The sequence below is a fragment of the Citrus sinensis genome, chromosome 2 (genome assembly GCF_022201045.2).
Source record: "Citrus sinensis cultivar Valencia sweet orange chromosome 2, DVS_A1.0, whole genome shotgun sequence".
NCBI classification, from domain to species: Eukaryota; Viridiplantae; Streptophyta; class Magnoliopsida; order Sapindales; family Rutaceae; genus Citrus; species Citrus sinensis.
This window is the reverse complement of record NC_068557.1, coordinates 3,146,900-3,218,002: the sequence shown is the minus strand read 5'-3', so window position 1 is coordinate 3,218,002 and position 71,103 is coordinate 3,146,900. Positions and strand designations below refer to the sequence as shown.

Below are 71,103 nucleotides of genomic sequence, written 5' to 3'. Positions count from 1 at the left end.
GATCTTGTGCATATATAATGTTAATGTTAATGATTCCCACGGAGTATTGTACCATAAATGATATTATATGGCCGAGTCACCGGGTCTATAGGTGATATTATACAGTATGAGCTATTTATGTTTTATGTGTTTCAAACACTAATGTTATGTTTAAAGGATTTAAATGACTTTATGATGTTGTGATTTATTTTTGTTAAATGATGATTTACAAAGGTAATTTCCCTTATTATTATGCATATTTATGAAATTCAATCAATTATATTTTAATAGTTTTTAGTATTATGCATGAATTTACTTACAGAGTTGACGGCTCACCCCTTGTTACAATATTTTTGCAGATAGAGTTAAATGATATGAGCTTATAGTCTTAGGAGGAAGAATAAGAGTTTGGTTTCTTTTAGGGAATATTGTTATGTTAATAAGTTACAAATATTTTAGTTTCTTTTGGGATGATATTTACTTAAGCGTATATTTATTTCATTATTTCTTTTCTTTTGGAGGTTTAGAACATTTATTGTTGGTTATTATTTTGAAAGTTTTAGATATGAGAATGATAAAATACAGTTTCACCTCAATTTTTCTGTAATACCTTGTTAATGGAGTTGGAGAGTTACAGCTGTAACTTTTAAACTGCAACTACTATGGAGTGAAAGCCACAGCTGTTGAGTAAAAGCCATAGCATCTAAGTTGTTGAGCTGCCAAAATGCAGCTATAAGGTGTAACCAAACACACAGCCCAGCTGCCTCAAATCACACCCAAACGCACCTGTAGTCTCCGCAAATTTTCAATGCATGCTAGCAGCTTATGTATAGGTGAACTCCTTAATCCAAATACTTCAAATGAATCAACTGATGAAACAAAAACACACTTTATGCCCTTAATCGTGCATTTCCAAATTAAACACATATTTTAGTAAATTTCGAAATTTACCACGATCTCCCATGAATCCGAGCTTGCAGCTTGTTATGGAGCTTCAACAGAGTTGCTGCTACTTTTGTCTAGCTTCTGAATTCCGCTTTCGTTTCCTTAGCTCAAGATCACGGCTTCTCTCAGCAACTTACTGTGCACACACACGGGAGACAAACGGGAGAGAGAGAGATGCACTGCACTCATGCCACAGATTTCTTGAACAGTTAACTTCCAATGGGCTGAAGTTACTTAAATACAGTGGTTGAGCGCAGGGACCCCTCATGTGTTAGTACAAAATTGCCCATCCCATTATGGGCGAAAATAACACAATTAAGGATATACTTGTCCATAATATACTACTGTACGGGGTATGTCAAAATTGCTCCATAATATTTGACAATAGTCACGTATTAATTCGGTAAAATATAGAAAACAATTAGAATGATTTATGACAGTCCACATAATGTGAGAAATAAATCTAACAATCTCCCACTTGGACGGCAGAAATCACTCTAAGGATAAATTTAAAAATAAAATAAGATTTTGAAAACAACCGAATTAATCAATATGTGACTATAACAAAAGGTCAAATGCAAGCAATCACCCAAAACATAAATAAGTCCAAAATGTGCCCATAAATATCAAATCATATGTGCACCGACAGGATGCTCCACATAACAAGACATTCATAAACACATGACTATGTAGTAGTATACAAGTATAATTATGGAAATAACATGACAATGTGATCAACATGCTCATTTCCACAAAGTCCACATGTCTAGCAAAATGAGACGAAAAACAATATGTCTTCTAGACAATCGCTTCTTTATAACCATAATGAGACTCTAGCAAAATGTCTCGAGAAGCGAGCTTCCATTTTTCATCATAATGAGACTAAATCAAAATGTCTCAAGGAAGTCGTGCTTTCTTATAATTATAATGAGACTAAATCAAAATGTCTCAAGAAAGCACACTGAAGCTAGTCATAATGCTTCAGTTTTTATTTTTTATTTTTTATTTTTTTTATTTTTTTTTTATTTTTTTTTAATGTCCATATTGAGACTGAGCATAATGTCTCGGACCATAATATCCTCATTTTATACATAATGCCATACGTAACCAAATGTGTACACAATATATGGCATATCAATATTATATAACAACATGCATGCATGATAACAAAATGAGTAATACATAAGCTCATTTAAGTTGCAACTCATAATACAAACCAGAACTCCCACTGACTCAGCATATATAAGTGGATTCAAATAATCCCATATGCGTTACATGCTCTCTAAATACTTTTGGAGCTAAAGCTTTAGTAAGTGGATCGGCTAACATGAGTTCTGTAGGGATATACTCTACTGATACACAAGATAGAGCAATTTTCTCTCTCACAAACAAATATTTAATATCAATGTGCTTGGAACGTGAGGAACTCCCTGTGTTGTGAGAAAAAGAAACAGCCGCAGAATTATCACAGTATATCTTTAATGGCCTCGGAACGGCCAATATACAATCTAGCCCTGTGATAAAATTCTGCATCCATAAAGCATGACGTGTAGCCTCAAAACAGGCTACATATTCTGCTTCCATTGTTGAAGAAGCTATAAGTGTCTGCTTGACACTTTTCCATGATATAGCTCCTCCTGCCATCATAAAGATGTAACCAGATGTGGATTTCTTGTCTTCCAAGCACCCTGCGAAATCAGCATCAGAATATCCAACTATATTCAAATAGTCAGATTGTTGATATGTCAATACAAAATCTTTAGTGGCTCGCAAATATCTGAGTACTTTCTTTGCAGCCTTCCAGTGTTCAAATCCAGGATTGCTCAGGTATCTTCCAAGTACTCCCACTGGAAAAGCAATATCAGGGCGAGTACAGACTTGAGCATACATCAAGCTACCCACAACGGATGCATACGGGACTGTTTGCATTCTAGCTTTGTCTACATCATTATCGGGACACTGAGACTTGGAAATTTTGTCACCTGTCGAAATTGGAGCTTTCCCAGGAGCACAAGACTGCAAATTGAACCTTCTCAAAATGCGATCAATGTAAGTCTTTTGGGACAAACCTAGAATTCCTCTAGATCTGTCACGAAGAATCTCTATCCCTAATACATAATGGGCTTCACCAAGATCCTTCATATCAAAGCTGTATGACAACATTTGTTTTGTCTCAAGTAATAAATTAGTGTCATTAGCAGCGAGCAAGATATCATCCACATAAAGCACCAAAATGACATACTTGCTCCCACTGACTCTCAAGTATATACACTGATCAACGGCATTCTCCTGGAACCCATAAGAGGTGACAATATCATGAAATTTCAAATACCACTGTCTGGATGCCTGTTTAAGTCCATAAATGGACCTTTTAAGCTTACACACCATGTTTTCTCTACCAGTCTCAACAAAACCATCAGGTTGCACCATGTACACATCTTCAGACAAGCTCCCATTGAGAAAAGTTGTCTTCACATCCATCTGATGCAATTCTAAATTAAAATGAGCTACCAATGCCATGATAATACGAAAAGAGTCTTTGGTAGAAACAGGAGAGTAGGTTTCAGTGTAATCAATGCCTTCTCTTTGACTGAAACCCTTAGCCACAAGCCTGGCCTTGTACCTCTCTACCTGACCTCTAGCATCTCTCTTGGTTTTGAAAACCCATTTGCAACCAATTGGCCTGCATCCATCTGGCAACTCAACTAAATCCCAAACCCCATTATGATACATAGATGCCATCTCATCATGCATCGCATGTATCCAAGATGAGGATTCTGAACAACTGATGGCCTCTTGAAAGGTAATAGGATCAGATGATGAGTCAGCATCAAAATCATGTTCCTGCAAGTAAACAACATAATCATCAGAAATTGCAGGTCTCCTGATCCTCTCTGATCTCCTCAATTGCACATCAGTAACATCATCCTCTACAATCATGGGCTCCATATCATGAGGAAGTTCAGGATCAACAGAAGAATCATCAATATGTGGTAATCCCATCGCAGAAGTCGGAAAAGATGGAATAGGCAAAACCACACGTTCTTCTCTTAATGTCAGACTGCGAGGCTCAGAACTCCCACCATTGTGATCATCCTCAAAATAAAGGGCACGATCGGACTCAATGATTCTAGTAGTGTGGGAAGGACAATAAAATCTAGAACCCCTTGAGCCGATACAATAGCCAATAAAATGACCACTAATTGTTTTCGGATCAAGTTTCCTTGATTGGGGATTGTAGGGCCTCACTTCTACTCTGCATCCCCAGACATGGAAGTGACGAAGACTCAGTCTCTTCCCTGACCACAACTCATAAGGAGTTTTGGGCACCGACTTACTAGGTACCTGATTCAAAATGTAAGCTGCAGTTCTTAAGGCTTCACCCCACAGAAAATCTAGTAAGGTGGAGTGACTCAGCATACACCGCACCATGTCAAGAAGGGTACGATTTCTCCTTTCTGCAATTCCATTCTGTTCAGGAGTCCCGGGCATTGTATACTGGGCTTCTATTCCACATTCCTGAAGAAATTTAGCAAATGGTCCAGGATTACGCCCAGTTTCATCATATCGCCCATAGTACTCACCACCTCTATCTGATCTTACTGCTTTAATTTTCTTGCCCTTTTGGAGCTCAACATTAGCCTTAAAGGCTTGAAACACAGATAAAGATTCAGACTTTTCAGCAAGAAGTTCAACATGACCATAACGGGAAAAGTCATCGATGAACGTGATGAAGCACTTATAACCTCCAATAGCAATAGGAGTAAATGGCCCACAGATGTCTGTATGTACCAACTCCAGCACCTGTTGACTCCTCTGAGTTCTCTCTTTTCTGGTTTTGGCAGTAAGTTTGCCTTTGATACAATCAACACAAGTGCCAAAATCAGAGAAATCTAAATTATGAAGAATGTCATCTTTAATGAGCCTCTCCATCCTCTGTTTAGAAATGTGACCTAATCGTTTATGCCACAACATAGATGAATTTTCATCAACCCTGGCACGATTAGAGCTAACAACATGCATAACATGAGCATTGGATGATGATTCAGCAGCACGAGAAAATAAATCAAGCATATATAAGCCATCATATAGAGTGCCAGAACCAACTAACTCTGAATTACGGAATAAGTAAACTTTTCTATCACCAAAATAAAAAGTATAGCCACATCTATCCAAAATAGATACAGATATCAAGTTTCTCCTAATAGAAGGAATATAAGCTGTATCTAACAGATCCAAAAAATAGCCTGTGGCTAGATGTAGTCTGACAACTCCTATGCTTTCAACTTTGGCTGTCACTCCATTGCCCATGTGAACTATTAACTCCCCTTCATCGGGCTCCCTCCTGCTTCTGAATTCCTGTAAGGAATTCGTTATATTAATGGTTGCACCGGTATCCAACCACCAAGTATCAGAAGGAACATTAACTAGATTAGATTCAAAGCCTACAAAAGCTACAGGAATACCTTTCTTTTCCAACCATGCTTTGAATCCCCTGCATTCAGCTCTCTTGTGCCCAGGTTTCTTACAAAAGTGGCACTTTCCCTTAAAGCTCTCAGCAGTGGAACCAGAAGTGGTAAAAGAATTACCACGTGAAGTTTTCTTGCCAAACTTTTTCTTCTTAAAAAACTTATTGCTGCCCTTTGAAGAGCCTTTCTTCACACTTCCACTCTCTTGAGTAATTGCCACCATGACAGTGTGAGATTTCCCCTTCTTCAATGATTCCTCTTCCTGAACCACATAAGCAGTCAACTCAGTGATATTCCAAGTGTCTCTCTGAGTATTGTATTGGCTTCTCAAATTGCCAAATTGTGGTGGAAGAGATTCAAGGATTTGGAAGACCAGGTAGTCATCAGGCAAAGTGACATCCATGTCCTTCAGCTTCTTATGGTAACTAGTCATCTTAAGGATGTGTTCTCTGACCCCAGAAACACCATCATACTGGGTATTAGCAAGCAGCCTCAGATAGTTACCCTTTTCTGCCTTATCTACCTTCTTAAAGGTTCTTCCCACAGCTGCCAAGTAATCTTTGGCCTTATCACATGCAGGGATGCTATCTCTAGTGGTTCTATCAATGGTGTATTTCATTGTATCCAGACAGTGTCTATTGGATTCATCCCAAGCTGCCCACTTTGCTTTTTCAGCAGCAGTGCTCTTATCGGTGGGCTTGGCTGGTTCATCAACTCTTAATGCCAAGTCTCTATTCAGTGTAGACAGATAAAACAAAATGGACTCACGCCAGTCCTCAAAATTTGTCCCAGTTAAATTCTTGAGGGAGGCTACTTGGAGAAAGGAGAGAATATCTAGAGCTGAGGAAGCAATAACAAAAGAATTATCAAGCATACAAAACTAAAGTCATGTTATAATCAATTACTCCTCATTCTAAGTTTCTCCAATAGCAACACAATATGTTAGGCATCCTTTAACAATATAGGAGTGCACTAACCTAAAGATAAAGCAGACAAGTTGAATATAACACCAACATTGACCTATTACCGACAGGGTAATTAAGCCACTCAGTAGAAAATACTCAACAAACCTCTTTATCTTCTCAAGTATCCTACCAAGTAGTGATTCGCCGACAGGGCAGTATCATCACCCGTATGGATCTTGGTCAGAACAATAACAATCCATCACATAATCCATAATTCATAATTGTAAATGGACAATCAATTGCAAACCACCAAATAATTTATCATGATTGGTCCTACGATAAGCAGATACACAATCACTCTAAATTGTAGTTTTGCATCATATATATATTTCATACATTAACAAAATTGAGGCTAAATAAACTTTGTCAAAACGGAATTAAAGTTTCCACCAAGATATTCAATCAAATAAAATATCTACATGCCTCAATAAAATATATGAATATTATGCCCATACAATTCAACAATGATGGATTATTCTTAAATTTCAAATTCTGAAAAAAACGCCAAAATTTAAAGGATTTTGGACTAAACTACAGAATTTTCAGAATTATGCTTACTGTTTTAAATAGTAAAACTTTTGGCCCAAATTGTAAATAAAATAACATGTTGGGCCATAATATAATTTACTAAAATTTAAGGGACCAAACTGATCTTTTACAAAGTTGACCCTCGGTCAAGGACCATTTGGAAAATGTTACAAATATTTTGGGCCAGAGTAACATTTCACAAAGTTTAGGGATCCATACGAAATTATCCCATCATCTTCAACCTCGGGATGTTTGAATAGTAAAGCTACAGTAACTTTACAGACCTCATTCATATCATCCCGATTTTGGCCACCAAAAATCACGAAAAAATTATATTTTTGCTCCAAAATCATCACTCATGCATTATTTAACAACCGTTTGAGGAAATATGTCCAAATTCGAAAAATTCGAAAAATCCGAAAATAAAGAAAAGTTCCATGAGTGAGATTTCTCCAACAAATCAACTATGGTTTACAAGGAAATGCATAACCATCGGCTCTGATACCAATTGATGAAACAAAAACACACTTTATGCCCTTAATCGTGCATTTCCAAATTAAACACATATTTTAGTAAATTTCGAAATTTACCACGATCTCCCATGAATCCGAGCTTGCAGCTTGTTATGGAGCTTCAACAGAGTTGCTGCTACTTTTGTCTAGCTTCTGAATTCCGCTTTCGTTTCCTTAGCTCAAGATCACGGCTTCTCTCAGCAACTTACTGTGCACACACACGGGAGACAAACGGGAGAGAGAGAGATGCACTGCACTCATGCCACAGATTTCTTGAACAGTTAACTTCCAATGGGCTGAAGTTACTTAAATACAGTGGTTGAGCGCAGGGACCCCTCATGTGTTAGTACAAAATTATCCATCCCATTATGGGCGAAAATAACACAATTAAGGATATACTTGTCCATAATATACTACTGTACGGGGTATGTCAAAATTGCTCTATAATATTTGACAATAGTCACGTATTAATTCGGTAAAATATAGAAAACAATTAGAATGATTTATGTCAGTCCACATAATGTGAGAAATAAATCTAACATCAACTGCCTTACCTCTGTCGGTAGAGGGAATCCTAGCAGCATCCTAGTGTGGAAACTTCCGACAACCTCAGCATCACACACTATTAGTAATGAAGAACTTGTGAATAGCCATCTCAAATCTCTCTGGACTTGGATGATATACTCCCTCACATAGTTGAAGTGTAGAAAGGAGCGTGGAAGTATATTATTATCATCTTGTGGCCACAAATAACCTGAATAAGCAGCTTGCCTTCGACGTGATGATATGACTGAAGTTCGGATTTTGATACATCATAGTTAGAGCTGTTTCTACGATGTGGCGATGTTTCCTTTCAACAACGCCGTTTTGCTCAGAGTATAAGGACATGATACTTATCTTATTATTCCGCGTTTTTCAAGGCGACTGATTAATGCTGCTGAACTGAATTCTCCACCGCCATCGCTTTGGAAGATTTTAATCTTCCTGTCAAACCAATTTTCAACCTGTATTGAAACTTCAAAAAACAGTCAAGAAAGTCAGTTTTAGATTTTAAAGGATATAACCATGAAAACCGCGTATTATCATCAACAAATAATGCATAATATCTAAAATTTTGGGATGAATTAATGAGAGAGGGACCCCATAGATCACAATTACACACTGAGGGGCCCATAAAACTCCATCGGCTTTGATAGAACAAGGCATCTAGCCCATCAGTTCTGGATGTCTTCAAGGGATGCATGCCAAAAATAGTGTTTCGAATCTCTCCATCATCCATAGGCCAAGATATTTCATTGATCATATACCTGTCAACTGTTGGAAACATACCCGCGATTGGATATTTGATGAAATCCCCACCGTCTACCATGAAAAGTTCGCTGAAGTCGTGCACTGCATGATTTTTTATATGCTCTGTATCATACAACCACTGACCCTCATTATCCTTGATTGCTTCTACCTTGTTATGTCTCCTTCTGCTAATAATCTTCCTATGAAAGAAAGTTGTATTTCTATCCCTACTAGATATCCAATCCCTCCTTAATTTTTGAAACCATAACAACTCTTCCTGAGCAAGGACACCCTCTAATTCCTTTTTAAGCGAGGACTCTAGAATTATAAGGTTGTTTGAACTGTGCCGCTCGAGATTTGAGAATATCACCAAGACGAGCAAGAAGCCTCCTTTTCCGCCAAAAAATATTCCCAAAAATTTCCCTGTTCTAATCCTTCAAATTCCTAATAAAACTTTTTACCGCTTGAAAATGATTACTATCACTAAGCCAATGGCTAGCAACAAAATTTGTGATAGTCTCATTCATTAACCAAGCTACAAGGAAACGAAAAGGTTTTATTTCTCCCTTCTTATTCTTAGTCCTCCCAATTCTAACCAGCACGGGACGATGATCAGCATGAAGTTTTGGTAGGTGAATAACTGAAGCTTCCTCGAACTTCTTCATCTATTCATCGTTGCAAATTTCTCTGTCAAGTCTTTTGGAGAGTAATCCTCTAGACCAAGTGAACCTAAGTCCTTTAAACTTTAGGTCAATCATCTTTGCATTATGAAACCACCTGCTAAAATATCTACACGCACCTCTGTTTTTAGGGGACCCCCTTTTTTCTCCTCATCATGAAGAATAGTATTGAAATCCCCACCAAGAAGCCATGGCCCTTTAATATAATTACTCATCTTCTCTAACTCAATCCAAAGTTGCATTCTAACTACATTAATAGGGCTGGCATAAACAGCCGTGACCCAAGACCATACACCAATCATATTTGTTACCTTAAAATGGACAAATTGTTTATGATTTATTACAATATCCACATTAAAACCATTATTCCACAAAATCCAAATACCACCAGAGAAATTATCAGCTTCTACTCTATGCGACCTATGAAAGCCGCTTGTCTTGATAAATTTGACAGCCTTTAAACCGCTGACTTTAGGTTCCAGGACAGCAACAATATCAGCCTTATAACTAGATATAAGTGAATTGAAGGCTCTTTGAAATTCCAGTGAAGAGACTCCTTGATAGTTCCAAAACAAAATTAATAGATCCATAATTAAATATATAAGTATGGAGAGAAAGTTTCCTTACTGTGCTGGCTCTTGCACGTCAGTTTCAAGATCCATGTCATCCTCATCAATTAGAGAGACCATACTATCTGAAGAATCAGTACTCTCCTCACTACTCTCACCCATATAATCCCCATCTTCAGACTCATCTTCCTCATCCACTCCATAGATTTTGGCCTCGTCAGAGGATTTTTCAATATTGTCCATAGCATCATCATCATGCTTATCATGTAGGGAAGGAATGAAAACTGCATTATTACGGTATACAAACTAGTTGGTATCGGTGCTGAAGGTTACTACAGTGTATTTATCTGGATTAATTAAAACTGGTTGTTACGTTGGTAAGGACATTTGGTGGGGTTGGTATTTTTATGTGACTTGGCCTTTGCATGCATGGCTTCCGAGTGGGAAGGCTCAGCTTGGCTTGGAAAAGTTTCATTGATATTTTTGGAGTTATCGGCACATGGGTTGGCTATACGTTGTTTGTTTGCATAGGTAATGCTGGGAATGGACTCTTTGGTATTCATGGTAGGTTTGGATTGATGCTTAAGGGTGTCAGCTGTTTAGTTTGTTTTAATAGAGTAGTTATGACCAAAATATAATTAGGGGTGTTCATAATCCAATCTGACTGGTTCAATCCGTCTTATCTGCAAAAATTTAATATGTAAAAATTCATTCTGTGAATTGGTGGATTGAATTGGATTGAAAATTTAAAAATCCATAGTCGGTAGATTAGATATGGATTTATTTTTATAAATCCGCAAAAATCCACGAATTTACAATATATATATATATATATATATATATATATATATATATATTATTTAATTAAAAAATAAAATTTATAAATGTGGCGTTACTACATACTAATAAATAAATAAGTTAAAATGTAGTATACTAACACTATACATATCTTATCCAACAATAATATATAGTAAACATGATTAAATAATTGAATAATTAAATAAAAAAATATAACTTTCTAAATAGTTAATTTTTATAATTTTAGTTAATTTTCATGTATTAATTTAAACAAATTAGATTTTTTCTTTTTATAGTGTTATATTTTGAGACTTTGAATGTATTATTCTATCTCTATTTAAACACTTAATTTATTTAAATTTTATTCAATTTTGCATTTGATCGGTAATAAAATTATTTTTATATAAGATTTTTTTATTTAATTAATTTGTAGAATGAACAAAATCAAAAAAATTTAATTCGCAAAATGGTAGATTGGATATGGATTAGGTCAAATCAGCATCTGATCCGTAGACATATGAATTGGATTTGGATTGAATTCGTCAATCTGTGGATTGTATTGGATTGAAAATTTATAATTCGCAAAATCATGGATCGGATATGGACTGATGTCTAATTCACAAAATCTTATCCGCGAACACCCCTAAACACAATATCCTCTCCCATAATTTCATTATTAAGAACATCAAATCTTGACCCCCTTGAATGTTGCTACTAGGAGCAAGATTTGATCCACGTAAAATCTCACTTTCCTTGTGGAATCTCCCTTTCCCTCTTCGGTTTACCGCCATCCAAGGCCCATGTTCTTGGTTCATATGATTTCCAGACACCGAATGTTTTTCAGACGACTCACTAGGGGAATTACTAACGACTCCATCCAATTTGCTTCCTCCCCGATTTTCATTAGTATTTTTCTCCGAATTTTGCATTTATGGCCCACATTGAAAGTAAATAGTTGGGAGGCTTTCATATTCGATTTTTTGGATTTTTCCATCATAGAGAACTTGAGAGCATCAGGGTTTACTTAAGGAGATTTCAACTGCAATCCTAGCGAATTTACCCCTGGTTGCCGACTCCACGTTGTAGTCAATGTTAATCACCTTTCTAATGACTTGACCTAACATACGAAGTACCCTTTTATGATGATAGTGCAATGGCATTCCCGGCAACCGAATCCAAGCCACAATAGAGTCAATCTTGTCAACTATGTTATGAAAGTAAGGACTCCATGGTTGGACGGTGAGAAAGTGGCCAAGGAAGGATGGTCCATAGTCCTTGCGTTAGGGCATGTTGTGCTGCTACTTCATTTTTAAATCATTCGGATCAAATTAGATTTAATCAAATTTGTGTAAATCGAATCGATTGGATTTAATCAGATCTAATCGAATCGAGTTTGGATTATATGAATATTTTGGATAGATTCAGATTCGGATTGAGTTCGGATTTATGGCATTTTTTTTAGTAATTTTCATATAAAATTCATGAATTTTATAATTAATTTTTTATTTTTTTAATAAGTAGCGCAGTCCGATAAGATTATTCGAATTAACGCCGATCAATGGAAGCAAATTCTATTAGATAACACAAACTATATCCAATAGGATTTTGGTTAATATCCAAATTCGATTAGAACTTGTTCAGGTTCGATCAAATCAGATCGAATATATCTGAAGCCGATCTATGCCGAGCCACAGAGCACACTAGCTTACTCCATGCATAGAAAATCTGGGCGGATGGATCCGATCCGATCTTGACCCAAAACTTGTTCCGCTAAAGGAAATTTTCCGCGCACACATCACTACATTGCATGGTGTATTTTGTATTTAGCTAAAAGATTTATTAATCATTGCAATGGTTCTTATCATCCAAATTAATCTTTTGTGAGGTCAATTGCCAGGTAATGCATTATTGTCAAAAAGCAAAAGATGCTTTAACATTAAAAAAAAAAAAGAGTCGAAAAAGAAATTGAACACGTATCAGTCTTTGCGAGGTGAAAATGATCGCTAACGTTCGCCGACATTGAGCAAATTACACCTATGACATATCCTCGTCCTATCTCTTTACTATTCATAGATTGGACCTTGCTATGTTACAGGTTCTGCAAGTAACATAGCCAATGGGAATCCTTCGCGCGTGTTGGCGCTGATGCAACCAGGCTAAGGCAGCTGCTCGCCGAGACTGTTTGTTGCAGTTTCTGCAACCTAGCCTTGTCCTTATTTATTTATTATTATTATTATCAGAAGAGACAGCTGTTGGAGGGCGACACGTCAGATGGCAGCTTTCATTGACCGAACTGTTTATCAAAACTCGCCTAATAAGAGATTGCCACATGGCAAGTTGCTTATTACTTTTGAAGGGTCTTGTCTACTTCGCATTATAAGATCTTATCCAATTATGTTATGCGATACCTCACGGGCTGTTTTTTTTTTTTTTCTTTTCTTTTCTTTTTCGCCAAGCATAAAAGCATAATAAATTTTGTTTTATTATTAAATCGCATGCTCATTGAAGCTTAAACTCAACTCAAGGTTTAGGAAGACCGCTCGCTACTATTAGAACTAAACATTGACTTCTGTACTAAGTTAATAATGAGGTTACTATATTTGTCATTTGTAATTTTGTATGTATATAAATAGTATTACTCTTTAAAAATATTCAATGAAATTACAAGCTAATGTATAGTTATGATTTAACTATTTTGAGTTTTTAAATTGTAAACCACCAAATATATATGTATTGAAAAATGCTAACCTATAGTCGGACGAATTGTCTAAAATGTTGTAATGACTAAGATGCCATAACTTGGCACGCGGACTTGCTAAGCATTATAGAAAAATGTAAAGCCACTTTTTGTTCTTTTAAGTAGCAAATGAAACATCAATATATATATATATTAAACAAAACCTTTCATAAAATACGAAATATTTTTATCTTTAAAAAAATTCAGGCAATTTGCTCAAGCTCTTTTCTGGTCTAAAAGTATTATATAATTCTTGGGTGAGGCATATGTATTTTGTCGGCAGGATGACTTTGATGAATAATGAAATGAGAGGGCAGTGTTCGTAATTTACAAACTTTTTCCTCGACGAAGCGTCAGCTTCCTTGTTTCTTCTCTCAAATCATACACCACAGGTCAAGGGGCATCTCCGCTCGGCCGCTGAGTGCGCGTGACCAAAGACCAACAGTCAACGCGCCAGCATCTTATACCCGGCCACCTCCATGTTCTAGTAGCCATGGCATGAGCTTTCTTAACCCATCTGGGTCCAAATTCAAAGCAGTATTGTGAAGGAAGTATGGTTGATGCTGTAGTCTCATTTGTGGTGCAAAGGCTTGGGGATTATCTCATCCAAGAAGCCAAGACCTTAGGAGGAGTGAGGGATGAAGTGGAGTCGCTAAAAAAAGAACTCGAATGGATGCAATGCTTTGTAAAGGATGCAGAAGCCAAACAAGCTGGAAATGATTTGATACGCCAATGGGTATCTGACATCAGAGACATTGCTTACGATGCCGAGGATGTCTTAGATAAATATATGCTTAGTGTTACTCCCAAGAAAAGGCAACGACTCTTCGCTTATTCCATCAAGGAGTTAAATCTATTCAGCAAAGGCAAAGAAAAAGTCAGCCTGTACAGCATAGGCAAGGAGATTGAAACGCTCAACAAGAGACTCGGCGAGGTCTCCCGTAGGTGTGAATCATACGGCCTCCAAAATATCATCGACAAGAGCGAAGCAGAGAAACACGAGCTGCACATATTGAAGCAACTCAGACGAGTCAGCTGGTTTGATGTTGAAGAAAATCCGGTTGGCTTCGAGGATGATACTGACGTACTGTTGTCTAAACTTTTGGCGGGTGATGAGCCAAGGCGATTAGTGATTTCTATCTATGGTATGGGAGGTTTGGGCAAAACAACTCTTGCCAAAAAACTTTACCATAGCAGTGATGTCAAGAATAAATTCGAATGCTGTGCTTGGGTGTCTGTGTCCCAAGATTACCAATTTCAATATCTTCTCCTCAGGATTATAAAGTCCTTCAATATCATCAGCTCGGCGGAGGAGGGGGGCTTAGAGAATAAGAGTGAAGAAGATTTAGAGAGATGTCTTTACAAATCTTTGCAGGGAAAGACATACTTGATGGTTCTTGACGATGTATGGCGTAAAGTGGATTGGGAGAACCTAAGAAGAGCTTTCCCCGATAACAAGAATGGAAGCAGAGTAATTATCACAACCCGTAATAGAGAAGTAGCTGAGCGGTCAGATGAGAAGACTTATGTCCATAAACTTCGATTTCTAAGGGGAGATGAGAGTTGGCTTTTGTTCTGTGAGAAAGCCTTTCGTGGCACAAATAGAGAAAAAGGTCTGGAGAAGTTGGGAAGAGAGATGGTGGAAAAATGTGACGGCCTACCACTTGCCATAGTCGTATTGGGTGGACTTTTGTCTACAAAGACGCCGCAAGAGTGGCGGGTAGTGCGTGATCACATTGGCGACATTTAAGGAACGATTCTGTACATATCTCTTATTTGTTAGATTTAAGTTTTAATGATTTGTCTCATCAATTGAAGTTGTGCTTTCTTTACTTGAGTCTTTTTCCAGAGGATTTTGAAATCAATGTGGAGAAACTAATCCGGTTATTTGTTGCTGAAGGTTTTGTACCGCAAAGTGAAGATCGAACAATGGAAGAAGTGGCTAAAGATAATTTTGATGAGCTGATTAACAGAAGCTTAATTCAAGCAGAAGAAAGATGTTAGGGGAGGGTTTCAACGTGTCGAATCCATGATCTTCTGCGTGATCTTGCCATTCAAAAAGCGAAAGAGCTGAACTTTATTCACATTTGTGATGAAGCTAAAAATCCAACTCCTTCCTCAGTCCAATCATCATGTCGCCGTCAAGCTATTTATTCAGAGACTCCAAGTTTTTTCTGGCTGCATCACAGCAATTCACTCTCACGTTCCCTTTTGTTCTTCAACGAAAACGTGACATTGTTTGAAGAGCGAGACTTAGCACCACTGTTCAAAAGATTTTTGTTACTGAGAGTACTTGAAATTGAGGAATCAGGATATTTTAGCAGAATGTTGTTCGACAATCGCTTACATAATAAAAAGTTAGGAAAGTTGATTCACCTGAAGTATTTGGGAATAAGGGGTACAACTTTCATTAGGGATTTTCCATCTTCCATTTTCAATTTGCCGGGACTGCAGACTCTCGACTTGTCCCGTTGTATTGTACAGCTACCACCTGAAACTGATATGATGCGAGAGTTGAGACACTTAATTGGAAAATTAATAGGGACTCTACCGATAGAAAATTTGACTAATCTTCAGACTCTGAAGTATGTACGGTGTAAAAGCTGGATCAGAGTTAACACTGCTAAGTTGGTGAACCTTCGAGAGCTGCATATTGTAGGCGGCGATGGGCAATCGATGGGAGAAATGGAGTTCAGTTTTGAATCTATCGCAAAACTCAAAAACCTTCAGTTCTTATCGGTTAACCTCTCGGATGGTACTGTAGTACTGCCGCAGTCTTCTAATGCTTTCGCGTCACTGCAGCCACTCTCTCACTGTCAACGCCTTGTAGATTTGAGATTAACCGGGAGGATGACGACGTTACCAAAAGATATGCATGTCCTTTTGCCAAATCTTGAATGTCTGTCGCTAAAAGTTGTACTTCCCGAAGAAAATCCAATGCCTGCATTAGAGATGCTGTCGAACCTCACGATTCTTGACTTGAATTTCTACAGGGATTCCGGGGATCCTTACCATGAAAAGAAACTGAGCTGCAGGGCAGAGGGTTTTCCTCTGCTTGAAATTCTGCTACTTGATGCAGTAGAAGTTGGAATAGTGGAGTGGCAAGTAGAGGAACGAGCTATGCCTATGCTTAGAGGCTTGAAGATCCCATCAGACATCCCAAATTTAAATATTCCAGAAAGATTGAGATCAATACCTCTCCCAGCTGTATGGGAATTCGATGAAAGTAAGTATGCTTATGATTTGTGGCTGTTGCTGCACCACCCTCTGATCTGATCTTCGAAATACCTGCTTGTTTCAACTATGGTTATTTTTTAAAACTTTCTTTTTATTGTTGCCAGTTGGACAGTGAATTTATAGGTGCATGTAACTTTTACTTCATTTTCAGCTGTAGTTGGATTTTATTAGATAATCAGTTAGCATGATTTTCTTTATTTTGAATGGTAGGCAATGGCATTAATTCATAATACTAGTGTTTTTTCCCTTACTATTATCCTATTATTAAGAGACTATGATGTATTTTGAGGGATAATGTCAGTAGACTATAGATAGCGGTTCATTTGATTATGAGCAAACTTCCCTGAGTGGTTTTTGTTAGATGGAAATATAAATGTTTAATTTGTTCGATTCTAACTATATACGTATCACAATGTCTCCTTTGGTTGAAGAGAAAAACAGAATGTGACGTTAGATTACCATGTTATAATAGAAAATACTCATTTTGAATAAGCAAAAGAACAAACAATTGTTTAAATGGACAATTGGGGATGGTAAATCGGTTTCATTTCAGCATACTAGTTACTTATCTAAACTTATTATTGATACCTTTCAGGTTTCCTCTTCGGTGGCAGATTCTTTGGGGTCTACAATAGCAGAGATTATATGTGATTTAGGACCTCATTTTTACAGGTTTGCAGCCTGAGCGACATGTATCTGTTATGGATCATAATATATCAAGTTGAGGCTCTTAGATGAAAGGAATGCGAGGAATATTGTACCGTGTAATATCTTTTTTTTTTTTTAGCTTACTTACTTAAATCTGATAACATTCTTCCATCTGATTATAGTTAGCCTCAAAAGTGTGATTATTCTTGTAATTATCTGCATTCTTTTACTTGTATATAAGTGAAGCGAATATGATATGAACCTCATTAAAACTGAGGCTTAACAAATTTTCTATTTAAAGTTTTATTGTTTCACCTTTAGCGTCAATTTCCTACCTTTTCCAACTCATTTTGCCCAAATTGCGGCTACCGTACTGGATATCATTCTTCCTAAGTGTAATGTTATGGACTGTCTCATTTGGAAGCCATCGAAATGGAGTTATCTGTTTCTCACGGATAGTTACAAGTTCTGAAATTCCCGCCGTAAGTCCTGCGTATACTAAAAAGTTGTTCCATGACCAAGAAAGAGACGAAAACCGCCTAGATGTTCACCTAAATGATCTCTGAAAATCGCTCCACAGGCAGGATCACCCAGGTTTCCTTTAGACAATCCTTCGGAGTTAGCCTTAACCCATCCATCAAGAGGAGTCCGCAAAAACCATATTGGAACATGAGAGTGGATTACAATATTGTAATGGAACATGCTCTGTTCTGGAATAGGCAGAGGAGTAAAACATTTTTGATAGAAATACGAAAGGCTCAATGAAATGCTTTAAAAATAATTCTCGATCAAAAAGTCAGTATTGACAATACTGGTGGGAGAGCAGTGATTCATCTAAAATTTTGTTTGACGCATTTCATCGAACACTTTTCTAATTTCGTCAAACACCATTTTACTCAACTCACATTAACATTCATAATAAATTAATGAAAAGTTCATCATTAATTATCCACAGCCTATGCCAAAAACAAGATTCCTTATTTTTATCTTTTTTTTTTTAATAATTATAGTTAGAAAAACTTCCTTCACGCTTTTATTAGGTGAGTTTGAACTCCAATATCATCCGAAGAGATTTTATCAATTAAATTAACTAACAATTGCAATCATTTTCTTTACTGTCTATGCTCATCTTGTTAAATTAATTACAGTAAAAAATGTTAATAACAGATAATGTAACCTGTCCTAAACTTTTAGTTTAAAATATTCTTCCTAAAAGAGCTGCTAAATAACACAATGAATCCTCACAACTACATATATCTTGTCAATTTCGGTTAATCTTTTAGATATCTAAATAATACATAGCATGATTCCTAATTATTTAATTTATTTTAAAAAAAAAGAAGTACAAATTCAATGTGATTGAATAAATAAATGAGCAGGGAGATGGGAAACTCTACGTTGATTAATGAAATCCTTTTTAACTGTTGAGCAGATGAAACTATTACTTTTTATACTTCTAAAATTAACACAATTTATTATCTTCCCAAAACTTGGCAACTCCTCACGGAGAAATATAATTATAGGCAGCTGATAAGTTACATTATCATTAACATATAGCAACCCAAAATCAGTCACTAATTTAAGAATAGGTAGTTGTGGAACACTTGGGAAACTATGAGTTGGTAAATTTAAATTTGTTATAAATTATTAATAATGTTACTCCGCAATACTTTTATTTATATAAGTTTAGTAGAAGTTTGTCATTTGGGTAGGTTTGAATTTTGATAAGACCCATTATTTTTTATTTTAAAATAAATATTCGGCAAGTAGGTTTTCTTTATGGATCCTTCTTCGTTGCCAAGTTTGTCATTTTCCCACATGCTTCTTTGGGATTAAATTGAAGGAAAGTTCTTCACTTGTCAGTTTGTCAAGATTATTTGATGACGAATTTTCCAGCTGGTTTCTTGCAAGTTGCAGAAACAGTTCATAGCAATTTATTGAATTTTTTTTTTAAGTCAAGAAAGGTGTAACTCTAGTGATAAGGAACGATCTTTTTAAAACTTTAAGTCCTTTACTGAAAATTTTTTATATTTATATTTTCGATCCAGTTATCATCCAAAATTAGATAGTAACCCTCTTAATTTTCAATAATACTCTGTTGAAATTTGGAATGTTAATTTTGTGTGAGAGTATCTACCTCGAATATATATTAATAATATAAACGGGTTAAAATTATTTTAATGGGTATGGATTTAAAAGGTACGTAGATCCATTATTGATGTAACTTATGCTGATTTGTTTTTTTGTAAGATTGTGATAGGCACTGTTTCACTTATTCAAGAACATTAAAAATAAATACAATAAAACTTTAGTATTAGCTCTTTTAATATGTTCATAATAATAAAAATATTAACCTATTATATAACAAAAGTGTGATTCAACTAAATTGAACAAGAAAAAAGGGGAATTATCTTTAGCAACTAGAAGTCAAACTTGTAACAAGAGCTTTCTTCTTGAACGCTTAATCCTGAAAACAAAGAATCCTTGCTTCATCATCTGGCTTTCTATCTCACACACCAAGGCCACCAATGGTTGATGCAGTAGTCTCATTTGTGGTGCAAAGGCTTGGTGATTATCTCATTCAAGAAGCCGCCTTCTTAGGAGAAGTAAGAACTGAAGTTCGGTCGCTTAAGAAAGAACTGGAATGGATGCTCTGTTTCATAAAGGATGCCGAAGACAAACAAGTTGATGATCCCATGATCCGTCAGTGGGTGTCTGATATCAGAGACGTTGCTCATGATATTGAAGACGTCTTATATAACTTCACGCTTAAGGTAGACGATTCAGCTGAGATAGATGATCGGAAAAGAAAGCCAAGTTTCCTTGGTAAAATGAAGATCTGTTTGTGTGTATTCAATAAAGGAAAAGAAAAGATCGATTTGTATAACATTGGCAAGGAGATTGAAGAGCTCAGGAAGCGAGTCAGTGACATTTCTCGTAGACGTGAATCATATCATCTCGAAAGTACTGATAACTACAATCTTGAAGCAAAGGGTCATGATGTTTCTCGAAGAGTGAGAGAACTAAGAAGAGCAACCTCGTTTTCAATTGAAGGAAACGTTGTTGGCTTTGATGATGATGTCTCCAAATTGTTGGCCAAGCTTTTGAACAAAGAACCACGCCGTTTTGTAATCTCAGTCTATGGAATGGGTGGTTTGGGCAAAACTACCCTTGCTCGAAAGCTTTACCACAATAATGATGTTAAGAATAAATTTGATCGATGCGCTTGGGTTTCCGTGTCTCAAGATTATGATACTAAAGATCTTCTCCTAAGAATTATAAGATCTTTCAAGATCAATGTTCTGACAAGGGAGTTAGAGGAGATGAGAGAAGAAGATTTGGAGCGGTATCTTCATAATTGTTTGCAAGGAAAGTCATATTTGGTAGTTGTTGATGATGCATGGCAGAAAGAAACTTGGGAGAGCCTCAAAAGAGCCTTTCCGGACAACAAAAATGGCAGTCGAGTAATTATCACTACTCGAATTAAGGAGGTTGCTGAGCGTTCAGACGAGAATGCATATGCCCATAAGCTTCGATTTCTAAGATCGGATGAGAGCTGGGAGCTGTTCTGCGAGAAGGCCTTTCGGAAGTCAAATGGCAGCGAAGGATTGGAGAAATTGGGAAGAGAGATGGTGGAAAAATGCCGCGGCCTACCACTTGCTATAGTCGTTCTGGGAGGTCTCTTGTCCATGAAGAAGCCACAGGAGTGGCGTAGAGTTCGTGATCATCTTTGGCAACATTTAAAGAATGACTGCATCCATATATCCTCTTTGTTAAATTTAAGTTTTAGAAACCTGTCTCATGAATTGAAGCTATGCTTTCTGTATCTTGGTCTTTTTCCAGAGGATTTTGAAATTAATGTGCAAACTCTAATCCGACTTTTGGTGGCCGAGGGTTTTATACAGCAGGATACAGATCGATCCACGGAAGAAGTGGCTGGGGAAATCTTGGATGAGTTGATCAACAGAAGCTTGATTCAAATCGATAAAAGATGTTGGGGAAGGATTGCAACATGTCGAGTCCATGATCTTTTGCGGGATCTTGCAATTGAACAGGCAAAAAAGATAAAGTTTATTCACATCTGCAAGGATGCCCCAAATTTGATATCATCGTCATGCCGTCGTCAAGCTGTTCATTTTCGAATTATGGGGGACTGGGGCCTAGGACATTGTAATCCACGCTCAAGCTCCCTTTTGCTCTTCAACCAACGGTGGGATCCATCACTCCCTCTAACTTATACCTTAGGACCCTTGTCTTCAAGATTCACCTTATTGAGAGTGCTGAATTTCGAGGGTGTTGTAAGTAATGTCCTCTGCTCTGTAGGCGGGTGCTACAACTTACCTGAAGAGATGGTGAAGTTGGTTAACTTGAAGTATTTGAGATTAACAAACGCTCATATAGATGTCATTCCTTCATGCATTGCTAAGCTGCAGAGGCTTCAAACTCTTGATATATCTGGTAATATGGCTTTTATGGAGTTACCGAGAGAAATTTGTGAGTTAAAAGAGTTGAGACATCTAATTGGAAATTTTACGGGTACTTTGAATATAGAAAATTTGTCTAATCTTCAGACTCTGAAGTATGTAGAACGTGGAAGCTGGGCTGAAATTAATCCTGAAAAGTTGGTAAATCTTCGAGATTTGCGCATTATATCGAAGTATCAAGAAGAGGAGTTCTCATTCAAGTCGATTGCTTATCTGAAAAACCTTCAATTATTATCTATTAGACTTTCCGATGATACTTGTTTTGATTCATTGCAGCCACTTTCTGATTGTTCATATCTCATAGATTTGAGATTAAGTGGTAAGATTGAGAAATTGCCAGAAGACCTGCATGAAGTCTTGCCTAATCTCGAATGCCTTTCATTGAAGAAATCTCATCTCAAGGAAGACCCAATGCCTAAGTTAGAGAAGTTGCCGAACCTCACGATCCTTGACTTAGGCCTCAAGAGCTACGGTGGAAAGAAAATGATATGTACTACGAAGGGTTTTCACCTGCTTGAAATTCTACAACTTATTGATTTGAATGATCTAGCGCAATGGCAAGTAGAAGATGGAGCCATGCCTATTTTAAGAGGTTTGAGGGTCACCAATGCCTACAAACTGAAAATTCCAGAAAGATTGAAATCCATTCCTCTCCCAACCGAATGGGAATGCGATGAGAATTGGTAGCAAAAAAATACTTAAAGAGGCTTAGAGGTGTGTGCTTGACAATCATCTTAATTTTGATGTCATTTTATTTCCTTTACTCATCTGTTGTTAGTTTGAGATCATTCAAATGCAAGTTCTGGTCGTGTCATTGATCATATCACTTTTAATTCATTCTTCATAGAAAGAATCTTATCTTTCCTTGTTAGTCTTTTCCTCCTAATATGTTGTCTTCTCCGCAATTAAAGAACATAGGTGTTTGATGGAAATACAAAACTGTTTAATGACATGTCTCAAACAGAATTCTGAAGGAATCACTGCTCTGTCACCCGTGTTTGGGAATTCTAACTTTCAACCGAGGTTTGTCTTTGAATCATTTCGTCAAACAATTTTGTGTGTCCATCAAACACTAATTTGATCTTCTGCTTACTGCAAAATCGAGTATTTTCCATTACAATGTTGTAGTCAACTCTCACGTTCTCTTTTGCTTTTCAAATAAGTGCTGTTATTTATCCCTCACTTGAGATATCTTACGAAAGCCTTGTCATGTAGGGATGGCAAAAATCCCTACGGGGACGGGTATTTTCGGGGATTTTCCCCATTCGGGGAGGGTATGGGGATAATTTCATATCCAATTTCTTATTCGGGGAAGGGGACGGGGAAATTTTTTTACCCAATTTCTTATTCGGGGAGGGGACGGGGATGAGGTGGAATCCCCATCCCCTACCCATTTCCCCATTTTAATTTTTAATTTAATATTTATTTTTTAAAATTACTAGTAAATAAATAATAAAATTTGAATTATAAAATTATAAGTATTGGTAAAAATAAAAAATATCAAAATATTTATATTATTAAACTTTTAGGCCTAATTAACTAATTAAAGTCCTAAATTTTTATTTATGTCATTAAAAAGACCGGACAGATTCTATTAGCCCAAAACTTTTGTTTTAATTTTAATATTCATTAAATATTTTAAACTTAAATCTATTTTTTATTTATCTTAAATCTATTTTTTATTTATTTTTAGATGTTATAATTGCCCACAGCAAATCACAATTTTAATATCTAATCTAATTTAATATTTGCTCTTGATTTGCTTCGACTTAACTATTATGTTGTAAAGGGAATAGTCCACATTTATAAAATGCCCACGCCACCATTGAAAAGTTAATTTTGAATCTAAATTTGATTTTATTTGTAACAATTTTGTATTAGGCTATTAATTTATTCATGATTATCCCTTGCATGCTGCGTTACTTACTAATTTAATGTATGTGACTTTTGTAATGGATATTAATGTAAGATATATTTCGAACTTTACTTTTATTTGAATTTTTTATTTTAATATGATTAACTCAAAATCGAAAACAAAAAAAATGTATTAGTTATTCGGGGATCGGGGATCCTCAGGGATCCCCTGTTATTATTCGGGGAGGGGATGGGGATTCTCTTAAATAATTTTGACGGGGATGGGGAGGGGACGGGGACATACGCAAAATATCGGGGATGGGTACGGGGAGATTGGTCCCCTCCCCTCCCCTCCCCATTGCCATCTCTATTGTCATGTGATTACAAATTTACAATTAGGAGTGGCCAACCTCAAGTACCTAACACCATGTTTTCGAAAGCTTTCTCTGCTATCTGACTATGTTGTTGTTGGATATGTTCGTTGATTTTTTTGTGTTGTGATGTGGATTCTTTTCAGACACAAAGTCTCTAAGAATCTAGATCTGGAAAGTTATAGGCTATGGATCGATCTTTTTTCAATGGATTTGTCACTACATTAATTAGCCAATAAAGCCTAACCCGTGGCGAAGGGTGTGTTGACAGAGCCGATGAATATCCCAGAGGGAACTATGTTCTGTACATTATTAGCATTGGAGGTACACCCTTTAGGGGTATGTCTTGGCACAGATTTCCTCCAAGTTCATTACTATGACTTAAAGGGTTTATTATCTGAGTGTGTATTGCAATAATTTTTTTTTAATAAAGAAAAATAAATAGATGTTTATTTGAAACTTATATTGTACTGTTATTGTACTTATTTAATCAATTTTGAGTATTTTTGAGCCACTTCTGATTACAACTACACTTACATGCCTAGTCATGGTAGCTACTTCATCAAACCTGTGGCAAGTAGGGAGCAACTATGAACAAAACAAACTCACTAATGAGTAATGGACAATTCACAAAGCAAGTTACAAAAATCATAGGTACATTTTGTCTTCAAAGTTTGACGATTGTATTGTATTACCGTGTTACGACTGATTGACTATCAAACGCTAAGAGTGAAACTCTTGGGAAGTTTTAAAAGTGTCAATACCAGGTACTTAAAAAGTCCCAAATAACTGGGTCTTGCCCATATTGATGTATCTTTTAAGAAAGTTATGCAGGATTAGCTTAAAAATATTAGCACACTGGGGTTAGCGTAATTTAAGTGGATCTAGTACAGAGCTATCAGTTAGAAGTTTGCAAGGGAAGAACTGCACATCTAACTCATCGTTTGCGACTTTCATGAGGAAAACAGGGTGAAAATCTGTTTCAATGTGTTTCATTCGCGAATGAAATTTGATTTCTTTTGGTAATGATTTCAGCACAGTCATGGGTCATTGCCTCGCACTCTGACTCAGCACTGGTTTTAACATCACTTGTTGCTTCTTGAGCGAATGAAATTTGATTTCTTTTGGTAATGATTTCAGCACAGTCATGGGCCATTGCCTCGCACTCTGACTCAGCACTGGTTTTAACATCACTTGTTGCTTCTTTGAGCTTCAAGAAATCAAGTCTTTCACCCAAGTAAATGCTCCCACTACAATTCTGCAAAATGTGGCATTCCAGAAAGGATTTCCTTCATATATATACTTTGACAGCTTCTGTGTATTACTTAGAAGGATTGGCATTCCCTTGTAGGTTCCCATTTGGTGCTTTACTTGAGACACACTGAGTTGATTGCTGCTTCTTGTTACTTCTATACCAAGTAATTCAAATCTTTCATTTCCTTTATAGCAAGGTCTTTTCCAATTTAAGGATGGCTTCCTTGATCTCTGCTACTGTTATAGCCAATAGATAGAATGAAAATTGTGTTTACTTATTTTTTGAAAAATAAAAATAACAGTTAGTACGGTTAGGTATTTAGAGTGTTTTGGATCATTCTTGATTGCAACCACACTGCATACCAAGTCGTATTGGCTATTTCTACGAACTTGTGACTTATGAGTAATGGAAAATTGACGAAGTGAGTTACATACTGGCATGTTTGTTCAAAAATCACAGTGGTGTTAGCTACATATTTGATTATTTTGAGTGATAAATTTTGCTGTGCAATCAGCAGCTAGTAGTTATATGATATTAAGGATGGTTTGATCTTTCAAGGGAAAAACAAAATGTGGGTTTTGCCAAAACTCAAAAGGGAAAATTATAAAATGAAGAAATTGTAATTATAACAAATTGGAACCCACTATATACTACCAAAATTAACGGCCTAGCTAACAGTAACAGAAGGTAAAGTGAAAATGAAATTGAAAGTAAAAAGGTACACAAGCAGAAAGATTTCAGAACTCATTAGATCAGAATTAAGGGTAAGGTTGTCATATCAGGTTTCTTCACATTCCCCCTCAGCTGGTGGAGGAATTGATCTGAGTCTTTCTGGAATTCTCGACTTCAAGTGTTCTGGAATCCTCAATCCCCGGAGCCTAGGCATAGCTCCTTCCTCTACTTGCCACTCCTCTAATTCATCCACAAGAAGTTGTAGAATTTCAAGCCGAGGAAAACCTTTTGCTGTGCAGAACAGTTTCTTTCCGGAGTAAGAATCATAGCTCAAGTCAAGAATCACCAGGTTCGACATCTTCTCCAACTCAGGCATTGGATCATCATCAAGATTTGAGTCTTCCAATGACAAACATTCGAGATTTGGCAAGATGACATGTATGTCTTCTGGTAATTTCTCAATCTTCCCTCGCAGTCTCAAATCCGAAAGGCATGGACAATCACAGAGTGGTTGCAGTAAATCAAATGAACGCTCACCTGACAGTTTAATTGACAATATTTGAAGGCTTTTTAGTTTGGCAATAGAGTTGAAAGTGAACAGTACCTTTTCTCTCGTCCATTCTTTGTCTTCTATGTGCAGCTCTCGAAGGTTGATCAGTTTATCAGGACTAAGCCGATTCCAGCTTTCAACGCTCACATACTTAAGAGTTCGAAGGTTAGTCAAATTTTCTATCGGCAAATACCCGCTGAAATTTCCAATCAAATGTCTCAATTCTGTCAACTTACTAATTTCAGTCGGTATACCACACAGTGTGTCGGACAAGTCCAAAGTTTGTAGTCTCTGCAACTTTTCAATGGAGGGTGGGAGATTATCTATAGGTGAATTCCTTAATCTCAAGTACTTCAAATGAATCAACTGCCCTATCTCTACCGGTAAGGGGAATTCAGAAAAAATTCCGGTGCGAAAACGGTTAACAACCTCAGCATCATACACCCTTAATAATGAAAAACTTGTGAACAACCATCTTAAATCTCTCTCGACTTGGAAGATATACTCCCTCTCATAGTTGAAGTGCAGAAGGGAGCGTGAGAGTAGATTATTATCATCCTGTGACCAAAAATAACCTGAATAGGCAGCTTGCCTTCGACATGATGATACGAGTAAAGGGCGGGTTTGACGATTGGCTTGGGCACATATGTGAAAAAAGTTGAGCTCTTTTGCCTTTTGAATTGCAAGATCCCTCAGAAGATCGTGTACTCGACATGTCGCTATCCTCCCCCAACTTATTTTTCCAATTTGAATCAAGCTTCTGTTAATAAGCTCATTCAAGATATCTTTAGCCACATCTTCCATTACTTGATCATCTTCATTTTGATCAATAAAACCTTCGGCCACTATCAATCGAATTAATCTCTCGATATTGATATCAGCGTCTTCAGGAAAAATGCCGAGATAAAGGAAACACAACTTCAATTGATAAGACAAATCATTGAAGCTTAGATCTAACAAATGAGAGATTTGAATTGAGTCTGCCCTTAAGTGTCTCCAAATGTGATCACGCACAATCCGCCACTCTTGTGGTTTCTTTTTAGACAAAAGCCCGCCTAATACAACTATGGCAAGCGGTAGGCCACCACATTTTTCTAGCATTTCTCTTCCCAGCTTCTCCAATCCTTCATCTGCATTGAAGCTCTGAAAGGCTTTCTCACAAAATAGCTTCCAACTCTCATCTGGCCTTAGAAATGGAAGTTCATAGGCATGGGTTCTTTCATCTGAGCGTTCAGCGACTTCTCTGATGCGAGTGGTGAGAATTACCCTGCTCCCATTCTTGCTATCCGGAAATGCTCTTTTCAGGCTCTCCCATGTTTCTTTCTGCCATACATCATCAATCACCACCAAGTATGAGTACCCTTGCAAAGACTGGTATAGACATCGTTCCAAATCTTCCTCTCTCATCTTCTCTAAGTTGCTTGGAGAATCGATATTGAAAGAGTTTATAATTCTCATAAGAAGGTCTTCAGTTCTATACTCTTGAGACACAGACACCCAAGCACAACAAGCGAATTTATGCTTAACATCATTGTGGTGGTAAAGTTTTCGAGCAAGAGTTGTTTTACCCAAACCACCCATGCCAAAGATAGAAATTACAGAACGCCGCGGATCTTCTTTAAGAAGGTGAGCCAACAACTTGTTAGCATCATCCTCGAAGCCAACGACATTTTCTTCAACCGCATAGAAGGATGCGGACCTTCTTAGTTGTTTCAATTTCTGATGTGCCTTGCTGTTCTCTGCTGCTGCTTCCCTCTTGTTATAATTAATATCTTGGAGGCAAAATAACTCTCGATTCCGAGCGCTATCATCGAGTCTCTTCCTGAGTGCTGCAATCTCCTCGCCTATGCTGTATAGTTTCACCTTTTCCTTGCCTTTGTGGAAGAGCCCGCAGCCTGCTTTAATGGAAGCAAAGAATTTTGATTTTGAGCCCTTTCCGGAAATTCCCGATGATCCTCCTTTGTGGACTTGTAACAAAAATTTGTCTAATACGTCTTCAGCATCATAAGCAATCTCTCTGATCTCAGATACCCACTTACGAATCAAAGGGTTGTCATCTTGTTTCTCTTCAGCATCCTTTACGAAACATTGCATCCAACCCAATGTGTTCTTCAGTGACTCCACTTCATTTCTCACTTCTTTTAAGAAGATTGCTTCTTGTATGAGATAGTCACCAAGCTTTTGCACAACAAATGAGACTATGGCATCAACCATAGTTGGCAAGCAGCTGATCAAAGAGGCCTTGCTGTCAAAGATGAACTCAATTGACGGCTGCAAGCAAGATGAGAGAGCAATGAAGGAAGATTGATGGTCTAAATCCAAGTCTTCGCGACGCGGCATATGTGGGGCAGGAGGCTGGCATGTGCCAGCACCATTTCTTTATTTTCTTTATTGCGTTCACATTAATTCTACGAAAATCAATAATATAAGTACTGTTCGGATTTGGGAAACTTTTAAGATACAGTTATTGTAAAAAAAAAAAAATTCTAAGCCTAAAATAAAAATTAATAATATATAATAAATATAAATTTTAAATAATAATTTTGATAAAATTATTAAAGATATAATAGATTTTTTATTATATAAATAAAAAATTATATTAACATATTTTTTAAGTTACAGCAATTAATATTTACTAAACATTTTAATACTATACATTCTCAATCTCAAACACACCTATAATAAGGATCTCAATTATTTCCTATTACCTAGTTTTTAAGTTATAAGTTATAATATCAATCATGAATCAAATGTTTGCATTAATTAGAGTTGAGATCCATAACATTATAGACTTTTCAATTATCATATCACATGTAAAATGGGTCACTTATTTTAAAATTTTATTAATTTTCAAAAAATATTTTAATACAACTACATTGATGGCATAATCAAAAAATCTATTGAGAAATGTCTTGATAAAATCCAAACGAACAAATATAATCCAAATTAAAAGAAAATTTACCATGCCCACATGGAAATACTCAGACCATTACGATTTTATTAATTTTGCTCCCAGTTGACGCAATTGCGATTGAGGAGTCAATGCCACCGATGGCAGCTTGCAAGTGGCAAATATTGAGCTTTACAGTTGGAGAGCATAGAAGAAATTAAAAGGATTCTTCTGCGCAACTTACAATCCAATAGAAAGTTAATGCTAATAGCCAATTATAGATATTTTATTGAGATTTCAACAAATATAAGCTTTAACTTGTAAAAAAAAAAAAAACTTATTACAACACACACATACACACATTAGAATATTAAATACGTGAATTTATGGGTTAAACCCTCACTTCAATCGATTTGCTACAGTGTGATCTTTCTATTAGATTGATTGATTAGCTTTTGAACAATTTTGATTTTGATTGTGATTTCTGTTTTGCTTTTAGTTTAGTTTTAGTTTGTACTTTTAAGCGATGGGTTATTGAGAATTAATCTGGGTAATTTTTTGTTTGTTTGATCATAATTACATAGATGCATCCATCAGACCGGTTTAATTAATTTTTCTAATTGGTTATTAATTTTTTTTTTAATTCTTTTGGGTTATTTTCTTTTATTAATATGCATTCATGTTTTTTTTTAATACATTCATGCTAGCTATTCCTTTGGGTACAAATTGTAAACGAACTTTCAAGTTTACATATGTATGATAGAGACTCGTTTCTACAACTTGCTAAAACGTTTAGAACTTATATTTTTTTAAAAAATATCTTAATTAAATTTCTAAAGTAAGATCACGATTTAATGGACAAAATTGAAAAAGACGAGAGATATCAATATATGTAGGATCATTAAAAAATATATATTCAATGGTTTAATTGTTGAGATTAAGTGTAAATATAAAATTTTATTCCAAATAAAAAGGCTAAAGTGGAATCTTGGTTTGGCCTACTTTTTTTTAATTTTATTTTTCTTTAATAGAATTTGTATAAAATAGTTTGTATAAAGACTTAAGTCTATTGATTGATTCTTCAACCACCAATAAAATTGGAATCTTAGCTTGGAAGTCATGACCAAAAGAAATTAATTAAAAACCATGGAAACATGATTAACTATTTATTAATGTTTTATTATTTACATTTTAGTAATTTATAAAATTAAATTAACTTGAGTATATGATTAACAATTTTACTGTTGAAATAATGAGAGAAATTAATAATTTTTTAGTTTTTAAAATTTATTTTGGGTCAGGTTCGAGGGACTCATTAAATCCACAGACTTGAACCCAAAAACATTTTAGACCTAAGGCTTATCCCTGAAGTGGACTCAATTCCATTTTCAAACTTTTTTGACGGCCCACAAATGTTACTGTTTAGGCGAAATAGTAATCTTAAGTTCTACTTAGATTTTGATTTTTTTTTTTTTTTTAAGGGATTTTGACTCGATTTAAGCTCTTCTAATGTCAGTATCTCTTTGACAATAATCTTATTACTACCTATGTGAGAAAACTAATTATTATTCAAATAATACATGCAAATCTATGTAAATCATGTTGCAATTTAGATTAGAACTCAATCCAATCTTGACCCCAAGAACAATGCTACAAACTGATATCTTGATCAAGAATGACTAACTAGCTAATTTGAGAACAAAACAATCTAAAAATAGAGGTTAAACAATGAAACAACAGAGAGAAGATTTATAGAGGTTTAGCCATTAACCCCTACATCCTCTTGAGAAAAAGGGCTGTGATTCTTTCCATCAATGCAAGAACAAGGTACAAGCTTTCCAAGGAGATTACAAAGAATTGAAAAATCACTGCATTACAGCCATTAGAGCCTTTTATACAAGTATGGAAGCACCTAGACGCTCGGCCCTGAAGCCAGCCTTGCGTTCTGGGTTTTGTTGCGACAAACCCAGAAAATTCCCGCTTCTTTTAACTGGTTATAATAGATTCTCCACGTGCTGAACATGTGCTAACATTAAGTAGTTTAAACGACATGGGAAGTTTGCCGTTTTGAAGCAATAAGCTGTTAAGTGGTCACGTGCAAAACACGTTCTTTACTTAACAAACTTTATCTGACATGGGATTACTGTCATACATCCAATATGAGCTTCCATCCGACATGTCGTCTTAAACAAGCACTTGTGACCGACACTGTCGTTTTTACTTGTATATTGAATTCTGATTCACTCTTAACAAATCAATACTACAAGCACCACTGTATTGCCTAAAACTAAGGAATATCTTTATTATCAATTTATCAATTGACTAATATTCGTTGAATTAGTAAATTTTCCATAGTCCAAGGCTATTAATTTATCGACGTTCTGTTGAAATATATGTACATAGACATACATACATACATACATACACACACATGGAAACATGTTAAAGAAACCCAAATTTTGACTAGCTCAAATGGGGCTAGTTAATATTTTCCTTTATTTATAAATTAAGTTTCGAATATTTTGGACTTTGCTAATATAGGTGTGCAAATCATTTTATACAAGCATATTTCTTAGTAGAAGGTCCAAGAAGGAGAGTTATCTCTCGCTAAACATGTGATGTATGTATAGACTCATTATTTAATGAGTGTTCCCGTATCTTATTAAAGTATAAGAACCGCCATTTTACTTTATTTATAAATTAAGTTGCGAAATTTTGGACTTTCGGTAATATGGGTGTGCAAATCATTTAATTCAAGCATATCTCTTGTTAAATTGTCAAAGAAGTAGATTGTCTCTTGCTAAACATGTTATCTACAATTTTGGTTTGATATGCATGGTAGGTGTGCTGCTTGATCTATATCTCTGTCAAAAATTTAATTGCAAATAAAGTGAAAAAAAAAATTAAGGGCTTTGGAGATATATTAAAATGCAATATTATAGCGATTATCATGTGTTCCGTTTGCTATACTAATCCCACCAATCAACATTTGTATTCGCTTCTTCTATGGGTTGTCAATAGAATTAACATTCTTTAAACATAACAGAATTTTTTTATATTAATGCTCGATAAATTAATAGAAGTTCTTACAGTATATAACTTTTAATGTTTCATTGGACGGGTACTATATTGACTACAAGTCTACATAAACGCTGGTGCAAAAAAGTAGCAAATATGAAGAGGGCACTAAAAGTGGAGATACAAGGCAGAGAAATCATCAAACCATCTCACCCAACTCCTCATCACCTAAGAAATTTGGAACTCTCTCTTTTAGACCAGACCAATTATTCGCTATATGTATGCACTTGTTTTCTCTACAAAGTAAACAACAATGTTAAAGCTGACCAAGTTTCGCAACGTCTGAAATCGTCCCTATCAGAAACTCTCACAAAATTCTACCCGTTTGCTGGCAGAGTTAAAGACGATTTCTCAATTGAATGTAATGACGAGGGAGTTGAATTCATTGACGGTCGTGCAGATGGTTTTTTGTCTGAATATCTACAAAATCCTGATCAGAAGTTATTAACCGAATTCCAACCATTTGGCGGCAAAGGAGACCCAATAGCAGGCAAGGGTCCATTACTAATTCTTCAGGTTACTTTTTTCAAATGCGGAGGAGTGGCAATCACAACGCTCTCATCGCACAAGCTTATTGATGCATTGTCAAGCTCCATATTCATTAGTTGCTGGGCCGCCGTAGCTCGTGGTGAGTTTCGCAAGGCAGTGGTTCCCGAATTTGTTGCAGCATCTATTTTTCCACCAAGTGAATCCTTCGTGCCCTTCCCTACACATTTTTCACCAGCTGAATCCAACAGGTTTGTGTTTGATGCCTCAAAGCTTGCTCAACTTCAGGCTGAAGTCGCCAGTGCAAGCGTTCCAAGACCATCCCGCGTCGAAGCTCTGACTGCACTTATTTGGAAGTGTGCAAGGACTGCGTCAAGATCGAACCGCGGCTTTGCAAGGCCATCTTTGTTAGTACAAGCAGTAAACTTGCGTTCGGTGGTGGTGCCACCCTTGTCCGAGAACTCTGTCGGTAATAGCATAGGGTTTATGCCTGCCCAAACGAGTGAGAAGGAGATGGAATTACAAGAATTGGTTTGTAAACTCAGGAAAGCAAAGGATGAATTCAGCAATAACGGTATACAAACTTTGCTAGAAACCAAGAGCATACTCAATGTTTCAGAGTCAACTAGAGACAAGTTTGAAAGAGATGAGATCGATTTCTTCTCTTTCACCAGCATGATTAGCTTTCCCGTTCACGAAGGAGCAGATTTCGGATGGGGAAAGCCAATACATGTGACTTTCCCAAATTATACGACACCGAACGTAGTTATACTTGTGAGCACAGAAGATGGTGCAGGAATAGAAGCATTCGTGTATTTGAGCCCAGAGGACATGCCCATTTTTGAACGCAGCCAAGAGCTGCTTTCATTTGCTACTCTTAATCCACCTGTCCAAGTGAATGAAAAGGAAAAAGGGTCCTTTGCCTCGAAGTCTTCCCTTTGATTCGCATATAACATGTTGGCGTTGCCGCTCCCTGAGTGTAGCACGACTAGGCGTCGGCGGCCAGTTGATTGTTGCAGTGCTTTGCGATTTGGTTGGTCAATTGGTCGTCGCATGCGTGTGTCTGTGATTTGGTCGTTTGTTCATCACTTAAATTTACTATTTATTTAAAATAATGATAATTTATTTATTAATAAAAAATAATACCGTTGACCATTTATATAAATGGTTCTTTCTTTCCAAGCAATATCAATTAATTATCAATGTTATTTATTAGTAAACTCTTATATTTTTAAATATTATATACAAATTCAATTAAAGCTGAATATAATTGAAACCTACTTAAATATATAATCAAACTAATATATCAAGGTCTAATATAATATACAATATCCATCAATTCAATAAAATTATTTCTTATGTATTTAAATCGTCCTTGAATCTAATAAGTAAATGTCCCTTCAATTGATTTGATACCGATTGAGATACATATTAATTGAAATATGTAACGTTACTCAAAATAAGAATAGCTAGCAATTGGGCTGAAATTTTTACTATTCCGATTTGATTTTGGCTCCTGTGGCTGCTTCAAGCCACAAACTTGTACTTGAGTAAGATTTAAAGATGTGAAATCTCAATTTTGATGAGCAAAAACTTGATCCAATGTAGCTGAATTTCTCTTCTCTTTGTAGCTTCTCATACGAAGTCAAAACTTCAAAGTTTTTGACTCCTTAAATTCTGATAGGTGGTGTGACGATACGAATAGAGTGTAACGTTTGCATTTTCTCAAATGAACTATGCCACATTACTAATTCGAAATATAAATTTCATATTTATTTTATAAATTTATTTAGTCTAGCGTCTTAGACTTTAATAAAGTTTGTTAAAATTTTTTATTTAATAATTTAATATTATTATATTATTAAATCTTAGGATTCAATAATTTTTTAGAAATTTAACAAAATTCAAAATTTTTACATGCAAGCCTCAGAATTGTTTATTCAACATGAGACGTGGCAAGTTCCTAATACAATAGTAAATAATCAGCCAACGTCATTGATGATGCAAGGATATAGGCCACGCAGACAAAAAAGGTCAACTACTTTTTGTGTCAGAGAAAATCGCACAACCCGGCCCCAAATCTAACCCAAGATAGGCTAATCTCACTTGCCGTGCCGAAGCCAAATCCACCACCTAATCACCACGTGACAACAAGGATGGAAGTCTGGAACCAACGCACGGGAGCATGCGCATGGAACTACTCCAATTGCCGTATAAATAAATAAATATGTCCGTGTTATTATTCTATTAATAATTAGTATATGATAATTCTTCACATTAGGATATATGTAACACAATTATTCTTTTGAGTTATTTTGATAAAGATACTAATTAATATCTTAAAAAGTTTTTTTTACACATATTTTATTGAAAATCAACCTTTTTTTATATTTAGTTTCATTTTTCATCATCTCCTTACTATTAAAAACATCAAATTATTTTCTAAAACTCATTATTTTTAACCGTTGACCATTGTTGACTCATAAAAATACGAAAAATATCCCTACTTTAACATAATATTCTTGTAATGACATTGTGGGGGTAAAAAACAAAATTAATGTATGACTAATTATTGAAAAATGAAAAAATTAGTTGATGTATGACAAGTCATTGAAAAATAAATTAAAAAATAAAATGTTGAAATGAATTAATGGGCTTAAATAAATTGATAGTTTTCCTAAATTAAGAAATTTAGTTAAACAAATTACAAGACATGCCATCGCATTTAAATTACTATAATGTCATCTTTGTCTTTTTCTTTTATTTTTCATTTTCTTTCATTTCTCTTCATCTTTTCTTTCATTTTTTTCATCATCCTTACTCCTTTGTCTTTTCCTTTCATTTATTTTTTTCCTCATACTTACTCCTTCTTCGTCTTTTTCTTCATTTTTTCCCATTTATTTCATGTACATGACTCCAGTAATATTTTTATCTTTCCTTTCATTTTTCTCATCCTTACACCTTTCATTTGTTTTGTGAAATTCCAGTAGCATTTTTCTTTTGTTCTTTGATTTTCCTTTTTTTATATCTATCCTTTACCAAATGAAAAAAAGAATAATAATGATAATAAAAAATGAAAGAAGGTAAAATATTATTCTTTTTTCCATTTGTAGCTTTTAATTAATTTCTATATTTATTTTTTAAATAAATTTTTAAATACGAAAAGGTAAAATTTAATAATTTCAAAAAAATTAGTCATATAGGCACAAAATAAAAAATATTTTAAAGTATTAGGGAGCATAGTATAAATATTTAAAATATTTATGTGTGTTTTGAAAAACCTAGAAAGATTTAAACCCTATGAAAATTAGTCTACTTAGGTTTGATATTTTTTCTATTAATTGACTGTTAGGAAAATGTGCAGATATTATTTTACCCTTTTAGTCATTTAAAAGATAATAGAGAGATAACGAATTTTTAGGGTAACTGAATATTTTTAATAATAAAGATGGTGATTTAAAAATTGTCACTTCACGAGAGGTAGGTTGAAATTAACCCATTTTTAAGACTTCCGTTGACTTGACGCTATTTTTGTAGAGCTGGGCTTTGCTTTTTTTTTTTTTTCAGATTATATTATTTTTACTTTAAGTTTATTAAATTAAAAGCTAATACTTCAGTAAACACGATCTTGACGTGAATCCAATTATTTAATTAAAATAAAATTTAATTTCAAAACCTATTTTCAATTGATTTCCAAATATATATATCGCAACCCGATCGAAATTAGGTTATTTTTACCGTATTCTAAATTATATGGTCTTAACCTATATCTAACAATTAACTAGGAATTTATTAAAAGGAAAAACTACAAAAAGAAATTGTTAAAAAAAAAAACTAAAAAGACTCGATGGACACGTGTAAGGACTGTGTGCAGTTCCAACGTATTATGTTCTGTACCTCTTGAAACTCCACGAGTCGCCACGTGTTGTTATGTGGGACCGACGCCTCAACCCCTCTCCGCCTCTCTCCACGACTCCACCTAACCTCTCTCTCTCTATGACTCTATCACTGCTCTGCGGAGAGAGATGGCGTCAATCAAATCCGTCAAGGCTTGAGAGAGTTAAGAGGCCCCCTTTCTCTTCCTCCTCTAATAATATTAATAAGTAATTAATAAAAATTGTCATTAAACAATCATATAATTTTAAAATAAAATGAGATTTCGATAATTTTCCGATTCAGAGAACATAAAAGAGGAAGGGGTCTTTCTTTTGTCTCTCTCTGTTAAATTTCTTCACCAGTCATGGCTCCAAGCAAGTTCAATTCTACCGTAATTTTCTATCTCTCGCGCTCTGTTGGTTAATTTCCCATTTTTATTGACTTTGTTGATTCTGTTGACATGATTCGGTTGACTCTTGATTTGTTTGGGAATTTTTCCAAATTTAAGTGAAATTTTGATTTCAATTTCCTTTATTCGTAATTATTGTCTACATGCACTAAGCTAATCTGGCAATGAGTTAATTGTCAAGAAAATTACTTGAAATTGGCAAACTATAGGTTGTCATTTGATGTTATTTAGAGAAATTTCAGTTTTGGCATCAAGGCTCAATCTTTAATTTTGATTAAGTCTGCACACATTTCATTGAATCATGCTAGTGTGCGTTGATCATCTGTAATTTTTTAAGGAATTTGATGGGATGTCATTAGAATGAGTTAAATAGATTACTGAATTCATCATGGATGAAATACGGTTAGAATTACGTAGGGAGGTAAATTATGCATTTATAGATTGTTCTTTTTTTTTTTTAATTTTAGCTGAATGTGGAACACATATTATGATCTTGATTGGTGGCGTTCATTCACGTGCCAGTTGTTTGGTTGGAAGATTTGTTGGCGGATTCCTTACTGTTTATGGATCTTACTATTAACTGTCGTGGCATATTTAAATGGTTTAAATTGTGAAGTACAATAAACTACACTTCTCATTGAAGAAGTCAAATGACTTACGAAATTAATTTTTTCATTGCTAGGATTCCTTTGGACATGGTGATGCAGGTGTTTCACGGCCCCATTCTGAGAATGGTTTTGGCGATTCACTTTCTCTGCTCCAGTCTGAGAAAGCAGTGCAGGAAATTCTTCAACAAACTCCTGTTCATGGATCAGATGACCATCTAATAGAGTTTTCCGAGGCCTTAAGAAGTACTCTAATCACTTATCCTTGAATATGATTTTGTCTTTTATGGAACTGTGTTTTCCCTATGTATCTCATTAAATTTGATGCTTATATCACTTTAAACATAATTTTAGCTGTTGCAAAGGCATTGAGGCGAGCTGCCGAAGGAAAGGCTGCTGCACAAGCGGAGGCTGCAGAATGGAAACGTAGATTCGAACTGGAGAGGGCACGGAATCTGCGGTTGGAGAATAAAGGTTTTTAATCATTGAACAACGAAAATAAATTGTGACATTCTTTAAAGTTTAATATTTTATAAAAAAAATTAATTCTCAATTTAACAAAGGATTATCTATACTTAGTGAGTTCAGCTAAACCGGATCTTCTTCACTGAGTGTTATTTGAGGCAATTTATCTACTGCTATTGTAGTTTCCTTGTTTTGCTCATACTCTGCTTCACCTTTAGTGTTGGAGTTCTATAGGTAATGCAATGGTACTTTTTGGTGTGGCACATTGTCTAGCTGTATATAGCTGATGTTCAGTGGCTGAATTGATTGGTTTTAAGATTCTTCTGTATTCTGTTTTACCACTTTTATTTAATTGACAGTTTGTTCTTAACAATCATTATTCTGAATGATAATGGATAAAACACCGAAGGCCTTATAGCTTGTGTGTGAAGTGATTTTAAATTTGTTTCAACATAATCTTGTTTATCTAGTATTTGGGTGGATAAGAAGAGGGATTACTTTTTGGAGTGTACTCAGTTGAATTCTAAAAATAATGGTCTCACATCATTATCAGAAGTTTTCCTTTTAGATTCATTGATGTCTACAGCATGTATAAGCAGTAGACATTCAATCTAAAGATATAGACTATGTATCTCGTAGGTTTGGTAGTGAGGTTATTTCTCTGGAAATTGGTCGATCAACCTTGTCCGCTTTTAGTGGTGGAATTTTACTTAGACCAGATTAGACAGACCTGCTGAGAAACATGTATCTCTTTGCTTTTCTTGAGTGCCATTCCCTGGCTGTGCTCAAATAAAAGAATCTGTATAGAGTGACTTTTTAAAATTTCAAATTCCTGTATAGCATTGGGTTAAGTGCGATGCCTGTATTTGAGCTGTATTTGTTTCAAACACTTCATTATGGGATTAATTGAAGACTGATAGATTGCATTTATGGCACTGCAATTAGATGTCAATTCAAATGGACACCTTCAATCATTTGGATTTGATGGTCAACATAAACACTGTAAAAATCCCGTTTTGTGAATAACCTATTGAACACTATAAAGACTTTGTTAGTGAAACAAACTCGTTCCAAATCAATGCTATGCGTAAATGTTGACTATGCGATATATACATTCCATTTAGATATATTAACCTAAACCCTTGTGAGAAATCGTAAGTACAATATCTTTGCATAATCTCAAGTGTGATATATTAGAAGAGAAGCATAAGCTCAAGTGTGATATATTACAAGAGAAGGAACTAACACCAGCTCTTTCTGGTTCCATTTAGATCTATTAAAAAGAAGGATCTATTAAAAAGAAGAAACTATTATGTACCTCATACTTCAACATTCCTAAATGATCAAGCATTATATTTCTTATCTATTTGATCAAGCAGTATTACATAAGTATGAAACAAATGATTTTACATATATTTTCTTATGCAATTCATACTTCATTCTTCCCTTCCTCTTGGTGACATTCTATTTCGTTTATTTATAATTATATCGAATATTAGTTTCTTTAGTTTTTCTCGTCCCCTTTTTGTTTTTTATTTTTCTCCTCACAGACACTCAATTGCCCTCTTTACTCAAGCATTTTCTCTTCTGTGCAACAATTAAAGTGTTCCCTATCATTTCAAAGAAGAAATATTTTGCATTGCTTTTCTTGTTTATATTCATATCTTTAAGACTTCTATTATTACTGTTTCACCAATCCGAGAACTGAAGAGATGTGTCATTTGTCTGGTTTTGGTGAGCTTGCTAATCAAGTTTAGACTCATTATCATCAGATTCCACTATCAGGCAATGGTATATGTGAAAAGCTCAGAAGTTGGTGGATGCAGACCTCTGTAAATAATGGAATGGGACTGATAAGATTAGTACTTCCATGTCTTTTATGCTGGGAAATTTGGAAAGAACAGGATAGACGACTATATGAAGGTAGTGGCTTTTAACTTGTGCAGAATTATAAGTCACATTGATTTTGGTCAAAGAAATTAGTCTTTGTTTTTTTTGGGGGGGGGGGGGGGAAGGATTGTTCTTTTTTCAATAATTGTAATTGGTTACTGTGTAAAACATAATGGCATTCCAAAACTGTCCAACTGTATATTAAATTCTCTTTGCAAATGATGTGGAGGATAGAAGCATCTAAGTTTCACGAGTGTTCAAAAACCAATTAAAGGTTTGGATTTCAGATTTTATACAACTTTTACGTGCAATTAGATTTTATTAATTTTTGAACATTAATTCTTCTGAAAATGAAATGTTGCTCTGAAAAGATGAAAAGACAGTTTTTTTTTTTTTTTGGGTTTTGGTTTTTAGGGGGAATGGGGGAGGGAGGTCTCTTCCACCAATATGACTCTCATGCAAGTTGAGAAGTTGGAACTTAAGAGAAAAGCTTGGTCTTAGGCTTTTTTATAGTGTCTTTCGAACTTCATTATACTATCTGTTATTATTGGATGTGTATTTCAATTCAATCGGCCTTCTTGTCCTATGTAGTATTGCGTTTTCATTCTGAGCTTTGATGTAAACTGAAAATTACTCATAATGACGCTTAAAATGTATGTATGTAGGCACATTCATGAGTTGATTATATGAGTGAAAATGTTAATAGTCAAATGTGTTAGACTGGTCAGGCCTGTTTAAGAATCAGCATCTCCACAAAAGGATGCTGAAGATATGGTTGTTAAGATGGAAAGACGGTGAGGGAAAGATGGTTGATAAATGTATGTTGAAAATCCAGCTGTGTGAGGAATAGACACCTAGAGACAAGCTCATAGGATTATATGTAAAACAGGGATGATAAGATGAAGGATTAGAAAAGCAAAAAAGGCTAAGCAATAAGTTGATTTGCAGGGAGCTAGTAGTATCAATTACTGAGATCTGGATCACAGAAAGTTGATAAAGGTTCCTTGATTTGGTTTGATGATGTTAAGGGTTTCATAAGAGAGGGTGTGTGGTTTTAGTGAAGTTCTACAAGCACAGAAGGAAGTTTGATATTTGTGGCACATATGAGGGGAAAATCAGATAGCTTTTGGATGGAGATGGCCTTAATGGTGCAGATGGGCCAATAAAATCTGCTAACTCTATATATTTGTGATACGTTATAATGTCATATTTAATATCAACTAATTTTTTATCAATAATTGGTAGTATAGAGAGCCTCTGATGTCTGCACTGGACTGATCCCTTTGACCATCTCAGTTCCAGCAATGGGTGATTTGTAACATTAAGAATACGGGATAGTGAGTCAATGGCTCCTTGGTTATGTAGTATGAACTTGCCTGCTCAAATAGGTGTTCTGCTTTTATCAACAAGAATGTGGAGCTTGTTTTCACTTTACTATTGAAAATTTTGTGCCTAAAGGGGTACTTCAAGTTGAGCTGCCTGGTATGAGCTGGTTTGGACTAAATTACCAGAGATTAACTCTTCAGCCTGATGAAGGGCTCACTGTTATTGGATGTAAATTGCATTTATTTATTTCTTCCAGCAAATACAAGGCCTTCCCCCACTTCCTTTTTCGATTTTCCTTCTTGTTGCAGTTTGGGCACTAAACTACACTTGAATCTTATGAATAAATTTGTGAAGCACCTACACGGTTTGATCACAATTGTACAAGTCTCCATTCATCCATAATTCCATCTGGTTTTGGTCTTGGTGGGCTAATTTTCAAGTTGATGTGCAAGAAGATTCTTTTGCCCCAAGTTGAGGACACTAAAATGTAAACTGGAAATTAACAGACGGGTTTTATGGACTTGGTCAGAATAGTAGTTTTCTTTGTATTTTATAGCATTTATGGTCTTGTGGATATCCAAGTAGCTGATTTGAGATTATAAAGTATAATTTGCTGTAGAAACACAAACTGATATTTGGGAAACTCTTGAGATGGTGCATGGTGGAATGACAGAACAATATACTTACTAGATAACAGTGTCTTCTTTCTCATTTCGTGTTCTTATACATATTTCGTCTCCGTCATATTTTAAGCAACTTCATCTTTTTACTTGTTGTGAAGAAAATCATTCATTCTATTGCAGAACAGTCTTTTAAAGAGAATAATAGTGTTTCTGAGGGAGGAAGGTTAGAGAACTCAACTAGCCAACCAGTGCTTCTCAATCAAGAACGTGAACATTCTAACAGAGCTTGTTTGGAGCATGGGATTTGCTCCCATGAGGTTCTTCAAGATGCGAAAGATGTTGATTCCAATATGGTTAATAATAAAATCATGAAAAAGGTATCTTATGTTATCAATGTTGTTTTTATAACTATCATTCTTGTTAGATGCATGCTTATGTGTGTCTGAGGTATTGGCTTTGGGTATGTCTGGGATTGAGATATCTTGGCTTTTAATCCATTGTTGTGCAGTGGAATCAGTAGCACCCAAGTGTTTGGGTGATTGGTTAACATTAGCTACCAAGTGGGTTATAAAACACTTTAGGCTTTCAAAATTAAGTAGATGTACAACTATACAAACATAACCGTAGTTTAGTAGCTGTCATTGTTGCACCTTTTTAAACTATTCTCAAATCATTACACTCTAGGAGGGTGGTTGAATAGCCTTGGTAATATTTTTAACTATTATATAAGTTCTTTTAATCAATGTATTGAAGTTTGAGCTTCATGATTACAGTTTGCAAGTTGTAACAATGAAACAGGATTATATTCTTTTTGTGAGAGAATTAGTGCTCAATTTCAAATATTACATTCAACCTTTTGTTTTCTGATATAGGCATCGTTTAAACTTTCATGGAGGTGCAAAGGGGAAAATAGCGATCAGCACAAGCATGACATTGTCTACTTTGAAAGAGGAAATATAACAACTGCAGAACGCAGCAGTAAACAGGTATTCACTATGCTGTTTTCATGCGATTCTTTTTTTCCTCTTTGCCTGATATTTGAGTCATTCTGTTTAAGTTTGCTGCTATTTTTGTAATTTTTTCCTCATAATTTATATGTTCTCTGAATGTCTTCAATTAGTTTGCTGGTAGCTTCCATCTATTTTCTAATTCAACACTATTTTCCTTTCAGATTTCTCTGAAGTGGGAATCACCCCCTCAGACTGTGGTTATTTTGACAAAACCAAATTCAAATTCTGTTCAAATTTTATGTGCACAAATGGTCAGGTGTGGATAAAAAAATATTAGTGTTCTCAATCTGCTTTGCAAGCAATACTTCCATTGTGCCTCTTCAAACTGTGTATTTGACTACTTATATTACTTGAGCCATGACCAAGCAATAACTCATGCTGTATAGTGCTTTAATTTATCGTTCTAGTTTGTGCTATTGCGGTTTTTGCTTCAAGAACTTTGTCTGGATTGACTTAAATTCTCAAAAATTATTAGAAAAACTTGGTTCAGTTTGCTGGAAATTTGCTTTGGAGGAGTCATCTCTCACATTGGCCTACTGTGTTATTTTGAACGAGCGACATGTTGCTTGGTATTTTGAAAATAGATATTAACATGAATGATACAGCCATCTGAGGTGCTCTCATCTGTTTCTGTCATCCTGTGTCAGATACTCTAGTAACCTTAAATTTATCCTTGTGCTTTCAGCAAACTCTTATTCCGAAACTTATGTTTGTGTTTGCAAATTAATTGGCTAAAGTACCTAGGGCAGCATATGATTTTCAAAAATTTTATTAGTCTGAATCAATTTTGTTTTTGGATTAGATCCTCGTAAAGAAATTTCTTCTGTTTATCTGATTTTTCTATTTTAGGTCGTAATAATAGTGACTATTGATTCCAAGGAAATTTGGAAGTATCTCTAATTGTAGTTGCTGGTGTTATATTTTTTCTCAATGCACAGAACCTTGTAACATGGGTCAGTTGAACATAAACTACCCCGTTTGCAGAATTTTATTATTTATACATCTAAAATTCTGGTCTTTCGACTTTGTTAAATTTTGCTTCTTTTTTTTTTTAATCGGATATTTACAGTTGCTAGGATGGTGTATTTGATACCATTAACATTGTCAGTTAAGTTTGTAACTTAAAAAGAAAGATGCTAGAATAGCTAATATGGTTTTGTTTTGTTATCCTTGATTTCCTGTTCACAGATGGTTACGTGAGCAGAAAAAGTTGAACATCTATGTAGAGCCAAGAGTCAGAGCTGAGCTTCTAACAGAATCATCTTATTTCAGCTTTGTTCAAACTTGGAAAGATGGTAAGCAGTGGACACTTATAGTTATCTGACATTTAACAAGATGTTATTTATTCAATATTTCTTAAATTCCTTTTCAGAAAAAGAAATTTTGCTCCTGCACACCAAAGTTGATCTTGTGGTGACTCTTGGCGGTGATGGAACTGTGCTTTGGGTATGTGCATTTAAGCTTACAGAACCTGTGTTTGAGATGACATTAGATAGTGAGATTGATTTGGAACACTATAGAATCAATTTTAGGTGATAGATTGTGGTGTCATCAATTGTGCTGCTAACAAGTTGTGTAACTTGTGTTTAGATTAGTCTGTTCTGCAACATGAACTGTAGTGATATTCGTTCATGTTAGTAAATTAGTTCTGATATCTGCATCTCATGCCTAGATAATTCCTGCTGACTCCAACAAGCTGGTGGCGCAATTTAGATCTTACCAAATATCATGTTACTCAAGAAAGAATGCACAGTTAAGATCCTGCACTTCCATTTCAAAAAAACTATTGTGTCAGAATAGTGAACATGCAAGTACTTAACCGTATAGGTGCCAAACCTTCAGAGTGCATGTTTCTGTTGACTGCCTGACCTTTTTCAGCTTAATTTATTCACTTATGCATTCACTGTGCAAGAAACTGTTAATGAGTTAGTAAGTTCCAGTACATTATTGCATGTTTGTTCTTCCGGCTTTTGACATCATTAATGTAATTACCGCACTTATTTCTGCTCCATTCATCTAAAGTATCCACTGTTTTTATTACCTTACTAGGGTTTTAACATAACATTCATGTTGATCTTGTATGTCGAAGTGTTTTAACCAGATACTTCTTGTGTTTTGGTAGAAAGTTTATTGTAATTTATATTGTGGTGACCTTGGGAGTGAAATATGTATCAGAATTGAAATCATGTGATTTGGATTTTCCCGAGAGTTAATATATGTTGGTCATTTTATCCGACTGTCTTTTCGTTTGCATTTACTTTAACAAGTTCTTACTGTTTTTTTTTTTTTCCTACTCTTATTTGGCAGGCAGCATCAATTTTCAAAGGACCAGTTCCTCCTATTGTCCCATTTTCTTTAGGATCATTGGGCTTTATGACCCCATTTCGTATCCTCTTTATCTTGGATGTAATTTCTTTACTTTAAAAAGCAATTTTGATTTATTGAATTTGGTTTTGACTAACTGTTCCATGCATTTCTGCAAAGCTTTCTTTAACATTTTCTTAGACAGTGAACACTACAAAGATTACCTTGATTCCGTTTTAAGGGGTCCCATCAGCATAACATTAAGAAATCGGTTGCAGTGCCATGTTATCAGAGACGCTGCTAAAAATGAGATTGAAATTGAAGATCCTATTCTTGTTTTGAATGAGGTTACAATTGACCGTGGAATATCCTCATACCTCACTAATTTGGAGTGCTATTGTGACAACTCTTTCGTCACATGCGTGCAAGGGGATGGATTAATATTATCAACAACATCTGGTAGCACTGCATATTCATTAGCAGCTGGAGGATCAATGGTACATCCACAGGTATGTTCATCTGTGTGGTAGTGCTTATATTGGAATTTTTGGATAACATTAATTGAGGTCCCATGGATTCATTTTAGCATTTATTGGAATATAAACAATCCATCTACGCAGAAGGGACTTCTAATTCTAACCGTTTTATATTTGTTCACAAATTAGTCTCTGTTTTGTATTTGATTTTTGTCATAAATTATTCTCTGTTTTAATTTGCTAAACGACATCCAGTTTTCAAGAGCATAAAATAAATCTTTAGATGCATTTTTGTAACTGCAGGTTCCTGGCATACTTTTCACACCAATTTGTCCACATTCTTTATCCTTTCGGCCTCTGATACTACCTGAGCATGTGACTCTACGCGTTCAGATTCCTTTCAATAGCCGAAGCCCTGCTTGGGCATCATTTGACGGCAAGGATAGGAAGCAGTTGGCACCTGGTGATGCGCTTGTGTGCAGCATGGCACCTTGGCCTGTTCCTACGGCATGCCAAGTTGACTCAACTGATGACTTCTTCCGCAGCATTCATGATGGCCTCCACTGGAACCTGAGAAAGACTCAATCATCATTTGATGTACCTCTAGATGTATAATTACTTTTCATCTTTTGAGTTCTCTCGAATTAGAGAAAACAATTCTACCGGAACTGACTTGGATGGCTCTGATATTTGTTAGTATTATTGTAGCTGTTGGGGAAGTATGAAAATCATGTATTTTGTTTTTATTACCATTGTCCACCAGGGGAAAAGTGGCCCTTCTGTAGTTAATTACTCAGCAGATGATCATGACAAATTGTAGGTGATTAAGATTGTAAGTCGAGATCAATGCTACTCCATTTTTTCTTGGAAAATTGTAGAACCATCAGAATGAGTACATATAAGAATACCCTATCATTGAATGTTTAAGATACTTTGTCTCACCTTCACTCTCTTTCTTTCTCCTAGGTTAGTATATCTGTTAGCAGTGGTTCTGTGTTTTGGCTGATAGGCAAGTGGAGGAAATGTGTGAGAGCGATCACCAAATGATCGATGATCTGAAGCAAGATGGCAAAAAAAATGAAGCTGGTTCCTCAGCAGCAACACTCCATTAGCAGCATCACTAAAAGGTAACAGCAATCATTCACTTATTCTGGACTTTCTCGTGAACATTTCATTGGTCGTGTCATACTGTATACCGTATGGAAGATGGAACCCAGTGAATGATAATATTTCATTCACCTACATTATGTTTGAACACACATATATTCTAAACACAAAATTTGGGATATAGACTTCTTGTATTGCCCAAGTCAAATGCTGTTTCCTTCTGCATCATTTACACATTCAAGTTTGTGGGTTTCAAGGCAAAGGTTCCTTGCGATTTACGAATCAAAATAACTTTTAATCTTATTTAACACATACGGTCTCAAGCCACGCTATTTTATGCCACCTTTTACTCGTCTTTGCTTCTCTTATGTCTGATTGTCAAGTATAAACTTGTATCTTGCATGCTTCTGCTAATTAATATAGTATATTGAACTGGGATCTGAGCAAAATAATTTATTTTAACATTTTGCTATGTACATCGTTATTGTTTTTATGATTGCTAAAAGCACTAGAATTGTGAAATTCAAGTTTTGGTATGTATATCTTTATTATTTTTATGTTAGCTAGGAGTGGCCATGTGGATAGACTTCCCAATTTTGGATGACCTACAACCTTGAGACAACACAAAAATTATTCAATCTCTCCTCTAGGTCAATAGACATAATTTCATGGGGTTTCTAATTCTTACATTTTGTTTATTTAGCTAAACAGTCGTAAAAGTATATATTTTTGATACACATATTTAAACAATCACTCTGAAAGAGATTTTGATTTTGATTTATGTAATATTCCAACATTTTTTTCATTTTTCTTTTTAAGGTTTAGACTCTTTAGAGGCAGTTAATAAAATATCATCTCCTAAATGCAAACAATTGCCTCTATTATTATTCCAACTCGAGTGGCCGCGGACATATTTACAATTTGATGTTATTCATTTGTCAAATTCGAATATTACTTTTTGGGGTAGAAAGGCCATGTGGGGGGGTATAATTAAAAATTTAATGTTAGTGTTAGAACTGATTCTCATACTTAATGGTAGATTTGACATTGTAGTTTTAAGCTTTCGGATCAAGTAATTAACCAAACTTTGTAGGATATAATAAAAGCAAAAGTCCTGTATTCAAACAGCCACGTCTCACTCGGTCTTAATCGAACTTAATTAACTAACTTATATTAACAGGTATCTCCCTTGATTCAAGACATTCTTTTCGTTGACTTCAAGGATACGGACAAGAGCGTCTCCCTTTAATTCTTCGAAGTTGCATGAGTGGTGAAGTAATTAATTCGAACTCGCAGCATTTGATGACCTGACCTTATTAGCTAGTTGCAAAAGAAAAAAGGAAATAAAAAAATGTTTCAAAAATTAAAGAGAATTTGACTAACATAACTTAGTTCAATCTCAACACCAAATGATAGCAAACAAAACCAATAATTATGGATCTAAAAATGCTCCAAAACTTCAATTCGAAGAATAGTATTATGGGTTCATTATATTCTAAACCATCCGTTGCCATTTTCATTCTCCATAATCTTTTGCATTATACTTCAATCCTTCGCCATGCCTTCTTCTAGTCCCTCAATTCAGCAAAAACCTCAACTACCATCTCTTCCAATTTTATGGAAAGGTATAGTAATTTGTGGCTTAGTCCTCTTCTTGTTTTATACCCTTTTATACCATCACCCAAATAACGATAATGATCTTTTTGTGCCCTTCATTGCCCAAAAATTGCCAGCTTCATCCCCTAATAATGTAACCAGCTCTCCCACCAATCTAAGCCACATTATGTTTGTCTTAGTGGGTTGCATAAGAACATGGAAATATAGAAGGCCATACATTGAAGCATGGTGGAGAGAAAACAAAACAAGGGGAAATATTTGGTTAGATGTAGCTCCAACACAAGAGCTTCTTCCATGGCCTTCATCTTCTCCTCCTTTTCGTGTCAACGAAGACATCAAGAAACTGAAAATTTACCCTAAACTCGTAAACCCGGTTGAAGTTCGAATCTATCGTTCCGTTTTGGAGACATTTAGGCTAGAAGATAACAAAGATGTATGGTGGTTTGTGATGGCAGATGATGACACTCTATTTTTCTTAGATAATTTAGTTGAAGTGTTGGGAAAATATGATCATACTAAGTATTATTACATTGGTACAAATTCTGAGTGTATTAAGTCCAATTATGATTTTTCTTTTGATATGGGGTATGGTGGAGCCGGCTATGCTTTGAGTTATGCACTAGTTGAAGCATTGGCATCAACGATTGATGAGTGTATTGAGAGATACCCTCACTTGTATGTGAGCGATTATTTATCTTCATCATGTTCAGCTGATTTAGGTGTTGATCTCATCATTGAAAAGGGAATTCACCAGGTAGTCATTCTTTCACATGCTTATTGTTAAGTTTGTAATATATGGTATTTACTATTTCCACTTTTGGAGGGAAAAACATCATCTCTCAAATCTAAAGAGAGAAAGGTAGTGATTCATAATTTTTCATTTCTTTTTTCTGTATTTAAAATTTGTTTTTTTTAAAAAATGATTTTAAAATGCATTCTTTGAAGGGGGGAACTTATTTAAATAAAAAACTTATAATTAAAAACAACAATTTTTTTTTATTATTAATGCATTTTCAAAGTAAATTTTATGTTATTTATTTTCAAGGAAAATGTTGAATATGAGACGGGTGTAACAAGTCATTTAGAGCTTATCCAATAAATATTTTGATATCCATTTTAAAATATACCAACCATGAAAATGATTGATAATTTAGAACTTATGATCTTGTTCAATGTTTTCTAGATTGAAAATAATAAAAAGTATTCTTCTTTTTCTCATTATTAGTAGACTATCGAAGAAATGCTACTAAATGCATATTTCATTCTTAAAAGCACTATTTTGAAAACATTATTTTCATTTCAAACGATATCACCTCGCTCAAAAGTTTTACTTACAATCTTCTCTTACACTATAACGAGTTTTTTTTTTTTTTTTTTACCACAAGGTATTCTGGGGGGGCCCCAACTGTGGGAGGCACCTTTAAGCCCGTACCACAACCCAAACTAGAAGTTCCCGCTCGAACCGAGAGGCACAGGTTCTCCCAACAAAAGCGACTTCCTTGCGACTCGAACTGGAGAGCAAACCCAGTCAAGCCACTTAAGGGGACTCTATTGCCAGTGGAGCCAACACTTTGTTGGTACACTATAACGAGTTATGATCGCAATAGTTCCAGCACTAAACCCTACCCGAACCCTATTCAGGCTACACACTGATGATAAATGGTGATCAATATACATGCAGATTGATCTTCGTGGAGACATATCGGGCCTCCTCTCATCCCATCCAAAGTCTTCTCTAATCACTCTCCACCATTTCGATGCCATAGATCCAATCTTCCCCTCAATGAACCGAACCGAAGCTGTAAACCATCTCATGAAACCAGCAAAGCTTGATCAATCCCGTCTCTTACAACAGACCATATTCTACCTCAGGCGAAGCAACTGGACATTCTCAATCTCATGGGGCTACTCTGCTCACATTTACGAATCCATTTTCCCTCGAAGCATTCTGAGAAGACCCCTCGAGACATTTCGGCCTTGGAAGGAGGACAGGCGTCCGTTGTTCATGTTCAACACTCGGCGGCCGTCCAATGATCCCTGTAAAGCTCCCCATGTGTTTTCATTGGAAGGTGTACTCGATAGAGATGAAGGATCGTCGTCTCATGAACATATTATTACTACTTATAGTAGGAGCTTGCAGCGTAATTTACCAGCTTGTTCATCAAATGGCAATCATTCTGCTGATCCCATTGTGAAAATTCAAGTTTTTTCACCATCAACTGGACGCAAAGAGGTAATTTAATTTATCTCCTAACCCTTGCTTTTTTTTTCCCTTTTAGTTTCAATGTCCGGAGTAAAATTGGGATTCGATACAATAGTATTAACAGATCGACTAGATAATTAAGATTAGACTTGACGATAATTTTTAGTCATATTATTTTTTCTTGTCGTGTGTTAATGGGTTTTGACTTCTGAGAAATTTTCCAACATCCTATTTATTTTACCTGGAACTAGTTTGGTTGATTTTTAACTATAAGTTCTTCTAAATTAATTATACCTTTCAATAACTTGAAAATCCCGGAAATTTATATTCTCGAACAGATCATATTTATAAAAATATCTCTTGACAAGGTTCAAAAAAATTAAAGTAATTTAGTGTTTTATCAAGTGGTTTTTCTGTAATTTTATTTGATTTTGCCACCTAAGTTCAAATTCTACGAGATCAAAGGAAGGATTGAAAGATTAATTTGGGCTTTACCCATTCTCTAATAAAGATTAATTTAGTTTAATATAAGAATAATTTAGTACTTCCTCAGCCCATTAAATCATATTCGTATGAAAATATTTTGTCAAACAATTCAACACATTTAATCATGCTCATATAAAAATATTTTGTCCAACCATTCAACTTTCAACATATATTTTGATGCCATTGGTGTTTTGCACATTAAAGTGAGTCTTTATCAAATTTTCTGCTTTAGAGGCACGTGTAGTGCAATAAAATAGAAGACCTGTAGCATGTATAATTGTCGTTTCCTTATTTGACAGGCAGGAAGAATAGAATGCTGCGATGTTGATTATGTAGCTGGTAAGGACATTGCAAATATCAAGTTAAGGGCTTGCATGAAAAGTGAAGTATCGGCTTAAACAAAAAATTCTAGTTTGAGATTGCTAACCACAATAACAATTAGATACTTTGTTGTGATGATAAAATTCTCCATGGGTTTGGGGCTGCATGGGGCTCTACCCCAAATGGGGTGAATTGAATTACTTTTATTTAAAATAATTTTAATTCATTTAATCTATTTCTTAATTGGTATAGTAATGATACATATTTTAATGCATAATAAGTTAAATTGTGTATAAAAATTCAGAAATTTTTAAGAAATTATTAATCTCATCTCATTTGGTTATTCTCAAATAAATTATGTCATCACCATTCTAACTATATTTTAAACAATATAAATATTTTTTTCAAGGATTGTTCTACTGATTACGAGAATGTCATTTATAAGGACATAAATTGGTGGTAAGTTATGATATTTGTAAGTTCACCAATGTAAACAAACTCCCAAATCTCAGTAATTTTGTTCAGCACAGAGTCATCCAATGTTTAAGAAAATACATGAGCAAGTTTAATTATTATAAACGATGTTAATTATTATGAACGATGTAAGACCTTCCAGTAAAAAGACAAATACAGTGATCTATCCTCTCCTGAAAACCAATTTTCGCCTCAACAACTGAAGGCGGAACTCTCAGTATAAACTGCTCCCCCGGCAATGCCTTCAAAAACCAACGCCTTAATCCCACCGAAATAAAATCTTCGACCAAGTCCACAAACAAAAATTCTCTTCAATACTCAGATGTATATTCCCTACTTACTTAGGCATTTCATCAAACAACTTACCTAAAATACCTTAATCTATCAAGAAACTAAAAAATTCACAAGTTCATGACCTAATTATTCCTTTATTAAACACATTCCTATACAAGCTGGAGCATGGGTTTGTTTCATCAATTCGAAGCTTAAGATTAAAGCATGAAAGGATCAAAATTTACAACTTAATCACTGTTCATCGATGCTAATTAAATGGACAAAAAATTGAGTACATAGAAAATACTTGGACCGAATTAACTGCAAAATCATGATTCAAAATCAAAGAATGGACCAAAAAAAAGAAAAAAAAAAGTAAATTTAATCAGACACAGGAAGTAAAATTAATGACGGAATGGAAAGATTTATTTATTAGTTTTACGACAAAATTTGTTCATGGATTACACGAGTTATATAGCATGAGAAATTCTAAGTAAAAAGGGGATTGGAATTAAGTTAAAGAAATAATTATGATAATAAATGTTTAAAAATTGTAACTATCCGGCTAAATTTGCTGCGGAAAATTGCTTGGATTGAAGAAGAAGACGAGGGATAAAAAGAAAATTTGTTCTTTTTTCTAAGAATAAACCGTTCAATCAAGTACCCCATCACTTAAAATAACTGGTTTAGCCAGTTTAATTCAAATTAAAGCACATTCAACGCTTTCAGATTCGCTAGGCTGCAAGTTACGTAACACGTAACTTAGGAATTGCCTTGTTTCTTATTTTATTTTCTGGTTCGTTTTGAAGATTGGCGGAAGCGTGTATAACCTGTTTTGGATTTTATTACTGTCAGCCAGGTTTTGTTTCATATGTTTCACAATTTATTTTTAAGATCTGACACACCGAACAAGTTCTACATTTTAATTTTGTGAACAAAAATGAAAATGAGGGCTGCAATATGTTACCGAACAGGCCCTTATATTCTAAACCATTGGCTGCCATTTTCATTCTCCATAATCATTTGCATTATACTTCAATCCTTTACCATGCCTTTTTCTGGTCCCTCAATTCAGCAAAAACCTCAGCTATCATCTCTTCAAATTTTATGGAAAGGTATAGTAATTTGTGGCTTCGTCCTCTTCTTGTTTTTTAACGTTTTATACCATCACCCAAATAACGATAATGATCTTTTTGTGCCCTTCATTGCCCAAAAATTGCCAGCTTCATCCCCTAATAATGTAACCAGCTCTCCCACCAATCTAAGCCACATTATGTTTGTCTTAGTGGGTTGCATAAGAACATGGAAATATAGAAGGCCATACATTGAAGCATGGTGGAGAGAAAACAAAACAAGGGGAAATATTTGGTTAGATGTAGCTCCAACACAAGAGCTTCTTCCATGGCCTTCATCTGCTCCTCCTTTTCGTGTCAACGAAGACATCAAGAAACTGAAAATTTACCCTAAACTCGTAAACCCGGTTGAAGTTCGAATCTATCGTTCCGTTTTGGAGACATTTAGGCTAGAAGATAACAAAGATGTATGGTGGTTTGTGATGGCAGATGATGACACTCTATTTTTCTTAGATAATTTAGTTGAAGTGTTGGGAAAATATGATCATACTAAGTATTATTACATTGGTACAAATTCTGAGTGTATTAAGTCCAATTATGATTTTTCTTTTGATATGGGGTATGGTGGAGCCGGCTATGCTTTGAGTTATGCACTAGTTGAAGCATTGGCATCAACGATTGATGAGTGTATTGAGAGATACCCTCACTTGTATGTGAGCGATTATTTATCTTCATCATGTTCAGCTGATTTAGGTGTTGATCTCATCATTGAAAAGGGAATTCACCAGGTAGTCATTCTTTCACATGCTTATTGTTAAGTTTGTAATATATGGTATTTACTATTTCCACTTTCGGAGGGAAAAACATCATCTCTCAAATCTAAAGAGAGAAAAGTAGTAATTCATAATTTTTCATTTCTTTTTTCTGTATTTAAAATTTTTTTTAAAAAAATGATTTTAAAATGCATTCTTTGAAGGGGGGGAACTTATTTAAATAAAAAACTTATAATTAAAAACAACAATTTATTTTTTTATTATTAATGCATTTTCAAAATAAATTTTATGTTATTTATTTTCATGGAAAAGGTTGAATATGAGACGGGTGTAACAAGTCATTTAGAGCTTATCCAATAAATATTTTGATGTCCATTTTAAAATATACCAACCATGAAAAGGATTGATAATTTAGAACTTATGATCTTGTTCAATATTTTCTAGATTGAAAATAATACAAAAAAGTATTCTTCTTTTTCTCATTATTAGAAGACTACTGAAGAAATGCTAGCAAAGGCATATTTCATTCTTAAAAACACTATTTTGATAACATTATTTTCATTTCAAATGATATCACCTCGCTCAAAAGTTTCACTTACAATCTTCTCTCACACTATAACGAGTAATGATCGCATAAGTTCCAGCACTAAACCCTACCCGAACCCTCTTCAGGCTACACACTGATGATAAATGGTGATCAATATACATGCAGATTGATCTTCGTGGGGACATATCAGGCCTCCTCTCATCCCATCCAAAGTCTCCTCTAATCACCCTCCACCATTTCGACGCCATAGCTCCAATCTTCCCCTCAATGAACCGAACCGAAGCCGTAAATCATCTCATGAAACCAGCAAAGCTTGATCAATCACGTCTCCTACAACAGTCCATATGCTACCTCAGGCAAAGCAACTGGACATTCTCAATCTCATGGGGCTACTCTGCTCACATTTACGAATCCATTTTTCCTCGAAGCATTCTGAGAAGACCCCTCGAGACATTTCGGCCTTGGAAGGAGGACAGGCCTCCGTTGTTCATGTTCAACACTCGGCGGCCGTCCAATGATCCCTGTAAAGCTCCCCATGTGTTTTCATTGGAAGGTGTACTCGATAGAGATGAAGGGTCGTCGTCTCATGAACATATTATTACTACTTATAGTAGGAGCTTGCAGCGTAATTTACCAGCTTGTTCATCAAATGGCAATCATTCTGCTGATCCCATTGTGAAAATTCAAGTTTTTTCATCATCAACTGGACGCAAAGAGGTAATAAAAATTTATCTCCTAACCCTTGCTTTTTTTTTTTTTTTCAATGTCCGGAGAAAAATTGGGATTCGATACAATAGTATTAGCAAATCAATTAGATAATTAAGATTAGACTTGACGATAATTTTTAGTCGTATTATTTTTTCTTGTCGTGTGTTAATGGGTTGTGACTTGTGAGAAATTTTCCAACATCCTATTTATTTTAATTGGAACTAGTTTTGGTTGATTTTTAACTGTAAGTTCTTTTAAATTAATTATATTTTTCAATAACTTGAAAATGCCGGAAATTTATATACTCTAACAGATCATATTTATAAAAATATCTCTTGACAGGGTTCAGAAAAGCTAAAGTAATTTAGTGTTTGATCAAGTCGTTTTCTTGTAATTTTATTTGATTTTGCCACCTGAGTTCAAATTCTACGAGATCAAGCGAAGGATTGAAAAATTAATTTGGGCTTTACCCATTCTCTAATAAAGATTAATTTAGTTTAATATAAGAGTAATTTAGTAATTCCTCAGCCCATTTAATCATTCATATAAAAATATTTTGTCAAACCATTCAACTTTGGGAATTTTACACTAATAACCATTAAAGTTTTGATTTTTTTCATCTTAACCCCTCAAAAATATTTCTATCAACATTAGCCATAAAATAACTTTTGAGACCAAAATACCCCTCCTTCATCTCTCCCCCAAAAAACTTGTTCTGTGACCAAAAAGCTTGATTTTTTTTTTTAAAAAAAAAATCTAATCTTTTGCGGCTTGTTGCATGATTTTAAGATGGAAAATTTGTCAAGTTGTATTCTATCAGCATTATTATTATTAATGCTTTCACCTGCAAATCCATTGATATTCATTCCCCCTTCCATAATCTTCGTGCCCAAATTGCTTCTAACTTTTCTCGACTTCGACGCGGGTGAGAGATTGCTTTTCCTTTCACCTTTTTGTTTTCTTCCGTTTAGCTTCATTATTTAAAAAAAAAAAAACCGAAACAGAACAGAAACAAAAGCTTCAGCCCGCGGCCACTGTCCAAGGCTGCCGGCTCTCGTTTTCCGTCACCGATCCGGACGCAACCACCACTAAACGGATCATAAATCGCCGGCCATCAAACCCCAAGCATCGGACACTGTTGATTAGCCACAGATCGCCGGAAAAACAACCAAAACAGCCGCGCCAACCGTGCCGTCATTCACCGGTTTCCGCCGCGATTTAGCCAGCACCACCGTAATCAATCCACTCCTCTCCACGAGCTCAACCTCTTTCGTTATTCCCCACCTCCGATCGACCAACCCATCGCCGGAATCTAAGCATCACCAAACAGTTACAACTTATCTCAAATTTCCGGCCAAAACGCCACCGTTTCCGACGAATCACAAACATCATCATGAACAACTTCAAGTTTTGGTGCGACAGGCGCCTGTCGCACCAAGCCTTGGTGCGAAGGGCGCCTGTCGCACCAAGCCTTGGTGCACGCCTGTCGCACCAAAACTTGGTGCGACGGGCGCCTGTCGCACCAAGCCTTGGTGCGACGGGCGCCTGTCGCACCAAAACTTGGTGCGACAGGCACCCTGTCATCAGATTCATCCCCCGACTCAGATCAATAAGTTTGAAAATAACTCATGCCACGATGCCGATTAGTTTTGGTCTGTAAAGAAGGGTAATTTGGGAAGAAAGGCTTGTGTTTGGCTAATGTTGATAGAAAAAAATTCAGAGGATTAGTTGCAAAAATAACAAAATATTTATGGTTATTTTCGTAAATTTCCCTTCAACTTTCAACATACAATTTGATGCCACTGGTGTTTTGCACATTCAAGCGAATCTTTATCAAATTTTTGGCTTCAGAGGCGCTTGTCAGTGCAATAAAATAGAAGACCTATAGCGTGTATAATTGTTGTTTTTCTTATTTTACAGGCAGGAAGAATAGAATGCTGCGATGTTGATTATGTAGCTGGTAAGGATATTGCAAATGTCAAGTTAAGGGCTTGCATGAAAAGTGAAGTATTGGCTTAAACACAACATTCTATTTTGAGATTGCTGATCAGAAGAACAATTAGATGCTTTAAGCTTGTTGTAGATTAAAAATATAATCACTTAATAGTTGTGTTAACTGTCCCAATCGTCACTCACAGTCTGTTTCTTTTTTTTTTTTTTTGGTTCTAGCTAGTAAACTGTAGTAGAAGTTTTTTAAGTGCTGAGGTTTCATGATTTACATCAGAAGAAAGAAACAGGGTATGTAATCATCTGGAAGGGCAAGAATGCTTGAACACATATACTTGAATAACAAAATTCACGCCAAAAATACTTGGAACTTTCATTTCTTATAAGCAATAATGTGATCCGCAACTACTCTGCAATATTAAAATCAGAAGTCTATTGCAGATCACAAACTAGATCACCCAGATCTAAAGACAATATTCTATAATACAACATGATCAAAATGAACACAACTTAATTTTCGCAATCATCAGGAAACTTAGTTGAATTCAAGTAAGGTACGGCCTTCATTTCCAGCCAACTACTCAACTGGAGCTTGAAGTGTACTCTGCCACAAGCTGTGCAAAAGATGATGACTTGTTCTCTAACAACTTTGTTGGAGAATCATATTCCTTAATAAGCCCTACAACGAGATATAGAAAAATCAAGAAAATATGAAAGGGTTTCAATGTATTGGAAAACTTTCAAGCTGTATATGACCATACTAACCATGATTAAGAAGCAGAACCATAGCGCTATCAAGAACAGAAGTAATCCTATGAGCAATGGTTACAACTGTGCAGTCTGAAAAGTGTTGCCGAAGAGTTTGCTGGATCTGATTATCAGTAGCAGTGTCAACAGATGCAGTAGCTTCATCAAGAACCAAGACCTTACTTTTCTTGAGCAGCACGCGACCTAGGCATTACCAGTTGCCTCTGGCCTATACTCCAATTCTCTCCGTTCTCTGTACCTGCAACACCCACATGAACAGATGCAACTGAAATTCTGTGTATAATTAAGTCTGGTTGATATTTAGGTGGAGCAAAAGAATAGAACAAATGAAATACCTTGTGAGTCAAGCTTCCCTTTCTTCTTCCTAACTTCATCTCCAAGTTGACATTTATCCAAAGCCTAACACCAATGGAAACATATGTCAGAACGCCATTTCAATTATCAACTATAAGAACATCAAATGGACTTCAATTTTTGAAGAAAATGACAGGAAAGAAACTTAGCAGAATTTTGTTAAAATCAGTTACCTCCCAAATCTGCTCATCCGCATGCTCTTCAAGAGGGTCTAGATTGCTTCGAGTAGTCCCTTCAAACATGGTTGGATCTTGAGGAATGATGCTTAGTCTTGTCCTCAAATCATGCAGTCCAATTAACGAGATATCCTTGCCATCTATCAAAATATGACCAGCTGTAGATTCCACAATACGGAAAAGTGTCTGAATGAGAGTTGATTTACCACTGCCTGTTCTGCCTACAATGCCAGTTTTTTACCCCTCCTGGCAAAGTGCGTGTCAGACCTCGTAACACAAGTGGCAAGTTTGGAGCATATCGAACCTACACCATAACCATAATCAATGAATATGTAAACATGATAAAAGAATAAGATTTGAGGTATAAACCAAATAACTTTACCTGCAAATGACGAATGTTAACTTCTCCATGTGATGGCCGAGAATTGTTAGGCTTAGTTGCTTCAATCACAAGAGCTGGCTCACTAGGAATACAAGCGCACTGAAGTATTCTCTCGACTGATATAATCTTCCTTTCCAGATTCCTTATAGATTCCTTATTAGCAAAGCTTGCAACATATTTAGATTAAGTCCATATGTCACAGCTAGGCCTGCAATCGCTGAAGAAGGGAAAAAAAAAAAAGAGAAGAAAGAAATTGATCAATAGTCAGTTATTATTCACTGTCAAAAATAAGAAAGGATTGCAACCACTTATATGGATGAATAATTCCATTTGGGACAGAAATTAAGAAAGCTAAAGAGAAGGCAAACGTAATAGAAGACAGCATATCAATGCAGAAGCGCAGCCATTCCATGGCACCAGCAATATGGAATTTTGGCCGAGAATATTCATCAATCAGTTTCATATTTGTGTCTCGAAACCTCAATTCTTGATCAAGGCTCCTGATAGTTGTTGACCCTGAAATTGTTTCGGAAAACTGTTGTATCACTGGAGCTTTGCATACTCCAATCAACCGCGAAAGCTCCCGAGTTGAAGTTATGTAATATTGCTGCACAAACTTAAAATTGTGAGATATCTTCTATTCAGTAACAGTAAATTTGTAAGCATGTTTTACAGAAGTCTCTTGTCATTTGGACTGGATGATCTGTTAGAGATATTGATTCTATTTCTATCCGTTGCCTTTAAATGAATTATTATATGTGCCTACTACAATGATCAACCTACTTCTGAAAAAGAAGGGAGTAAGCTCGCTTCCTGTGCCAAATGATTTTGCAGCTACTTTTTTTCCACGAACATTTAGCATTTGATGTATAGTATAAGAAAGCCAGCATCATTACCTGATACCAGATGAAGGTAGCAATTACAGGAACAAAAACAATGAGGACCTGCCATGCAACCAGAGACATCACAACAATAATTCCAAGAAGCTGAATCATTGAAAAGGCAAACGCCCCTATATCATATGGAATGTCCATATCGGCAGCACTTTGATCAGCCCATTTACTCGGTAGAATTTGGGCTGTCACAGAATTAAAGAGACAAATGAACAAACGAAATTTTTAGCATGCATCTAGTAGGAACACATTTTCACTTACTCTGTTTAGAATTCTCCCACTCGGGGTTGAATCAAAGAAGTACATGGGAGCTCGGAAAATGCATACATGCATTTTATTAAAGAGCTGAGTAGCCGTTTTGTACCCTGCCCCTGGCAAGAATCGACAAAGAACTTCCAATTGCTAAACCTACATAGACAATTATCAGAGTGGAGGCCCCAACTGCAGGGTTTACATCCTTTGCAACCGGAGTTGCCCAAGCCATCCAATAATTGCTGCCAATTTGAAAGATCTGAAAAATAATTTGTGCCAGCAATATAAAGGGAACAAGAACTCCTCCATATGCTGTTGTCATATATTTCCAGTACACGGAAAAACCAACTTTTCCTTTCTCCCTCTCTTCTTCTTGAACAAGCTGTCCTTTTGGCAAGGCTGCTTCATCATCACTTTGAAAATTTTTATTTTCCTCTTTGTTCACAATCTCATTAGTTGTACTTGTGCCATCATTTTCTTTATTGATACTTTTTCTTTCTGAAACCGGTCCTCTGTCTATGGAATCAAGACCCGATAAAGCTTGCTTATGTGCACCCACAAGTTCCATAAAGTCAGTTCCTGAATTTAGAATGTCACTGTACTTTCCAGCTTGCGTAATCTTCCCATCTTTGATGACCTAACAATAAGATAAAAGTTGAGTTTACAGAATATGAAATAAACAGTAAGATAAATTGCTCACCAATATTAGGTCAGCGGCAGGTAAAAATTCCACTTGATGAGTAGCATATATCACTGTTTTTGAACTCGAGACCCAACAGAACTTCCTATCACACAAAGATTAAATAAAATGAGAAAGATAGCAACCTATAAGATCCATGCAAAAGACTCATCCTAATGAACAGATTTTACCTTAAAAAGGTGCGCTCCTGTATGATCATCCACAGGACTAAATGGATCATCAAGCAGAAAGATATCAGCATCTTGGTAGAGAGGACGTGCAATCTGTATTCTTTGCTTCTGTCCTCCACTCAAATTGATTCCCCTCTCACCTATAATCGTCTGATCACCAAATGGGAGGACCTCTAAGTCCTTCTTCAAGGAACATGCTTCAAGCACTCTCTCATACCTTTCTCTGTCCATCTCCTTGCCAAACAAGATATTCTCTTCAATCTTGCCACTTTGTATCCAGGGTGACTGAGCCACATAGGCCTTGGTGCCACATAACCTAATGATACCAGATTCCTTGGGCACTCCTCCTAAAATACAAGAAAGACAGCTGGATTTACCAGAGCCAACTGTCCCACAAACTGCAACCCTCATGCCATGGAACACTTTCAAATTTATATTCCTCAGTGTTGGATTAGGTGAAGAAAAATCCCAGGAGAAACTCCCATCAATTATCTCAATTGCTGTATCAGAATTACCTCTTGGCATCTTCTCTAAAACATCAGTCTGTAGACCTTCAAGACATAGGAAAGATGCTATTCTATCAAGGGGGACCTTGGCCTGAATCATCATTGATATTGACTCTGGAAGATAATAGATTGGCTCTTGAAGAATCTTGAATGTTGTAAGTGCAGATAAGATCATACCTGACTCGAGCGGGATTCCTAGAAGAATGCAAGAACCAAAAGTGACCACAGACACAAAAGTAGGGGCACCCCAGCAGAAGAAACTAATCATGGCTTCTGTGTAAACAGATTTCTTCAACCATGCAGTCTCATTCTTTCTGTTGTGTTGTGAAGCAAATCAAGATAGATGAAACGGCAGAGTGATCGTGCGTTATGCAGCTAATGTTATTTCAATACGACAATTGATGTTGCGTTTTGGTGAGCAATTCCTTTTGTCACTGGAACGACTTCATTAAGCGTCGTTTTAGTGTAAGTGAAGCACGAGGGAAACACGTGCGTTAGACAGCTGCTCAAGTTCGTTAAGAATTGGTTATAGCACATGCTCATCACGTGTTTCTGTATTCATCTTGGTTCGTTAAAGAAGCTGTTATAAACAGCTGATTCTGATGCAACAGGGAGAGAGGAGACAGTGAGCTATTTAGAGGAGAGAAGATTCGAGAGAAAGCTTCTTGATTGTAATAATCTCTGTAAACGCTCTGTAATCATCTTCTACAAATCAATAAAACTGATCCTGGTTTCCCCGTGGATGTAAGCAAGTGAGAACTAGCTGAACCACGTTAACTCTTCTATTCTTGCTGCTATTACTTCCTCTTTTCTTTTTCGATTCATCTGATTGGGTATTAAGATTGTGTCATAACTCTTTCAGAAAATCATTCTTGCTGTGATTTGATCTGGTAGATTCTTTTAGCGTCTTGATTGTTTGATTTGTAATCTTGGGGGCATTTGGAGTAGTATTGAAAGTTAAACACTCAAAATTCTACACTTTCTAAGCTCAGTAATCTTAGACAAAACTTCAATTCCCATCCCTGTAGCTTGAGAATTCTCATGTTTCTTAAAATCTCAGAAGTTGCCTTTATTCTTCTATCTTTTGTTTCCATGAACTTGTCTTGAAACTTCTCTCGCAATCTTCCCAAAGGAAAATTCGCCAACATAACAATTGCTGTTGCAAGTAGAGTTGCAATTGATGCTAGCCCAAGTTTTTTATACAAGATCAACAAGGCCTCAGCAACATGAACAAGGACCATCCACGGATCGTGCATGTCCAAAACTGAAATCACCAACCCTCTCCGCATCAACAGCTATTAGGTTAATGATTTCCCCACTAGTGTTTCCCTGCTTTGCTTGACCAGACAGTGTCAAGCCCTTATTGTAGATCATTGCAAAAAGTGTCGCCCTGAACCTTATTCCAAATTGCTGCACTTGAAAGAACCAGTGCCTCTCTGAGAGGCACTAAAAAAGCTGCGCAACAAAAAACCCAGAAACCAGAACATAACCTTCATATTCAAATGCTTGCCTTCCATTAAGGTATTGAACAAAATTGTCAATTAGATATGGACCAACATAAGTGGCCAATGTGTATAATAGAGCTAAGATAGCTATAAAGAGAATTTCTTGCCAAGCCGAAAAGAATAACACCTTCGCCAATCTCAGTGCGGTCAGTCTATTCGCAACACCAACAACTGCCTCAAGCTTATTCTGTAAAACTGGAGAGACTCCATAAATGCTATCACTGCAATCTAATCGAGGAACATCCTCAAGGTCTAAGGTCCTCTTATTGCCAAGAGCAATAAGAGAACCCATCCAAGAGAAACTGCGAATACTAAATAGACCAGCATTTGAATAAGGGGTCACACACTCAGACATTTTGGACTTGACTGACGACTCAACATGATTACTTGAACTAGATAACAATTAAGTAAAGATACAGTCAAGTCTCTCATCACCTTCAAAATTAAGATAATGATTATTTTTAGAAGAAAAATTTATATAGAATCGTCCTACCATCTTAATATTTATGTCAAATGGCAAAATTGCGGGATATCCTGATTTTTTTTAACAATAAATTTAGTATGTACGACAGAGCAGCACTAAACTAGACTCCCATATAAGTTTTTTCTATACTTTTAGATAATATAATCAAATAACTTTGAATATAAAATTATGAAAACCTTATATCTGTCAAAAAGCTTTAAATTGCTCTTTGAACATATCTATAGCGAAACCTATTGACAAATTGAAACATGTGGCTTCTCCTACATTTTTTACGTTGATGATAAAGTGACTAGTTTAATGGATAAAGTGATAAGGTTATGCCAAATTGTAATGGCCAATGGCTACGAGAATAACTGAATAAGGAAGTTGACAGCCATATATCCCTCCAAAACGTAATTGCATCTTGTTGGGTGATTCTCACTAGTCGCAAGGGTTTAATTCCTTGTAATGTGGATGAATTTCTCTATAATATATTGGGCCCAATTAAATCAATTTCTTAGCTAAAAATTTATATCATTAAATATGATCTACCAAATTCTTATTTTTCTACGAATATTCACAAAGTTTAAAGTTAAAACTACAGTTTAACGTGAGAAAGCGCATGCATTTATTAATGTAAGCATTATTTATACAAGCTATATACTATATAGCATGAAAAACATTTGAGATGATGACGAAGTTAATGCTTAGGCCCCCTTGCATTATTTGTGAAAACTCCGTTTAGGAAAATGTAAAAATTATTAAATCCAAAATCACTGTTCACATGCTTTAGCACTCTTTAAAAAAGAAACATGGGTACCGTGGCCTTCGACATCGCCTCCTTTTCGTGTCAATGAAGACATCACCAGATTGGACGTTAACCCTAAAAGCGTGGTACAAATTCGAATGTATCATTCGATTTTGGAGGCGTTTCGGGTTGAAAATAATAAAGATGTGAAATGGTATGTTATGGCAGATGATGACACTTTAATTTTTGTAGATAATTTGGTTGAATTGCGAGGGACGTACGATCATACCAAGTATTATTACATTGGTACAAATTCTGAGTCCATTCATTCAAACGCTTATATCTCTTTTGATATGGGATATGGTGGAGCTGGCTATGCTTTGAGCTATGCTTTAGTTGAAGCGTTGGCATCAGAGATCGATGGGTGTATTCAGAGATATAAACACTTGTTTTTCAGTGATTATATATCACAATCATGCTCGGCTGATTTAGGAGTTGATCTAAAAATCGAAAAGGGAATTCACCAGTGTTAAGGAAGCACACATCAGTAGCATAGACTGTAAAGCAGAGGATAGCAGCAGCTCCAGCTTACAATTAAAGGTTGATGACATGGCATGCCAGCTGGCACCTGGTGGTTATGTAGTTACTTGTTCACGTGATAATTAGTTGAAGTTGTTATAGCTAGCTAGAATTAGTTTTGTAATTAGTTAACTAATTGAGCTGAGCATCAGCTGTGTATATAAGCAATCTGTGTACAGTTTCTTAGTTAAGTTTTGATAAATAAAATCATAAGAGCTAAAAGCTTTCAATTCTAAATTTTCTCAGCTTCCAAACATCCTTATTCTGATTTCTTTCTTGGTATCAGAGCCACAATGGCATCTGTGAATCTTGCCTCTTCCTTAAATCAAGTTCATAACTCTGCTGCTCATTCAACAACCGTCAATTTCACTTTCAACACTCCTGTTAAGCTTGATCAATCAAACTATTTGATCTGGAGATCTCAAGTTCTTGCTTCAATTCGAGGAAATAGACTTGAGAAATTTATCGATGAATCAATTACTCCACCTCCTTCTCATATTGCTCAGAGATATGATGATGATCTTAGATCTGTGGAGAATCCAGAATTTGCAACCTGGAGAGCACAAGATCAGATACTTCTCGGTTGGCTTCTTTCATCCATGAGTGAAGGTATCATTAGTCTAGTGTTCAACCTTGAGACTTCATTGGAGGTATGGAAAGCTGTTGAAACTCAATTTGGATCTCAGTCAAAGTCTAGATTACTGCATTTGAGATATTTGATGAATTCTACTAGAAAGGATGATCTTAAAATGACTGAATATTTCATTAAAATGAAATCTATTGCTGATAACATGGCTGCAGCAGGAAGTGCATTAAGCAATGATGATTTGATTTTACATGTACTCTCTGGTCTAGGTCCTGATTATAATTCTGTTGCTACTTATATTACTGGACAAGTAGGAACTGGAAAAATGAATGTTAATGAGGCTTATGCTATGCTGTTAACTCAAGAGGCTAGAATTGATCAACAAACTCATATGCTTGCTAACATGGATGTTAAACACAATTTAGAAGCTAATTTTGCACAAAATAGAGGACCTAGAAGAGGAAACTTCTCAGGAGGAAAAGGTTTTGGTAATCTTGGATATAATTCAGGCTATAGTAATGCTGCTGGAAATTCTGGAAATAGTGGTTACAGAGGAAATTATGGATCATCTGGTTTTCCTGTTGGAAGTGCTGGAAATAATGGTTACAGGGGAAATTATGGAGGAGGAGGAGGAGGAAACTGGAATAACAATAATGCTGTCAATAATGGTAAAACACCTGGAAATCCAAAATCCCAGTGGAATCCTTCTAAGCCTACCTGTCAAGTTTGTCTCAAAATAGGTCATACAGCCAATGTATGCTGGAAGCTGGAAGAATTTATTGCCTCTGGAGCTTATAGACCACCTCCAAATAGGAATCCGAAATCAGCATATCTGGCAAATATGGAAGGATCATCTGATGCAAATTGGTACCTTGACAGCGGTGCCACTCATCATCTCACAAATGACATGAACAATATGCAGATTTCTGAGTCATTTACAGGTACATCTAAACTCATTATTGGTAATGGTACTGGCTTGAATATTACACATATTGGAAAAGCTGTTCTGAGATTGCACAACTGCACTGATTCCACTGTGATTAAACTAAACAATATACTTTTAGTTCCACAAATAACCAAGAACCTCATAAGCATTTCTCAGCTAACCAAAGACAACAATATTTCAGTTGAGTTTACTGATAAATCTTGTTTTGTGAAGGACAAGGTGAAGAATTTGATCATACTGCAGGGCAAGGCTGAAAAAGGCTTGTACAGATTGCTATTAGTGTCCTCAAATAAAATCTCTGCTCAGTCTTCCTTTCAGAGTCATGTTGCAAATATCAAGTCTTCTTTTCAGTCAGTTGTTCCTCTTTCAATGCTCTCAGTTGTCAATCTTAGTCAGTCAAATAAACTAGATCACTGCTTGCATAATGTGGCAGCAGAGTCTTGTATGAACTCTAAGTGTTTTTTAAGCACTTCTGTATTACATCAGAGGTTAGGTCATCCTAACTCTAAGATCTTAAATCATGTAATACAATCTTGTTCCTCTTTCAAACCTGTCAATGGAAATAAAGATTTTGATTCATGTGATGCTTGCAAATTGGGAAAAATGCATAGACTACACTTTCCAGTAACTGAAACAAAAACAAAACAACCTTTAGCCATTTTACATACTGATCTATGGGGACCAGCTCCAGTGGTTTCCATACAAGGTTATAAATATTATGTGAGCTTTGTAGATGACTTTACCAGATACACTTGGATATTTCCCTTGAAAACCAAAGATGAAACTCTTCATGTGTTCAAAATTTTTAAAGCTCAAGTTGAAAAACAATTAGAACAGCCCATTAAATGTCTCCAATCTGACTGGGGAGGGGAATTCAGATCTTTCACCAAATATCTTCAAGAAGAGGGGATAGAATTCAGACACTCTTGCCCTTATACACACAACCAAAATGGTTTGGTAGAGAGAAAACACAGACACATCACTGAATCAGGCCTTACTCTTCTTGCACAAGCTAAATTACCTATCAAATTCTGGTGGGATTCCTTTCATACAGCAGCCTATCTCATTAACAGATTACCAACACCTATTCTATCAATGAAAACTCCATATGAATCAATTTTTCATCACAAACCAGACTATAACTTTCTAAGAACATTTGGATGTTCTTGTTTTCCTTTTCTCAGAGAATACAATAACCATAAATTTCATTTCCATACTTCAAAGTGTGTCTTCTTAGGATACAGTTCTTCACATAAGGGCTATAAGTGTCTACATTCATCAGGCAAGATTTATATTGCCAGTCATGTATTGTTTGATGAAACTACTTTCCCTTACACTTTAGATCCAAATTTTTCTTCCACTTCTAAACACACTTCCTCTGATTTCCAATATAACCTTTTTCAAAGGTTTACTCTGTCAGTTCCTAATAGCAATCCGAACAGTCTTGAAGCTACTGCAGCAGATCACTTCCCTGTCAATCATTTCCTGTCATCAAACACACCTCAATGTCAGTCACCTACAACTCAGACCTCTACATCTTTGTCTTTACCTCCATCCCAGTCACCAGCACCACAAATACTCTGTCCAACACATACATCTCAGCCTAAACCTTCTACTTCCACCCATCACATGATAACCAGAGCTAGAGCTGGAATTTTCAAACCAAAAGCCTTCCTAACAACTCACAACAGCTTAGAACCATCCACTGTCCCTGAGGCATTATCAGATCCTCAATGGAAAGATGCAATGCAAACTGAGTATGATGCCCTTATTCACAACAACACTTGGACTCTTGTGCCAATGTCTTCAACCTACAAGTTAGTAGGTTGTAAGTGGGTATTCCGAACAAAGTATAACACAGATGGAACTGTTAGCAAGTATAAAGCTAGATTAGTTGCAAAGGGGTTTCACCAAACAGCAGGGATAGATTATTCAGAAACATTCAGTCCAGTGGTGAAGTCTTCAACAGTAAGAGTCATACTCAGCTTGGCAGTTATGAAAGGGTGGAAAGTCAGACAAATTGATGTCAATAATGCATTCCTTAATGGGGATCTTTCTGAGGATGTATATATGACACAACCAGAAGGCTTTGTCACTAAGGAAGGGTACATCTGCAAACTCAAGAAAGCTCTCTATGGTCTAAAACAAGCTCCACGAGCCTGGTATGAAAAGCTGAAAGGTTGTCTTACTACTTGGCAATTTCTTAACTCAAAAGCTGATACATCTCTATTCATTAGACATGATACAAGGGGCTTAATCATAGTATTGATCTATGTGGATGATATCCTAGTCACTGGACCAGATTCTGCTCTACTAGAAGATTTTATTGTTAAACTCAGTCAGGCCTTTGCCTTGAAAGATCTGGGATTAGTTGCTTACTTCCTAGGTGTTGAAGTTAGTTACTTTGATGAGGGAATGCATCTATCTCAAACAAAGTATATTAAAGACTTGCTGAGTAAAGCATCTATGGAGAATTGCAAAGGGTCTGATACTCCTCTTAGTACTGGTTTGAAGCTAGAAAGAAATGTCAGGGGTCCTTTGGGCCAGGAGTTCGAAAATCCAACACTTTACAGAAGCATAGTTGGAGGATTACAGTATCTAATTCTCACCAGGCCTGATATAGCTTATTCAGTTCATAAACTCAGTCAATACCTCAGTTCTCCTACTGTTCAGCACTGGTTAGCCTGTAAAAGAGTTCTTCGATATCTCCAGTCAACTATCACCTATGGTCTCTATCTTAGAAAGGAAGCAACTCTGGAAATTGGATTAACAGGCTATTCAGATGCTGACTGGGCTTGTGATCTTGACGATAGAAAATCAATTGGAGCCTATTGTATTTACTTGGGTAACAACTTGATTTCATGGTCCTCCAAAAAGCAAGCAATTGTAGCAAAGTCAAGCACAGAGAGTGAATACCGAGCCCTGTCAGCAGCATGCTCAGAAATTTCGTGGTTGCAGTCTTTGTTTTCAGAACTCAATATTGCTAAACTACCTACTCCAGTTCTTTGGTGTGATAACCAAAGTGCAGGGGAGCTAGCTCGCAACCCTGTGTTTCACTCAAAATCTAAGCACATAGAATTGGATGTTCATTATGTTAGAGACAAAGTGCTTGGAAAAGAATTGGAGGTTAGATACATTCCTACTGAAGAACAAGTAGCTGATGTTCTTACTAAGCCCTTATCTTTTTCTAAATTTAGTTTCTTTAGATCCAAGCTCAATGTCGTCAGTAGACCTTTGAGCTTGAGAGGGGATGTTAAGGAAGCACACATCAGTAGCATAGACTGTAAAGCAGAGGATAGCAGCAGCTCCAGCTTACAATTAAAGGTTGATGACATGGCATGCCAGCTGGCACCTGGTGGTTATGTAGTTACTTGTTCACGTGATAATTAGTTGAAGTTGTTATAGCTAGCTAGAATTAGTTTTGTAATTAGTTAACTAATTGAGCTGAGCATCAGCTGTGTATATAAGCAATCTGTGTACAGTTTCTTAGTTAAGTTTTGATAAATAAAATCATAAGAGCTAAAAGCTTTCAATTCTAAATTTTCTCAGCTTCCAAACATCCTTATTCTGATTTCTTTCTACCAGGTAATTGATTATACTTAATTCAATGAATAATGTAATTAATAATAGTTTCTAAGTGTCAACTGTATTGCTATATATATGTTCTCACTTTTGGTGGGAAATATATTAAATAAAAACTGAATTATAGGAAGACTGCCATCTCACTTGAGATGAAAATGGAATAATAGTTAGGTCCTTATTGTTTCTTTTTTTTTTTTTTCATACATACACATACATTTTAGGTTCTTTTACTAGAGACATTATCTCACATCCGCTGAGAATATTGAATTAAATTTATAAGGTTGAGTAATCCTTAACTTTTGAGTAAAATCCTAAGATTTTATAGTACCTTTTTTGTTATCAATCTAATCTGATATATGTGTGAGAAGATAAGAAAGGTTTTGAACGGTATAAAGTCACAAATGTTTTCCAACAAAAAGTTTGAACATTAAAATTATGACGTTAGTGATGTAACAAACAATTTAAAAATAAATTAAGGACTTAAAGTATAATTCTGCTGATTGAAAAATGTTGAAATACTTGAAAAGTGCCATTGGAACATGCAGATTGATCTACGAGTTGACATTTCAGGCCTCTTATCATCTCACCCAAGCTCTCCATTAATCAGTCTTCACCATTTCGACGCCATAGATCCGATCTTTCCCTCGAAGAACAGATCCGAATCCATAAACCATCTGATGAAACCAGCAAAATTTGACCAATCACGTCTATTGCAACAAACAAAATGCTACCACCGGCAAAGCAACTGGACACTCTCAATCTCATGGGGCTACTCAGCACATATCTATCAAAGCATTTTCCCTCGAAGCTTTCTGAGGAGACCCCTCCAACGTTCCGGCCGTGGCAAAAGAGCAGGCCCCCGTTCTTCATGTTCAACACTCGGTGGCTGTCTAATAATCCTTGTGAAGCTCCTCATGTATTTTTCTTAGAATCTGTTATTGAGAGTAATAATATTGGACGATACCACGTTGTTGTTACCAACT

At 35.7% G+C, this 71,103-nt stretch overlaps 9 protein-coding genes and 1 non-coding gene across 11 annotated transcripts; 8 read left to right on the top strand and 2 right to left on the bottom strand.

Annotated features, from left to right (window-relative positions):
• Nucleotides 1-13,655: 13,655 nt before the first annotated feature.
• On the top strand, nt 13,656-17,671 carry LOC102611265 (disease resistance protein RPP13-like). The gene is made up of 2 exons (XM_006470582.4): nt 13,656-16,698; nt 17,305-17,671. The coding sequence occupies exon 1, from the start codon at nt 14,026-14,028 to the stop codon at nt 15,220-15,222; it is 1,197 nt and encodes a 398-aa protein (XP_006470645.1). The 5' UTR covers nt 13,656-14,025; the 3' UTR covers nt 15,223-16,698; nt 17,305-17,671.
• On the top strand, nt 15,402-16,748 carry LOC107175935 (putative disease resistance RPP13-like protein 2). The gene is made up of 2 exons (XM_015527840.1): nt 15,402-15,471; nt 15,571-16,748. Exons 1-2 carry the CDS (start codon nt 15,402-15,404, stop codon nt 16,746-16,748), a joined length of 1,248 nt encoding a protein of 415 aa, XP_015383326.1.
• Nucleotides 17,672-19,706: 2,035 nt separating the features above from the next.
• Nucleotides 19,707-22,694, top strand: LOC102610960 (disease resistance protein RPP13-like). Its single transcript, XM_025094437.2, has one exon. The coding sequence runs from the start codon at nt 19,886-19,888 to the stop codon at nt 22,526-22,528; it is 2,643 nt and encodes an 880-aa protein (XP_024950205.1). The 5' UTR covers nt 19,707-19,885; the 3' UTR covers nt 22,529-22,694.
• A 3,199-nt stretch (nt 22,695-25,893) lies between these two features.
• LOC102610659 (disease resistance protein RPP13-like) lies at nt 25,894-28,906 on the bottom strand. Its single transcript, XM_006470580.4, has one exon. The coding sequence runs from the start codon at nt 28,881-28,883 to the stop codon at nt 26,100-26,102; it is 2,784 nt and encodes a 927-aa protein (XP_006470643.1). The 5' UTR covers nt 28,884-28,906; the 3' UTR covers nt 25,894-26,099.
• A 3,494-nt stretch (nt 28,907-32,400) lies between these two features.
• On the top strand, nt 32,401-34,179 carry LOC102610356 (BAHD acyltransferase BIA1-like). The gene has a single exon (XM_006470579.3). The coding sequence runs from the start codon at nt 32,539-32,541 to the stop codon at nt 33,937-33,939; it is 1,401 nt and encodes a 466-aa protein (XP_006470642.1). The 5' UTR covers nt 32,401-32,538; the 3' UTR covers nt 33,940-34,179.
• A 2,788-nt stretch (nt 34,180-36,967) lies between these two features.
• LOC102609627 (NAD(H) kinase 1) lies at nt 36,968-46,908 on the top strand. Of its 2 annotated transcripts, XM_006470577.4 has the most exons (12): nt 36,968-37,264; nt 37,965-38,133; nt 38,242-38,361; nt 40,138-40,275; nt 42,372-42,568; nt 43,064-43,177; nt 43,363-43,457; nt 44,390-44,496; nt 44,574-44,647; nt 45,509-45,587; nt 45,707-46,014; nt 46,285-46,908. In XM_006470577.4, exons 1-12 carry the CDS (start codon nt 37,238-37,240, stop codon nt 46,594-46,596), a joined length of 1,740 nt encoding a protein of 579 aa, XP_006470640.1. In that variant the 5' UTR covers nt 36,968-37,237; the 3' UTR covers nt 46,597-46,908. The 2 variants fall into 2 exon arrangements, with proteins under 2 accessions (XP_006470640.1, XP_006470641.1); XM_006470578.4 differs by lacking the exon at nt 40,138-40,275 and having other exon boundaries at nt 36,970-37,264.
• A 181-nt stretch (nt 46,909-47,089) lies between these two features.
• Nucleotides 47,090-51,907, top strand: LOC102609360 (uncharacterized). The gene is made up of 3 exons (XM_052434760.1): nt 47,090-49,459; nt 50,387-50,938; nt 51,694-51,907. The coding sequence occupies exons 1-3, from the start codon at nt 48,647-48,649 to the stop codon at nt 51,790-51,792; spliced, it is 1,464 nt and encodes a 487-aa protein (XP_052290720.1). The 5' UTR covers nt 47,090-48,646; the 3' UTR covers nt 51,793-51,907.
• Nucleotides 51,908-53,490: 1,583 nt separating this feature from the next.
• On the top strand, nt 53,491-58,027 carry LOC107175934 (uncharacterized). Its single transcript, XM_015527839.3, has 3 exons — nt 53,491-54,323; nt 55,021-55,572; nt 57,484-58,027. Exons 1-3 carry the CDS (start codon nt 53,511-53,513, stop codon nt 57,580-57,582), a joined length of 1,464 nt encoding a protein of 487 aa, XP_015383325.1. The 5' UTR covers nt 53,491-53,510; the 3' UTR covers nt 57,583-58,027.
• A 14-nt stretch (nt 58,028-58,041) lies between these two features.
• LOC107174259 (ABC transporter C family member 3) lies at nt 58,042-63,571 on the bottom strand. Its single transcript, XM_052434558.1, is given in 17 exon segments — nt 58,042-58,189; nt 58,276-58,468; nt 58,470-58,516; nt 58,614-58,677; nt 58,806-59,045; nt 59,047-59,112; nt 59,191-59,334; nt 59,337-59,407; nt 59,503-59,797; nt 60,087-60,252; nt 60,331-60,453; nt 60,455-60,972; nt 61,036-61,102; nt 61,104-61,120; nt 61,206-62,021; nt 62,689-62,970; nt 62,972-63,571. Coding segments are annotated over 17 exon segments (3,807 nt in total). The 3' UTR covers nt 58,042-58,091.
• A 2,244-nt stretch (nt 63,572-65,815) lies between these two features.
• On the top strand, nt 65,816-65,952 carry LOC112497031 (small nucleolar RNA Z247). Its single transcript, XR_003063580.1, has one exon. It is a non-coding gene; the product is annotated as a small nucleolar RNA Z247 (small nucleolar RNA).
• Nucleotides 65,953-71,103: the final 5,151 nt, after the last annotated feature.

Bases quoted from the DNA above. Each gene is read 5' to 3' on its own strand.
- LOC102611265 (XM_006470582.4), top strand. From the start codon at position 14,026: ATGGTTGATGCTGTAGTCTCATTTGTGGTGCAAAGGCTTGGGGATTAT.
- LOC107175935 (XM_015527840.1), top strand. From the start codon at position 15,402: ATGGAAGAAGTGGCTAAAGATAATTTTGATGAGCTGATTAACAGAAGC. The intron at 15,472-15,570 runs GTTAGGGGAGGG...TTTGTGATGAAG, and splicing joins AATTCAAGCAGAAGAAAGAT to CTAAAAATCCAACTCCTTCC.
- LOC102610960 (XM_025094437.2), top strand. From the start codon at position 19,886: ATGGTTGATGCAGTAGTCTCATTTGTGGTGCAAAGGCTTGGTGATTAT.
- LOC102610659 (XM_006470580.4), bottom strand. From the start codon at position 28,883: ATGCCGCGTCGCGAAGACTTGGATTTAGACCATCAATCTTCCTTCATT.
- LOC102610356 (XM_006470579.3), top strand. From the start codon at position 32,539: ATGTTTCATTGGACGGGTACTATATTGACTACAAGTCTACATAAACGC.
- LOC102609627 (XM_006470577.4), top strand. From the start codon at position 37,238: ATGGCTCCAAGCAAGTTCAATTCTACC. The intron at 38,134-38,241 runs GTACTCTAATCA...ACATAATTTTAG, and splicing joins GTTTTCCGAGGCCTTAAGAA to CTGTTGCAAAGGCATTGAGG. The intron at 46,015-46,284 runs GTATGTTCATCT...TTGTAACTGCAG, and splicing joins GATCAATGGTACATCCACAG to GTTCCTGGCATACTTTTCAC.
- LOC102609360 (XM_052434760.1), top strand. From the start codon at position 48,647: ATGCCTTCTTCTAGTCCCTCAATTCAGCAAAAACCTCAACTACCATCT. The intron at 49,460-50,386 runs GTAGTCATTCTT...ATATACATGCAG, and splicing joins TTGAAAAGGGAATTCACCAG to ATTGATCTTCGTGGAGACAT. The intron at 50,939-51,693 runs GTAATTTAATTT...CTTATTTGACAG, and splicing joins CATCAACTGGACGCAAAGAG to GCAGGAAGAATAGAATGCTG.
- LOC107175934 (XM_015527839.3), top strand. From the start codon at position 53,511: ATGCCTTTTTCTGGTCCCTCAATTCAGCAAAAACCTCAGCTATCATCT. The intron at 54,324-55,020 runs GTAGTCATTCTT...ATATACATGCAG, and splicing joins TTGAAAAGGGAATTCACCAG to ATTGATCTTCGTGGGGACAT. The intron at 55,573-57,483 runs GTAATAAAAATT...CTTATTTTACAG, and splicing joins CATCAACTGGACGCAAAGAG to GCAGGAAGAATAGAATGCTG.